The sequence below is a fragment of the Procambarus clarkii genome, chromosome 11 (assembly GCF_040958095.1).
Source record: "Procambarus clarkii isolate CNS0578487 chromosome 11, FALCON_Pclarkii_2.0, whole genome shotgun sequence".
NCBI lineage: Eukaryota > Metazoa > Arthropoda > Malacostraca > Decapoda > Cambaridae > Procambarus > Procambarus clarkii.
Genome location: NC_091160.1, coordinates 22663562 through 22728494, shown reverse-complemented (window position 1 = coordinate 22728494; position 64933 = coordinate 22663562). Strand labels below are relative to the sequence as shown.

Sequence of the window (64933 nt, the reverse complement as noted above, 5' to 3'; positions counted from 1 at the left end):
CAATTTAAAGTTTAAATGAGAGTGGAGATATAAAAAAATATATATATATATATATATATATATATATATATATTATATATATATATATATATATATATATATATATATATATATATATATATATATATATATATATATATATATATATATATATACATATGTCGTACCTAGTAGCCAGAACGCATTTCTCAGCCTACTATGCAAGGCCCGATTTGCCTAATAAGCCAAGTTTTCCTGAATTAATATATTTTCTCTAATTTTTTCCTTATGAAATGATAAAGCTACCCATTTCATTACGTATGAGGTCAATTTTTACTAATTGGAGTTAAAATTAACGTAGATATATGACCGAACCTAACCAACCCTACCTAACCTAACCTAACCTATCTTTATAGGTTAGGTTAGGTAGCCGAAAAAATTAGGTTAGGTTAGGTTAGGTAGGTTAGGTAGTCGAAAAATAATTAATTCATGAAAACTTGGCTTATTAGGCAAATCGGGCCTTGCATAGTAGGCAGAGAAGTGCGTTCTGGCTACTAGGTACGACATATATATATATATATATATATATATATATATGTATATATATATATATATATATATATATATATATATATATATATATATATATATATTAGTATATTTTGGTAGCAGTCTTTCCTGTAGACATATATTATTAAATATGACCGAAAAAGTAAGATTAATAATTCTAACACGAATTTTCTCAATCTTTCGTACATTACGGTTCACTGTTGGAGGTAAATCAAAAATCACTTCTCCAAAATTCATTTTTATTTCTAGTCTGACGCGACACGGGCGCGTTTCGTAAAACTTATTACATTTTCAAAGACTTCACAAATACACAACTGATTAGAACTTGCGTTTCCCTGATTTTATATCTACATTTGAGTGAGGTGGGAAGGGTGATGTGGCATTACATTTGAGTGAGGTGGGAAGGGTGATGTGGTATTACATTTGAGTGAGGTGGGAAGGGTGATGTGGCATTAACACAAGACAGAACACTAGGGGATATTAATAGGGTATTAAAAGTATCAACACAAGACAGAACAGAAACAATGGGTATTGAATAGAAGTGTTTGTAGAAAGCCTATTGGTCCATATTTCTTGATGCTTCTATATTGGAGCGGAGTCTTGAGGTGGGTAGAATATAGTTGTGCAATAATTGGCTGTTGATTGCTGGTGTTGACTTCTTGATGTGTAGTGCCTCGCAAACGTCAAGCCGCCTGCTATCGCTGTATCTATCGATGATTTCTGTGTTGTTTACTAGGATTTCTCTGGCGATGGTTTGGTTATGGGAAGAGATTATATGTTCCTTAATGGAGCCCTGTTGTTTATGCATCGTTAAACGCCTAGAAAGAGATGTTGTTGTCTTGCCTATATACTGGGTTTTTTGGAGCTTACAGTCCCCAAGTGGGCATTTGAAGGCATAGACGACGTTAGTCTCTTTTAAAGCGTTCTGTTTTGTGTCTGGAGAGTTTCTCATGAGTAGGCTGGCCGTTTTTCTGGTTTTATAGTAAATCGTCAGTTGTATCCTCTGATTTTTGTCTGTAGGGATAACGTTCCTATTAACAATATCTTTCAGGACCCTTTCCTCTGTTTTATGAGCTGTGGAAAAGAAGTTCCTGTAAAATAGTCTAATAGGGGGTATAGGTGTTGTGTTAGTTGTCTCTTCGGAGGTTGCATGGCTTTTCACTTTCCTTCTTATGATGTCTTCGATGAAACCATTGGAGAAGCCGTTATTGACTAGGACCTGCCTTACCCTACAGAGTTCTTCGTCGACTTGCTTCCATTCTGAGCTGTGGCTGAGAGCACGGTCGACGTATGCGTTAACAACACTCCTCTTGTACCTGTCAGGGCAGTCGCTGTTGGCATTTAGGCACATTCCTATGTTTGTTTCCTTTGTGTAGACTGCAGTGTGGAAACCTCCGCCCTTTTCCATGACTGTTACATCTAGAAAAGGCAGCTTCCCATCCTTTTCCCTGACAGGTACAAGAGGAGTGTTGTTAACGCATACGTCGACCGTGCTCTCAGCCACAGCTCAGAATGGAAGCAAGTCGACGAAGAACTCTGTAGGGTAAGGCAGGTCCTAGTCAATAACGGCTTCTCCAATGGTTTCATCGAAGACATCATAAGAAGGAAAGTGAAAAGCCATGCAACCTCCGAAGAGACAACTAACACAACACCTAGACCCCCTATTAGACTATTTTACAGGAACTTCTTTTCCACAGCTCATAAAACAGAGGAAAGGGTCCTGAAAGATATTGTTAATAGGAACGTTATCCCTACAGACAAAAATCAGAGGATACAACTGACGATTTACTATAAAACCAGAAAAACGGCCAGCCTACTCATGAGAAACTCTCCAGACACAAAACAGAACGCTTTAAAAGAGACTAACGTCGTCTATGCCTTCAAATGCCCACTTGGGGACTGTAAGCTCCAAAAAACCCAGTATATAGGCAAGACAACAACATCTCTTTCTAGGCGTTTAACGATGCATAAACAACAGGGCTCCATTAAGGAACATATAATCTCTTCCCATAACCAAACCATCGCCAGAGAAATCCTAGTAAACAACACAGAAATCATCGATAGATACAGCGATAGCAGGCGGCTTGACGTTTGCGAGGCACTACACATCAAGAAGTCAACACCAGCAATCAACAGCCAATTATTGCACAACTATATTCTACCCACCTCAAGACTCCGCTCCAATATAGAAGCATCAAGAAATATGGACCAATAGGCTTTCTACAAACACTTCTATTCAATACCCATTGTTTCTGTTCTGTCTTGTGTTGATACTTTTAATACCCTATTAATATCCCCTAGTGTTCTGTCTTGTGTTAATGCCACATCACCCTTCCCACCTCACTCAAATGTAATGCCACATCACCCTTCCCACCTCACTCAAATGTAATGCCACATCACCCTTCCCACCTCACTCAAATGTAGATATAAAATCAGGGAAACGCAAGTTCTAATCAGTTGTGTATTTGTGAAGTCTTTGAAAATGTAATAAGTTTTACGAAACGCGCCCGTGTCGCGTCAGACTAGAAATAAAAATGAATTTTGGAGAAGTGATTTTTGATTTACCTCCAACAGTGAAGCGTAATGTACGAAAGATTGAGAAAATTCGTGTTAGAATTATTAATCTTACTTTTTCGGTCATATTTAATAATATATATATATATATATATATATATATATATATATATATATATACATATATATATATATATACATATATATATATATATATATATATATATATATATATATATATATATATATATATATATATATATATATATATATATATATATATATATATATATATATGCAATTGACGATCACAAAACACTGATCATTTTATGCGGAAAATCCACAAAGAAATATGAAATGAGGTGAACGTTTCGGCTCTGTTAAAGCCTTTGTCAACACCAGACTGACTAAGGAGAAGGGAGAAGGGGGAGGATATATAGGCCGACACCTGACCAACCCATCCCTAGGGTTGGTCAGGTGTAATTAACCCAAAAACAGGTATAGCTTAGCTTAGAATGGTCAAAGAGGATTAAGCGGTCAGAGAATAAGGATGAAAGATTAAAGAAAAGCCTCATGAACACACAATATATGAATATACAATTATAATGAGACATTGTAAGCCTCTCTATCAGAGTTGTTTCTTAAACTGTTGTGCAATATTATAACTTAAAAATGGATCAAGTTTGTACATTCCAGTACTAACATTAATCATCACAGTAAAGTTAAACAGGCAGTATTTTCAGGAATGTTTCTACGAGCTTTGAGGGTTTGCAGCCCTGAGTTTTTTGATGAAGAGATTGCTAAAATATATGAAATTGGGAAGAGTTTACAATATCCTAAGATGTTTTTGGATTTCTCGTTTGTACAAGCCAAGCGTACGTTTTATAATCACGTCCCTAAGGCGAAACCAAAAATTATTAACTCATTGGTGGTACCTTATGCGAGTGGACTTGAAAAATTGTCTCTGATTTTTAAGAAACTTAATATAAATTTGGTGTTCACTAATAGTACGATCAAATCCAATTTAATAAAAAACTCCCCTGATACAGCAGGTTGTGTGTATTCGATTCCCTGCAATGATTGTGATTCTGTGTACCTTGGACAAACAGGAAAGTCCTTACAATTGCGGTTGTCACAACATGCTTATAGTATTAGAACTGCCCAAACGTCTAATGCATTGTATCTACATACGAGTTTATGCGATCACAATATTAACTGGAATGGGGCAAAAAGCATTACCAATTGTGGGGATTTCGTGGAACGTAATTTGATTGAGTGCTCTAATCAGTCAGTGTCCAAATCTTCTTAATGTTAGTACTGGAATGTACAAACTTGATCCATTTTTAAGTTATAATATTGCACAACAGTTTAAGAAACAACTCTGATAGAGAGGCTTACAATGTCTCATTATAATTGTATATTCATATATTGTGTGTTCATGAGGCTTTTCTTTAATCTTTCATCCTTATTCTCTGACCGCTTAATCCTCTTTGACCATTCTAAGCTAAGCTATACCTGTTTTTGGTTAATTACACCTGACCAACCCTAGGGATGGGTTGGTCAGGTGTCGGCCTATATATCCTCCCCCTTCTCCCTTCTCCTTAGTCAGTCTGGTGTTGACAAAGGCTTTAACAGAGCCGAAACGTTCACCTCATTTCATATTTCTTTGTGGATTTTCCGCATATATATATATATATATATGTATATATATATATATATATATATATATATATATATATATATATATATATATATATATATATATATATATATATGTCGTACCTAGTAGCCAGAACGCACTTTTCAGCCTACTATGCAGGGCCCGATTTGCCTAATAAGGCAAGTTTTCATGAATTAATTGTTTTTCGACTACCTAACCTACCTAACCTAACCTAACTTTTTTGGCTACCTAACCTAACCTAACCTATAAAGATAGGTTAGGTTAGGTTAGGTAGGGTTGGTTAGGTTCGGTCATATATCTACGTTAATTTTAACTCCAATAAAAAAATTTGACCTCATACATAATGAAATGGGTACCTTTATCATTTCATAAGAAAAAAATTAGAGAAAATATATTAATTCAGGAAAACTTGGCTTATTAGGCAAATCGGGCCTTGCATAGTTGGCTGAGAAGTACGTTCTGGCTACTAGGTACGACATATATATATATATATATATATATATATATATATATATATATATATATATATATATATATATATATATATATATATATATATATTTATATATATATATATATATGTCGTACCTAGTAGCCAGAACGCACTTCTCAGCCTACTATGCAAGGCCCGATTTGCCTAATAAGCCAAGTTTTCATGAATAAATTGTTTTTCGACTACCTAACCTAACCTAACCTAACTTTTTCGGCTACCTAACCTAACCTATAAAGATAGGTTAGGTTAGGTAGGGTTGGTTAGGTTCGGTCATATATCTACGTTAATTTTAACTCCAATAAAAAAAAATTGACCTCATACATAATGAAATGGATAGCTTTATCATTTCATAAGAAAAAAATTACAGAAAATATATTATTTCAGGAAAACTTGGCTTATTAGGCAAATCGGGCCTTGCATAGTAGGCCGAGAAGTGCATTCTGGCTATTAGGTACGACATATATATATATATATATATATATATATATATATATATATATATATATATATATATATATATATATATATATATATATAAATATATATATATATAAATATATATATATATATATATATATAAATATATATATATATAAATATATATATATAAATATATATATATATATATATATATATATATATATATATATATATATATAAATATATATATATATATATATATATATATATATATATATATATATATATATGTCGTACCTAGTAGCCAGAACTCACTTCTCAGCCTACTATTCAAGGCCCGATTTGCCTAATAAGCCAAGTTTTCCTGAATTAATATATTTACTATAATTTTTTTCTTATGAAATGATAAAGCAACCCTTTTCTCTATGTATGAGGTCAATTTTTTTTTATTCGAGTTAAAATTAACGTAGATATATGATCGAACCTAGTCAACCCTACCTAACCTAACCTAACCTATATTTATAGGTAAGGTTAGGTTAGGTAGCCAAAAAAAGCTAGGTTAGGTTAGGTTAGGTAGGTTAGGTAGACGAAAAAACTTTAATTCATGAAAACTTGGCTTATTAGGCAAATCGGGCCTTGAATAGTAGGCTGAGAAGTGCGTTCTGGCTATTAGGTACGACATATATATATATATATATATATATATATATATATATATATATATATATATATATATATATATATATATATATATATATATATATATATATATATATGCAACAATGATCACAAAAACACTGATCCAAGTATGCAGAATAACCACATATGAAAAATAGAAAATGCTTAACGCGTTTTCGGCTAATTCGCCTTCATCAGAGCAAAGTAGAATCCTAGTAGGATTCTACTTTGCTCTGATGAAGGCGAATTAGCCGAAAACGCGTTAAGCATTTTCTATTTTTCATATGTGGTTATTCTGCATATATATATATATATATAAATATATATATATATATATATATATATATATATATATATATTTATATATATATATATATATATATATATATATATATATATATATATATATATATATATATATATGTATATATATTAAAAATAACCGAAAAAGTAAGATTAATAATTCTAACACGAATTTTCTCAATATTTCTTATGTTTCTTTTCACTGTCGATGGTAATTGAAAAATCAATCTCTGATAATGAAATCAAACAATGAAGAACTCTGTAGGGTAAGGCAGGTCCTAGTCAACAATGGCTTCTCCAATGGTTTCGTTGAAGACGTCATAAGGAAGGTGAAACGCCATGCAAACTCTGAAGAGACAACTAACACAACACCTGTACCCCCTATTAGACTATTTTACAGGAACTTCTTTTCCACAGCTCATAAAACGGAGGAAAGGGTCCTGAAAGATATTGTTAATAGGAACGTTATCCCTACAGACAAAAATCAGAAGATACAATTGATGAATTACTATAAAACCAAAAAAACGGCCAACCTACTCATGGGAAACTCTCCAGACACAAAGCAGAACGCTTTAAAAGAGACCAACATCGTCTTTGCCTTCAAAAGCCCACTTGGGGACTGTAAGCCTCAAAGAACTCAGTATATAGGCAAGACAACCGCATCTCTTTCCAGGCGATTAACGATGCATAAGCAACAGGGCTCCATTAAGGAACATATAATCTCTTCCCACAACCAGATCATCACCAGAGAAGTCTTAACAAACAACACAGAAATCATCGATAGATACAGTGATAGCAGGCGGCTTGACATCTGCGAGGCACTACACATCAAGAAGTCAACACCAGCAATCAACAGCCAATTAATGCACAACTATATTCAACCCACTTCAAGACTCTGCACCAATATAGAAGCATAAAGGAATATGGGCCAACAGGCCCTCTGCAGTTACTTCCATTCTTCCCTTTAATTTACCCAGTTTATACCCATTGCTCCGTGTTCTGTCTTGTGTTGAAAGTTTTGTTCACCTCATCCAAAACTGTTGTAACATATCACCTCACCCAAATGTGGGTATATAAGATAAATGCTGTCTAAATGATAGCATAGTAGATCTCTGTTTAGTGTTTGCAGGTTATAGTTGTGTGTGTGTAAACTAAAGTCTTTGAAAATGTAATAAGTTATTACGAAACACGTTCAAGTGTCCCGTCAGACTAGAAATAAAAATGAATTTTTATTTCATTGATTTTTGTTTGAAGAATTAATTTTTTTTATACTTAATTTTAGATACTTTCAGTACTTAAGAATATTTGATTGCCCATACGACAACAGATCACCTGTGTTGTAATTTTGTTCACGACGCAATCCTACATTGAACGAGGCAGCAGCCACAACGAAGCGTTGATAATGATTGAAGATTTGTACTTAGAAATCGCGAACAAAGTTCTCAATCAATTGGGAATGCCATCACCGAATTGATCTGCTGCTGCTTCGTTCAATGTAGGATTGCGTCGTGAACAAAATTACAACACAGGTGATCTGTTGTCGTATGGGCAATCAAATATTCTTAAGCTAACGCTTGACCAAAAAGGCATTTACGATCAAATAATTCAAACTGTCAATAATGGGTTAGGAGAAATCTTCTAAGATGCGTCAGGAGGAACTGTAAAGCATTTCTAATTAGATTGATTTTCGCAGCATTTTGATCCCAAATGCCATAACCTTAGCTCTTGCATGGTCCGGAATAGCTTCGACATTGCTAAAAGGTGGAGGAACTGCTACTTCTGCTTTGAAATTGCCATTGAACATGCAATTCATTGAAACTCCCATGTGCAACATTTCCAAAGCATCCGGAATGGGAAAAGTATTGCGGAAATGTTAACTTATTGTATTGGATGAATGCACAATGGCTCACAAAAAATCGCTCGAGGCTCTTGATCAATCATTGCAAGATTTGCGTGGAAACATCAGACCATTTGGAAACGCATTAATATTGCTTGCAGGAGATTTCATTACCTGCAAACATTACCTGTAATTCCTCAATCGACACCAGCGGACGAAATAAATGCTTGCCTGAAATACTCTACTTTGTGGTGCTGGGATTCGTTCACTGGCCACCAGAGGGCCAGGACGTGCTCGCTTGACCTGCCAGTTGTCGCCTGGTGCTGAGTAAAGGCGGGTGTGGATTTTGGTGTGGTGCGCCCGCTGGCCGGAGGGCCCTTCTGGTGGTATGGTGGTTGGTGGTGTGTCCCGTATATGGCGGGTGGACACGGTGTGTCTTGACTTCTCCAGGGCTGTGGACTGGCTGCTTGTGGAAATTACCATCGTCGATGTGCTCAACGTGGACGTCCGGGATTTGGTCGGGCTGGAAAGGCTATCCCCTACTCGGGTGGCAGTGGCCTTCTGCAAGGGCTTGCTGTACAGGGAGTTTGTGGCGCGTTGGGCCGGCCACTTGGTTCAAGTCTCCACTTCGGCTGTGTTTGTGACCGTTTCGGATCCATGGTGAGCCGTGCAGTATGTCAGCATTCATGGTGTACCAGTGACGTTCTCCGAGGTCGAGCTGCAGGATGTGTTTGCGAAGTATGGGGTGGTGATGTTTCACCGCTTTAACCTTTTGAGTACGGGCCGGCTGCGCGGGCTGCGTACAGGCACTCATATGCTAGGTATGAGGCTTACGTCACCTGTTCCGTCTAGATTTCTGTATCGTGGGCTCTCGCTCAGGGTCTTTTATCAGGGCCAGACTCGCACTTGTTTCCGGTGTGGTGCTGAGGGCCATGTGGCGGCCGGCTGTGACACTCCTCGAGCTGAGGCTCCCTCAGTTTTCTTGGAGGGTGACTTCCCCTGTTTGGATACACATGGGGCTTCATCGTCGCCTTCTCGCCATGACCAGGTGCCTGAGGTGGTTCCTGCAGCGGGTTCGGTGGGTGGTCCCTCTGACCCTGTTTGGTCTGGCCATGGTCCGTCTGCTTCACCGGTGTGCTCTGTGGACCTGGGGGTTCCTGCCTCAGGGATTCTCCGTTCGGTGGTGGCGGAGGTGCATCGGCGGCCGGAGGCTTCCGTGTGGTCTTCGGCTGTTGCTGTTGGTGTGGTGCCTGCCTACCCTGCTGAAGATTGTCTGCTGCCCAGGGCTGCCGGGGTTGTGGTGAGTGTATCCTCTTCCCTGCCCTCAGGCTCTTCCCCGCCCTCTGTCTCTGCATCAACTTCCTCGTCGCCTGCGGGGGTCTCCTCTCCCCCTGGTTCGTCTTCACCTGCGCCTGCCGTGTCGTCCGTGGTGGATGCCCCCCTGTGAGCTGGAAGTGTGATCTCCTGCCTCCTGGGCCTGCTCCTTCTTCGTCTCCGGTCTCCGGTCTCCGGGCGTGGTGGTGGGCTGTTGCCCCGTGCTATGGAGGTTGCTGTTCTGCGTGACCGTGCTGCCTCGGCTTTAGGACCGCCTGCGTCAGGTTCTTCTGGGGCGCCCCGTGCTGAGAGTCATTGTTCCGACGTTCAGCAGCCTCATGTGAAGCGCCGTCGTTCGGCTCGGGATGCGTCGCCTCGTCGGTAGTAGGCAGAGGACAGTGTTGCCATGGAGGTTGCAGGCGAGGGCTCCGCGGTAGTGTTTTCTGTGGTGTCTCCAGTGTTGGTAGATGTGCCTCCTGCCGGTGGCTCCCCTGTGTGGGCGACTTCTCACGGTGCCCGGGACCTGGTGGTCGTGTTATCTAAAGATGGCCGTCGGGGGGCTTTGGCCCACGTTCCGGTTGGCGGGGGCTCTGTGGCTCCAGCGGAGGGCTCCTCCGTGAGGCTGAGTATGGCGCCTGGCGTTGATCGCTGTGCTCGCCCTGGGGTCCAGGATGGTGTGTGGCCGGCGTGTCGCGACAAGTTGGGGTGTCCTGAGATTGTCCCGATGGCGCCCTCTGTTGTATGTGCATCCTTGAATGTTCGGGGTTTGAATGCTCTTGGGGTCCATTTGGGCCTGTTGGATGTTCTGTGGGAGCAACGTGTGGATGTGGCTCTCATTCAGGAGCATGATGTGTCTGTGTTGCAGTGTCTGAGCGTGCATTATCATGTGGTGCTCAACCCACCGAGGACGCCTTTCGGGGGGACCCTTGTGTTGTTTTCTCGGAGGGCTTCCTTCTCTGTGCTTCACACGGAGTTGGATGAGGATGGGCGGGTGTTATTTGTGTGGGTGGAGTTTTTGGGGGTCGTCATTCTGTTCTTGACAGTGTACGCCCCCTCGGGTGCAGTGTGCCGTTGGGAGAGGGAGGAGTTCTTTCGGGTGGGGCTTCTCCCTTTCTTGTGACATGATATGCAGGGCATGATTTTTGGGGGGGACTTTAATTGTGTGACGAGTGCACGGGATTGTTGTAGCGCTCGTCCGCAGAATGTCTCGGGTGCGCTGCTGGAGGTGGTGCGTTCATGCGGCTTCAGGGATGCTGCTGTGCTCTTTGGAGGCGAGTTGTCGTTTACGTTTGTTGCACGTGGGGTGCGTTCGAGGATAGATCAGGTGTATGTCAATGGTGGGGAATATACGGTGTATGATTTTCGCACTGTCCCGGTTGCGCTCTCCAACCACAGTTTGGTGGTGGTCCGGGTTGGGGTGCCCAGTCAGGTGCGGGTAGGTGCGGGGTTGTGGAATCTAAATTGTGGATTGTTGCGCTGTCCGCGGGTCTGTTGTCAGTTTCGGTGTTGGTGGGTAGGGATTCGAGCCCGGCAGTGTGCGTTTCTGTCTATTTTGGAGTGGTGTAAGGTGCAGTGTCGTTGGTTCTTTCGCGTGGTTGCTAAACGCAAGGCTGCTGGGCGCTTTGGGTTACTGCGGTTGTTACAGGCACGGCTGTCGAGGTTGTATGTATGGTACAATGCTGGTATTAATTGTTTTGATGAGATTGCGGACTGCAAGGCGCGTATTTGCGGTTTGCGGAATCAGTGGGTGGAGGGTGTGCATGTGAGGGCTCATGTGAGTGAGCGTGTTTACGGGGAACGGATTTCCCCATTTATTTTAGGGAAAATACGGGCCGCGTGGGACTCTTCTTTTTATGGCCTTGCAGCGGTGGGATGGGACCGTTGTTTCGGACACTGGTGGGGTGATGCACTATGTTCGGCAGGAGTTGGCTGCACTATATGCGGAGGTGGCTGGGGACGCCGCGCTTGCAGAGGATTTCTTGGGTCGGTGCGTTCCTGGGTTGTCGGTTGCGGAGTGTGCTGGGCTGGTGAAGGAGGTTTCCTTGGCGGAGCTGTTTGCGGTGGTGCAGACATTTCGTTCCAGGAAGGTGCCGGGTTCGGATGGTCTTCCTGTTGAGTTCTATGTCACCTTTTGGGATGTGTTGGGGGATGTTCTTCTGGAGGTGGTCCGGTTTTGTCTTCGGGGGTGCGTTCTACCTGTATCTCAGTGTGTTGGGATTGTGCGGCTTCTCCCAAAGCCGGGCGATTTGCGGTTCTTCTCGAACTGGCGGCCCATTACTTTGTTAAATGTAGACTACAAGATCCTGTCTAAGGTCTTGGCTGTTCAGTGTCGCAGTGTTGTGGCATCTATTGTCTCTGTGGAGTAGTTTTATGGTGTTCCGGGTCGGTCTTTGTTGCAATGCAATGCATTGTTTCGTGATGTGCTCATGTACGTGTCCGGCTCACGCTCGTCGGCGGCGATGCTTTGTCTGAATTAGTCGAAAACTTTCGACCGTGTGTCGCTCGATTTTGTGTTTCGTGTGCTGGGGAGGCTGGGGTTTCCGCCCTTGTTTGTTCGTTGGGTGCGCATGTTGTATGCTCAATGTTGTAGTCGAGTTTGCATAAATGGGTTTTTGAGTGATTCTTTCCCTGTGCGTCACACGGTGCGCAGGGTTGTCCGCTTTCTATGCTCCTGTATATCGTCTTTCAGGAGCCTTTTTTTCGGGCGACCAAGGTGTGTCTGTTGATCGTCCCCACCCGGCTGCCGTCGGGTCTTCGGTTGCCCATCTGCGGCTATGCGGATGATACCGTCCTGTTCGTGGCCATGGAGGGGTCGGTTGGGGCTGTCCAGGTCGTGGTTGAGAAGTTTGAGTTGGCCACTGGGGCCCGGGTTAACAGTGAGAAGTCCGGTCTTCTGGGTCTTGGTGGGTGGTCCTCTCGCCGTGTGTGGGTGGGGTCGTGGTTTCCGGTTGTTACTTCTCTGCAGGTTTTGGTGCTTACCTGTTTCGCTTCCTATGAGCAGTGTTTGGCTTGCGATTGGGGTGCGGTTTCCCGTAGTGTCGGTGTTGCAATTGGGTTGTTAGCTGTGCGCTCGTTGACGATTTATCAGCGGGCGCTGCTTGTTAATTGCAATGTTTTGTCGCGGGTCTGGTTCGTGGCTCGGTGCTACCCCGTGGATCACAAGCTGGCTTTCGGGTTGGAACGCCAGGAATATCGTTATGTGTGTTGTGGATGTTACCACACGGTTCACCAATCGACATTGGTGTTGGCTGTGCGGGAGGGTGGGGTGGGCATTCCTGATATGTTTACTAGGGCTCGGGCGCTGTTCTGGGTCTCATTGTGTCAGAGGTTCGAGTTGGGTGGGGAGCTCAATGCTTTAGGTATTTATTATTGCTCTGTTCGGTTTAGTTTTGTGGTGAATTTTGGTGTTTGTCGGGAGGCAGCAGTCTGCACCCCTCCTGTTTACTCTTGGGTGGTGGCCATTCTTCAGGTCTGCCATTGTCTGGGTTTCTTGTCCTTCTCAGTTAAGGCAGTGTATAGGGTTTTATTTCGTCGGGTTCCGCCGCGGGTGGAGGGTTTGTTCCCATGTTGGGATTGGGGGGGGATGTGTGGGCGGCGCTGGGGGCTCGGTTTCTGGCTCTGCAACAGCGGGAATTGTTGTTTCGGTTCTTGCATTTGTCGTTGGCGACGAATGCGCGGTTGTGCATGCTGGGTTTGCGTGCCTCTGATGCGTGTGTGCACTGTGGCCTCCCTGAGACACAGTTGCATGTCTTTTACTTTTGTGAGCGGTTGAGGGGTTGCTTGATTGGTTTCGGGACGTGTTGGTTGGGGTTTGTGGGCCGGGGTGTCGAGATGGCTTTTTGAGGTTTTTGTTTTTGTCTTTTCCGCGTGGGTCATGCCAGGTGCACAATACCCTATGTCTTCTCGATGCTGACATTGTGTATTGTGTTTGGGTGGGTCGGAGGGAGGGTTATGGGGTTGCTAGGCTTTTAGGGTTTTTGAGAGGCCGTTTGCGGTTCACGTGGTGGTGGGTGCAGCGTGCGTTTCCGAGCGAGTTTTGTGGTTGGTTCACGGGTGGATATGTGCGTGGGGTTGCTTTTGGATGAGTGGTCGTGGGTTGGGTTCTTGGTTGTTGGTTGTGGGTTGGGGGGTTGATCTTCTTCGTTTTCATCTTAGGTCCCCGGCCCTCCGGTTGGCCTCCTCGGGGGAGGGGGGCTGGGTGTGTGAGTGGTTGCTGCTATGGTTGTGTGTTTGGTTTATTGTGTGGGTGTGTGTGTGTGTGGGTATGCTTCTTTGCTGGCTCCTGTGTGGGCTGTTGCTTCTTCCCTGTGTGGGTTAGTGCAGCTGTTTTGTTGCTAATTTTGTTGCTACAGTGATGTTATTCCTGGTGTGTGTGTGTCTTGGTGTTTTGCTGTTCGCCCCTGGTTCTTTCTTGGGGTTGTCATGTAGATGTACCTGGGCCTTGGCCGTAATATGTTTTATGTTACTTATATAGTTTGTGTACAGTGTGCTTCTGCTTTGTGTTATTTATGTGATTGTGTGCATCTTGTGTCTGTGTGTGTATTGGTTTATTCTGTGTACGTTTTTGTGTCTTTCTATGTACATGTACGTGTGTTTGTTGTGTGTCCATTTTTATGTTTAACTTTGTATTCAGACTCATGTACCTGAAATTTCTAGGTTCTCATGTTGGAAATTTCCAACACTAATACAATACAGTTGTATTATTATTAATTATTACTAAAATCTACTAATTGCTGTAGTAACTAAAATTAACCAACAGTAGAGTTCACATGAACTAATAATTCTATCTGTACAATAAAGCTAGAATTCTTACGTAACCAGACACCAGTATTGCGTCAGATTCTACCATAATAAACACATTTATATCCAGTGTGTCAGAGAATTGAGTTTGATTCTCTAAAAACAACAGTGTTCTGTGTGATAATTATTTACCGATAACCTGACTCCCAAATAATGCCAAATTAAGCGTTTCTAGTTACAACTTTTATCTGGTAATAAATTTAACGTCATACGTGAATGCCGTGGTGAGAATTAATATCATTCTCCATTGCTCGTTGACATCGTAAAACGAGCAAATATTAACTCCCTAGAATTATAAACCTGTCATTATCCCAGCATTTTAGCCGCAACTGCGAGAAATAATATTATTCGTAGTAAATAATTTGTGTGGCGAATGCGAGGACGCGGAGCGGGAGGGAGACGCCATATTACCGAGAGAACGTGTGGAGGCGTCGGTGAGAGAGGAAAGTCGCCAAAGTGCGGTGTGAAGACTAGTTGCGGAATTGAGCAACTTGTTTGGTGTCAGTGTCATAGGATACATTGTGGTGAATCGTCAACAAGAATTAACTTGACATTCAGCCCGGAACTTGTCAATTTGTTCCATGTAATCCATCGTGACCGGCCAGAGAAGCGCGTCGACATCTAGGCCTAGCTAGCCGCCACGTGTTCGCCATTGTGACGCTAGAGCCTGGGACGCGAGCTTCGGCAAGCTTCAACTTATACAGTGCCCTATTAGCTAAGTACACTTATTCCCTTTTGATGCATCATTAGAGATAGTTTACAGCAGGATAGCTTGTCGTCACGCCGAGCGACATAAATAAAACACATCTTGCGTGTGAAGAATTCCCCGAGCTGCTACTTTCCCGTGTTATTCATCTCCCAGTGTTCCATGATGAATTCCGGAGATTCCGAGGATGATTCATGACTGATGTCTTGGAAAACGTCTTCAAGCTAAGACCCTTTTCCGTATTCCATTATTCAAATTATCTGTATTGAATTATTACTATTGATCACTGTGCACTGGATTTAACACGTGTTTATTATAATCATTAATTTCTGATATTCATAATCTATGTTCTTATTGGTGACAAATTCTCTATTGATTCTCTAATTGGTCATAGGATTAGGTTATTACATAATGAACTGGTGTACGAACCACACTAGTTCCTAGACATATATGAAGTTCTAGCAATAACCCCCCAATGTAGGTGTTTGAGGCTTTGATTCAATTAAATTATATATACAGCCCATTAATTATTCAAGTGATTATATTTTCTAGTATTTATCCATAGTTACTGGTTCCACTAGGAATTTCAAATGATCACATTTTATTAGTTTCCCTCTTTACTATAAAGGCGGGTGGTCCTTCGTAATTGATTTCATTACATTAATAATTAAATAAATAGAGTCAAGCCCCAAATGTCCCACATTATGGTCTTTCGAACCGGATAAACATAAATTATAATTATAAATACTAATTAGTAATACCTAATCCTTGTGTGATGTAGTCTAGACTAACCATTTTAATTAATTGTGTCTACCAACAGCGTAACACATAAGTTAGTCTAAGTCACACCAATTCATTGCTACTTTCACCTCATGTATAAGGTAGCACTCGTGGGACACAGTCAATTACCCACAACACTTAGACCTATACCTCATACTGAAGTAAGAATCTTTAGGTCACCAGGAGCAACAGCTCATAACTTTTATAACAATTCCACACTAACACCTGCGTTAGAGTGGCCTCACCATCTAACCATTATATACTTAGGTGGTAATGACATCCATCCTACTCGTCATCCAGCTGAGGTGATCAAGCACCTTAAAGCCATAATTTCTTCTTTCAAGCTCATCAGTAATTCGGTAGTATTCACGTTAGTGGAACATCGCCAGCCAAGTCAAGATAATCGTTGGGGAGTAACACCAGAATACTACCAAAGAGCTGCTAAGTACATAAATTTCAGGCTGAAAAAACGAGTGAGATTGGATGCCACTTATATCCAATTTACAGCCAGACCTTATAGACATAACCTGACCAGAGATGGTGTACACCTGTCAGGTGAGTCTAGGTTGCATGTGGTTGACAAATTGATCAACACAATCAATTATCACAAACGGCTGTGGCTGGCAAGCCAAACTTAACTGTACATAATTATTTTCACTTGTGTGTGCACACTTATAAACAATAAAATCCAAAAAAAAACAAAAATACAGCACACTTATATTCACCTTACTGCACCACAATAATCTTTACCAATCTTATTAGGTAGAATTTAGGCTGAGATTGTGCTGAATTTGGCAGAAGCCCAGACTAAATAAATTTGTAGTTTCTTAGGTAGGAATTATCACGACTAGACTTAAGCTAGTCAGTAGTGTATGTATTATACCATTTGTGCTGACCCTATTAAGGGTGGGATTAAACTTTGAGATAACTCTGATTGGAGTGTCTCTATAATATTTCATCTTGTACTCATTATTTTGTGTGTATCTATTTTGTGTATTGCTGGATGATCACCATTACATCTAATGGTGATATAGAAGAGTTAACCGGACGAAAGTTAATGGTGAAGTTCAGACAATGCACAAAATATCTAGCTACTTGTTGTTAGGTAGGTACATTTAACCTCAAGTGAGGTAGAGTATAAATTAGCCACATTAAATTAGGCTACATTTAATGTTACTTGTCAACTAATGAACAAGTACCCAAGCTTCATTAGTAATACTTATTCTAATCCCATGAAGTTTGGACCCAAGCCCAACATGGCTACTCCTGAGCAATTAAGGAGGACCTATATTGGCCTTAAAGGTCATTTAACCAGACTAATTAACAAGTCTGAGGGCTTATCTAAAGAAACTCCCATTGACTCTTATCACTTAGAGACATCAGTAAGAGTAGCTGATCTGAAATTTGATCAAGTTAGGTCTACAGGTCAGTCTTATATTACTCTACTGAATGCCATAGAAACTGATCCTGATGAAGTAAGTCAAATTGTAGACGATATCTCCCAGTATGAAGAGGAAACTCAAGATAAACTTTACATGCTATCTAATCTAGCAAAACAATCTAAATCCAATACAAATAATACTATGTCTTAATTCAGTAACCAACTACCTGAGGATCGTTTACCTACTTTAGACTTACCTACATTTACAGGATTAGATACAGAAAATTGGGACAACTTTTGGACTTCATTTGAAGTTCATATACATAAGAAATCGTCTCTTGACAAGGTTTCTAAATTCTCATACCTGCTTAGTCTTCTCAAAGGAGAGGCTAAAAAGGTCATACATAACCTAACTCTCACTGAGAGTAATTATGAGGAAGCTATAAAACTGTTGAAGTTGAACTATTGCAACAAAGAGTTGAGTATAGCTAACCTTTATTACCAATTTCTAGATCTGAATGCACCAAATAGCAGACCAGAGTCACTTCAAAGCTTCAGACTAGAAGTAGAGTCTCTAGTAAAGGCCTTAGGTACTAAAGTTGATATACCAGATTCAGAATGGTCAATCAAGTTACTTTTGCAGGAGGAGGATCGTAACTACACTAAGTTTCTCTGGATTACGGACCCACTGGATCCTAACAGTGATACCATCACATATCGTTTTGCCTCAGTATTATTCGGAGCGACGTCTTCCCCATTTCTATTGCAAGCAACATTAGACACACATTTGAGGAAGTCAAATAGCCCTTATAAGGCAGACATTAGTGACAACTTGTATGTCGACAATTTCCAGGGAACTACTAATGATCAAACCAATTTGGTAGAAATCTACCATGAGGCTAACCGTGAGCTATTAGGAGCCAGTATGCCACTACAGTCATGGGCCTCAAATAATGAATCACTAAACCAGGTAATTGAGAAAGAATTTCCAGGTTATCAGGTACCCAATCAATTAAAGGTTCTAGGTGTGGAATGGAACACAAGTACTGACGAGATGAATGTCAAGTGAGTACAAACCGATAATTCATCCCTTACCATGAGAATATTGCTCTCGTTTGTCAGTCAACCATTTGACCCTTTAGGCTTACTTAGTCCTATATTAATTCGGGGCAAACTCCTAATGCAGGAGTGCTGGCAGAAACATATGGGATGGGATGAACCGGTACCAAGTGAGTTACAAGCTAAATGGCAGATACTCTCAACGGATTTTAATCAGTTAGGTGTTTTGAAATTTCCTCGTAATGCTTCAGGACCAAACTTGCCCACAAATTTGCACGTTTTCTGCGATGCCTCTGGCAAAGCGTATGGCGCTGTAGCCTACTTAGTTAATAGTGCACAATCCATTTTGCTCACATCGAAAGCAAGAGTTGCTCCCATTAAGAAGAGATCTTTACCTCAAATGGAGTTGACTGCATTGCTGGTGGGAGTAAGATTGGCTCATTGCTTGACTAAGACACTCAATAATATCCACTTTGGTGAGATTGTCGTGTGGTCAGACAATGAGGCAGTCTTACAATGGGTATGAAACAACAACAATAAGACTCCCTACGTCAGTAATCGTGTTAGGGAAATTCATGAGTTATCTGCTGGATATAAATTCAGACATGTTCCTACCAAGGACAATCCTGCAGATTATTTATCTCGAGGGTTAACACTAAAACAACTTATCAAGTCTTCGCTGTGGTTCAATGGACCTTCGTGGCTTGTTGGTGGTCAGTGGCCCAAACAAAAGCCACAAGTCATAGTGACCAATATCACCACTCCCATGAAAGAACCAGAACCTCAACGAATCTTAGCCATTGATCCTCACAATTATTCTAACTTAAGTAAGTTATTAAGAGTGACCGCACATGTGTTTGACTTTCTTGCTAAGATAGGAATTCGACATAAGTTTCCCAATCCTATCCTCTACTGGATCAAACGTGCACAACAAGAGACATATGGAAGCGAATATGAAAATCTTCCAGATAAATTAACTAAGTCTCTAGGTATCTGGTATGATGCCAACACTCATAATATATTAAGGAGTGGAGGACGTTTGCTTCATGCAAAAATTGATCTGGACACAAAGAATCCAATTCTTCTACCACGTCACCACATCATCACCAAACTTCTAGTTTTACATCACCATCAATATGGTACTTTACATGGTGGAGTGTTAGATACTCTCACCGACCTTAGACAGAAATACTGGCTTCCTCAAGGTCGTCAGACAGTCAAGTCAATTATTAAATTCTGTGTAATCTGCAAAAGATACGATGCTAGAGTATGTCCTTACCCAGGACCTCCACCACTCCCTGAAGAGTGGTTCATCTTCGTCCTTTTGAAACCATTGGTGTAGATTACACAGGAGCCTTGCTTCTCACTGGCAACCCAGATAAGATACCAGTGAAAGCTTACATTTGCCTCTTTACGTGTGCTACTACCAGAGGCGTACATTTAGAAGTGACTTCAGATATGAGTGCTGAAGCCTTCATCCAAGCCTTCCGCAGATTTGCAGCTCGCAGATCTTGTCCCAAACTCATGATATCGGACAATGGTTCCAATTCTGTGGCAGGAGAAGCCTGTCTGCGAGAAGTCTGGAATCATCCAGAAGTACAGTCAGTCCTGCAGAGACGACAATGTCACTGGAAATTTATAGCACCAAGAGCCCCTTGGCAAGGTGGGTTCTACGAGCGAATGATAGGCACTGTCAAGAAGTGTTTAAGAAAAACCTTACATAGACAAAAAATCAGTTACTCCGAACTCCAAACAATTGTTGTGGAAATCGAGGCGCGAGTCAATAACCGCCCATTAACATACCTGTCCGATGATTTCTCACAGAGAGAACCTCTGAGTCCCTCACACTTGATACATGGAGGCATGCTGAGTCCTCTCATACCTTTAGCAGAAGAGGACCCCGTCGACCCTTCACATGTAACCAGAAGTGACTTGGTAGAAAGTTACCAACATCTCTCAAGAGTCATTGAAAGGTGGAATGAGGTGCGGACTCGAGAGTACCTCACAGCTCTACGAGAGTACCACTACGGAGCTTCGAGTCCTTATAATAAAGTATAACATAAACCAGGGGGACCTACTATTAGTCGACAGTGATGGACCAAGGTCAGAGTGGCCCATAGGCAAAATTGTTGCCATTCATCCAGATCATCAAGGTATCCTGAGAGTAGTGAAAGTTTTATGCCGAGGCAACACTACCCTAAAAACTTTAGAGAAGTTGGTACCTCTCGAATTAGCAGAACGAGAGTGTCTGCCAGAACCAGCTTCCCCAGTAGTTTCCGAGGACAGTAATTCTGATCCACCGAGCAACCGCCCCACTAGAGCTGCTGCTCAACAATGCAAGCGGAAACTGCAAGCCTATTACAGATCTGACTAAGAGCAAATCCATTTACATCCAATTTAAGTAACCATGATGATACTGTGGAGTGATGTCAAGTAACAAATCATTACAAGTCACTATGACCCAGGACATTCTCATCACAGTAGATTCTCAGTTATTTGAATTGTGTGATTTAAATTCTTAATTGTTGTATAGGCTATAAATAACATTATTTGTCTAGAGTATCTGAGAGTTTACAGACTTTGAGACTTAGTAACATAAACATTCCAGGTCATTGTGACACCAGTCAAAGAGTTTATTGTAAGCTTTCTTAGTTATTAGCTTTAGGTAATTCATAATAACATGTTCCATTTTACATGAAATCTGCAAGACCTAAGTTTCTTGTATGTCCTTGACAAATACAGAACATTCGTTATGTGTGTACTAACATACTAACATACTAATATTAATACCAACTTCGGGATGGGTATGTCAGCACTCCACATTACACTGCGACCCGATAAATCTCCCCCCGGAGTTATGTTGGAAATTTCCAACACTAATACAATACAGTTGTATTATTATTAATTATTACTAAAATCTACTAATTGCTGTAGTAACTAAAATTAACCAACAGTAGGGTTCACATGAACTAATAATTGTATCTGTACAATAAAGCTAGAATTCTTACGTAACCAAACACCAGTATTGCGTCAGATTCTACCATAATAAACACATTTATATCCAGTGTGTCAGAGAATTGAGTTTGATTCTCTAAAAACAACAGTGTTCTGTGTGATAATTATTTACCAATAACCTGACTCCCAAATAATGCCAAATTAAGCGTTTCTAGTTACAACTGTTATCTGGTAATAAATTTAACGTCACACGTGAATGCCGTGGAGAGAATTAATATCATTCTCCATTGCTCGTTGACATCGTAAAACGAGCAAATAATAATATTTAACTCCCTAGAATTATAAACCCATCATTATCCCAGCATTTTAGCCGCAACTGCGAGAAATACTATTATTCGTAGTAAATAATTTGTGTGGCGAATGCGGGGACGCGGAGCGGGAGGGAGACGCCATATTACCGAGAGAGCGTGTGGAGGCGTCGGTGAGAGAGGAAAGTCGCCAAAGTGCGGTGTGAAGACTAGTTGCGGAATTGAGCAACTTGTTTGGTGTCAGTGTCATAGGATACATTGTGGTGAATCGTCAACAAGAATTAACTTGACATTCAGCCCGGAACTTGTCAATTTGTTCCGTGTAATCAATAGTGACCGGCCAGAGAAGTGCGTCGACATCTAGGCCAAGCTAGCCGCCACGTGTTCGCCATTGCGACTCTAAAGCCAGGGACGCGAGCTTCGGCAAGCTTCAACTTATACAGTGCCCTATTAGCTAAGTACACTTATTCCCTTTTGATGCATCATCAGAGATAGTTTACAGCAGGGTAGCTTGTCGTCACGCCGAGCGACATAAATAAAACACATCTTGCGTGTGAAGAATTCCCCGAGCTGCTACTTTCCCGTGTTATTCATCTCCCAGTGTTCCATGATGAATTCCGGAGATTCCGAGGATGATTCATGACTGATGTCTTGGAAAACGTCTTCAAGCTAAGACCCTTTTCCGTATTCCATTATTCAAATTATCTGTATTGAATTATTACTATTGATCACTGTGCATTGGATTTAACACGTGTTTATTATAATCATTAATTTCTGATATTCATAATCTATGTTCTTATTGGTGACAAATTCTCTATTGATTCTCTAATTGGTCATAGGATTAGGTTATTACATAATGAACTGGTGTACGAACCACACTAGTTCCTAGACATATATGAAGTTCTAGCAATAACCCCCCAATGTAGGTGTTTGAGGCTTTGATTCAATTAAATTATATATACAGCCCATTAATTATTCAAGTGATTATATTTTCTAGTATTTATCCATAGTTACTGGTTCCTCTAGGAATTTCAAATGATCACATTTTATTAGTTTCCCTCTTTACTATAAAAGCGGGTGGTCCTTCATAATTGATTTCATTACTTTAATAATTAAATAAATAGAGTCAAGCCCCAAATGTCCCACATCTCGTGATGTATTGTTTCCTTTTGTGCCTGTGTTTATAATTATGTTCTTATTGTTATGTTCTTGTTATTATGTTCTTGTCTTGTGCTATACTTTGTATATTTCTTTTATAAAAATAAAAATAAAAACTTTGTGGCGCCACGTACAGTTGTTACAATTAACTACAAATATGCGTGTCCACCTGCCAAACAATCCATCAGCCGAGATATTCTCACATCAATTTCTGGAAATTGGGAATGGAAACGTGGCAGTCACATACAAGTCCGGCGACACTGGTGGAAGCAGATGAAGCAGTTAATTATCCAACTGATTTTTTTAATTCACACAATCTGCGAGGGATACCACCACCGCACGAACTGCAATTAAAAATCGGCGAGCCAATTATCATGTTACGAAATATCAACCTGCCGAAGCTTAGCAACGGCACGCGTCTTGAAGTAAAAAAATATTCAGCAACGTCGTAGAAGCAACAATCTTGCCTCGCAGACGTCAAGCCGCCTGCTATCGCTGTATCTATCGATGATTTCTGTGTTGTTTACTAGGATTTCTCTGGCGATGGTTTGGTTGTGGGAAGAGATTATATGTTCCTTAATGGAGCCCCTGTTGCTTATGCATCGTTAAACGCCTAGAAAGAGATGTTGTTGTCTTGCCTATATACTGGGTTTTTTGGAGCTTACAGTCCCCAAGAGGGCATTTGAAGGCAAATGTTCGTTTCCTTAGTGTAGACTGAAGTGTGGAAACCTCTGCTCTTTTCCATGACTGTTACATCTAGAAAGGGCAGCTTCCCATCCTTTTCCATCTCATAAGTGAAACGCAGCACGGAACTCCGCTCAAATGCCTCCTTCAACTCCTTCAACTTGAGCGGAGTTCCGTGCTGCGTTTCACTTATGAGATGGAAAAGGATGGGAAGCTGCCCTTTCTAGATGTAACAGTCATGGAAAAGAGCGGAGGTTTCCACACTGCAGTCTACACTAAGGAAACGAACATAGGAATGTGCCTAAATGCCAAAAGCGACTGCCCAGATAGGTACAAAAGGAGTGTTGTTAACGCATATGTCGACCGTGCTCTCAGCCACAGCTCAGAATGGAAGCAAGTCGACGAAGAACTCTGTAGGGTAAGGCAGGTCCTAGTCAACAACAGCTTCTCCAATGGTTTCGTCGAAAACATCATAAGAAGAAAAGTGAAACGCCATGCAACCTCTGAAGAGACAACCAACACAACACCTATACCCCCTATTAGACTATTTTACAGGAACTTCTTTTCCACAGCTCATAAAACGGAGGAAAGGGTCCTGAAAGATATTGTTAATAGAAACGTTATCCCTACAGACAAAAATCAGAGGATACAACTGACGATTTACTATAAAACCAGAAAAACGGCCAGCCTACTCATGAGAAACTCTCCAGACAAAAAACAGAACGCTTTAAAAGAGACTAACGTCGTCTATGCCTTCAAATGCCCTCTTGGGGACTGTAAGCTCCAAAAAAACCAGTATATAGGCAAGACAACAACATCTCTTTCTAGGCGTTTAGCGATGTATAAGCAACAGGGCTCCATTAAGGAACATATAATCTCTTCCCACAACCAAACCATCGCCAGAGAAATCCTAGTAAACAACACAGAAATCATCGATAGATACAGCGATAGCAGGCGGCTTGACGTTTGCGAGGCATTACACATCAAGAAGTCAACACCTGCAATCAACAGCCAATTAATGCACAACTATATTCTACCCACCTCAAGACTCCGCTCCAATATAGAAGCATCAAGAAATATGGACCAATAGGCTTTCTACAATCACTTCTATTCAATACCCATTGTTTTATGTTCTAGCTTGTGTTGATGAAATTAATACCTTATTAAATACCACCTCACCCCATCCACCTCACTCAAATGTAGATATAAACAAAATCGGAGATGTGTAAGTTCTATTCAGTTGTGTATGTGTTAACTAAAGTCTTTGAAAATGTAATAAGTTTTACGAAACGCTCTCAAGTGTCGCGTCAGACTAGAAATAAAAATGAATTTTGGAGAATTGATTTTTGAATTACCTCCAACAGTGAAAAGAAATGTACGAAAGATTGAGAAAATTTGTGTTAAAATTATTAATCTTACTTTTTCGGTCATATTTAATAATATATGTCTACAGGAAAGACTGCTACCAAAATATACTAATATATATATATATATATATATATATATATATATATATATATATATATATATATATATATATATATATATATATATATATATATACAAACATGCCTGAATGGTCTCCAGGCATATATGCAACTGAAAATTCCACACCCCAGAAGTGACTAAAACCCATACTGCCAGGAGCACTATGTAACTGGTGCACAGGAGACCTTAACCACTCGACCATCATGACCATACAAAAGATGATGGTAACCGAGGCTATTTGCCCATCATCCTGACTGCACTCTGATGGTACTCTTGTGCATAGTTATTTTATCAAATCACGTCATTTTGGGGAGCCACGTGAGTAATACAAATGTAAACAAGGTCTGGGATGTGGAGTTTTCAGTTGCATATATTTCTGGGAACCATTCAGGCTTGATTGCAATTGCGTTGTTGAGCTAGGCGTTGTAGATCTTTCAGTGTTGGTGGCATTCATGATCATACAGTGTAGTTAATAAATGGAGTAGCAGTTAATACTAGTTAGTTTATACTAGTAGTTAATACTACTAGAGGGTAGTAGTTACTTCCCTCAGAGTAGTTATTAAATGGAATGCATTAGGTGTTGGAAATTTCCAACACTAATAAACTACTATTGTATTATAATACATCATCATCATTATATACTAACTACAGTAGTTATTAATCTCACTAACGGTAGTGTCAACATAAATTAAACCATTTCATCTGCGTATTAGTGCTAGAATTTTCATGAAATCGAGTAGCAACATTGCGTCAGATAATGTCTAGTTAGACACGTTTATTACCAATGTGTTAGAGAATTGAATGTGGTTTTCTAAAATTATCAGTATTCCATGTAATATTTACCTACGGATAATATATCTCCCAATAATCCAAAACCGAGAGTTATTAACTGAAATTATTATCAAGTAGCAGTTTTATCTGTTACGTGCGAATGCCATGGAGAGAATAAAATCTTCTCCGTTAATGTATTACATCCTAATTGTGCGGAAAAGAATTATTCGTGATTAATAATTTCTGTGGTGAATGCGAGGGACGGGTTGAGGGAAGGCGGAGACGCCATTGGACACAAGGCATCCCTGGCGTGAAGAGTGGCGAGACACATGGTAGTGACTGGGGAGTTTTTAACGACAAGAATTACGTTGATACCCCGTTAACAGTTAACAATTACTTATCCAAGTGTTCTATAGTGCCCGGCCAGTTAGTAATGCGTCAACAATTGAAGCCACGACCCGTAATTACACTTACACAGCAGTGGACGCCTGGGACTGGCTGACGCGGTTTCGGCAGACCTCAGTATTTGATACGCTCATGTTAAGTATACCATTCTCGTTTGATGCATCATCCTAGATTGCATATTTGTGAGTAGTCTGTCGTTATACAGCAAGGATACCTAATACACAAAGTTAGTTGAATTTCAACAATTTCTCCGTTTTCATGAATATTTGAAATAAATCGTAGTCTAATCAAATGCTACTTAAATTTCTCTGATTTCAGCGTGTATACGAGGAGTCTACAAGTTATTTCTCATCATTCGTGATATTCACCTCGGGTTCTTTCTTTATTAGGAACCTGTGACCACGAGGACGAATGACGAAATGGCGTTACAGAAATCGTCTTACAGCTAAGACATTTTTTTCATACAAATTTATCTAATATTATTACTGATTTCTATATAATTCATATAGGATCTTTACATTGAATAAATTATTGCCAGAAATGATGATTTGGTAATTAATGTGTTTTGCTTTGACTGTTGCTCAGTAATTCATAATCTTTAATATTCATAATTTGAGTTATCATATCTTTGAATCTATTGTAGTTTAGATTTACTATGTTATTAACTCAACAATGAACTAGTGACAAACCACACTGGTTCCTAGATATATTTGAACTTCTAGAAATACCCTCCTAATGTTGATATTTGAGGCTTTGACATTAATTAATAATACAGTCTATTCATTATTTTCAAGTGATTTTTCATTTAATTAGTTTCCATAGACCCTGGTTCTCTAGTGTCATTCTAATGATCACTATTATTCGTTTTCCCTCTTTTCTCAAAAGTGGGTGGTCCTTCGATATATTTAAATACAATAATCAAATAATTGAATATCTGAGTCAAGCCCCAGTAACCCAGCATTATGGTCCTTCGAACCGGATACATACCAATTAACATTACTAATTAGTCATAACTAATCACAGTGTGAAGTAGTCTAGACTAACCACATTTTATTAATTGTGGCTACCGGCAGTGTACCACATAGGTTAGGTTAATTCACACCAATTTATTTGCTGCTTATACCTCATGTATAAAGTAGCACTCGTGGGACACAGTCAATTGCCCACAACACTCAGACCTATACCTCATACTGAGGTAAGAATCTTCAGGTCACCAGGAGCAACAGCTCATAACTTCTATAATAATTCCACATTAACACCTGCGTTAGAGTGGCCTCACCATCTAACTAATATTTATTTAGGTGGTAATGACATCCATCCTACTCGACACCCAGCTGAGGTAATTAATCACCTTAAAACAATAATTTCCTCATTTAAACTTGTTAGCAGTTCAGTAGTGTTCACATTAGTGGAACCTCGCCAACTGAGCAATAATAATCGTTGGGGAGTGAGTCCAGAATATTACCAAAGAGCTGCCAAATATATAAACTATAGGCTGAGGAAGAGAGTACAATTGGATGCCACTTACATTCAATTTACAGCCAGACCATACAGGCAAAACCTGGCAAGAGATGGTGTACACCTGTCAGGTGAGTCTAGGTCACATGTAGTTGATAAATTGATCAACACAATCAATCACCATAAAGGGCTGTGGCTGGCAAGCCAAATTAATTGTACATAATTGTATTTTCACCTGTGTGTGCAAGTGCACCTTTATATAAACTATAAAATCTAAAAAAAACAAAAACACAGCACAACTATATATTCACATTATTGCACCACAAATTATTCTATGCCAACCTTTATTAGGTAGGAATTTAGGCTGTGATTGTGTGAATTTGGCACAAATGCAGACTAAATAAATTTGTAGTTTCTTAGGTAGAAATTCTTACAACTAGTTTTGAACTAGTTAGTAGTGCATACATTATACATTCTTATGCTGACCCTATCAAGGGTGGGATTCAAACTTTATTGTAACTCTGATTAGAGTATATCCATATTAATTATTTGTGTACTCATTATTTGTGTGTATGCATTTTGAGTGCTGCAGAATGATCACCATTGCATCTAATGGTGATAGAGATGAGCTAGCCGGAAGAAAGTTAATGGTGAAATTCAAGCACTGCTCAAAATCCTTAGCTACTTATTGTTAGGAAGGTACATTTAACCTCGAGTGAGGTAGAGTGTAATTTAGCCAGATTAATTTAGGGTATACTCAATATTACTTGTCAACTAATGAGCAAGTGCCTAAGCTTCATTAGTAATACTTATTCAAGTTCTATGAAATTTGGACTTAAAGCCACCATGGCTTCTCCTGAACAATTAAGGAGAACCTATATTGGCCTCAAAGGTCATTTAACTAGACTAATTAATAAGTCTGATACCTTGTCTAAAGCAACTCCCATTGATTACTATCGACTAGAAACATCATTGAGAGTGGCTGATCTAAAATTTGATAAAGTTAGATCTACAAGCCAGTCTTATCTCAACCTACTGAATGCCACTGAAACTGATCCTGAGGAAATAGATCAAATTATAGCAGATATTTCTCAGTATGAAGATGAGACTCAAGATAAACTTGACATACTATCCAATATAGTAACACAATCTAAATCTAATGCAAATAATACTATGTCTCAATCCAGGAATCAATTACCTGAGGTTCGTCTACCTACTTTAGACTTACCTACATTTGCAGGGCTGGATGAAGAAAATTGGGACACCTTTTGGACTTCATTTGAAGTTCATATACATAAGAAATCTTCTCTTGACAGGATTTCTAAATTTTCATACCTGATTAGTCTTCTCAAAGGGGAGGCTAAGAAGGTCATAAATAACCTAGCTCTCACTGAGAGTAATTATGAGGAAGCTATAAAACTGCTAAAGTTGAACTATTGCAACAAGGAGTTGAGTATAGCTAACCTTTATTACCAGTTGCTAGATCTGAATGCAGCAAGTAACAGACCAGACTCACTTCAAAGCTTCAGGCTAGAATTAGAGTCTCTAGTGAAGGCCTTAGGTACTAAAGGTGATGTACCAGCCTCAGAATGGTCAATCAAGTTACTTTTGCAGAGGAAATTGCCTCGAAATATCTTAGCAGAAATCTGCTCACACTATAAAACCGAGTTTCTCACTCTCGAGCAAATATTCGAGGGACTGAGAATAACGGTTAACAGGTTGAAGACTCATAATAAGATTAAACCTGAATCTAAACCACCTAACACTGACAACTCAGTCAAACCCAAATCGACTTTGAATAAATCCAATAATTTCATACCTAAGACTACTCCATCCACTGGAAAAAAGGAGTGGTAGTGTAGGTATTTATTCTGTATCTCCCTCTGACGATACAACGGATATGTCCACTAAAAGGACAAACTCAGCCAGAGAGAGAAAGTGTCTGTTCTGTGAACAAGAACTACAAATGCACTGTTTATCCTAACTTTAATACCAGGATTAAACGGCTACAGGAATTACACAGATGCACCAAGTGCATGGGTTCTCATGATCCCAGTAAATGTGTAGTGCAACTACGGTTATGCAGTAGATGCAACAAAGGTGTACATCATTATGCCTTATGTAGAAAAACTTCTACACAATCTATGACACCTGGGGGAGAATTCTATGAATTCTACCACAGTACAATATTGCAAGGTACATCAAGAAATAAATGTACTTGCTACTGAGTCAGGCAATAATATCACTCTGCCTACGGCTCAACTTAAACTATTTGACAGGAAGTCTAGAGTTAACACTAGAGGTCTCTTTGATCAAGGATCACAAAAAACCTTCATTACACAACAATTAGTCGAGCAGTTAAAATTAAAACCTGCCAAAAGTGTGAGACTGAATATTTCTGGGTTCTTGACTAATAGTGGACCTCGTGAATACCAAGTAGTCAAGGTGTTAGTGAGACTTGGATCTTCCACTAGTCCAATACAAGCAGTAGTAGTAGATAAACTTCCTTCAGACCTGCAGGTCACAGGACTAGCTCGCACTGCGAGATATCTTAAACGAAACCGCATGAGGCTAGCAGACTACAAAATAAATTCTGACTGCCTCACTGATGTTGGAATACTTATAGGCGCTGACCATTATTATAAATTTATAACTGGATGCACCAGACAACATGGAATGAATTTGTTGTCATCTGCTGGAGGCAAGTTGCTTACTGGACCGATGCTTTTCCAACAAAATCCAGCGTCAACCAACCAACAATCTAACAATACAATAGTGGCGTGACTAGGCTTGGAACAGTCACTCCTACATTTCAGAGAAATATCTGAAGATAATGAGTCTGATCCACCTGTACATCGTCTGTGGGATTTAGACACTTTAGGTATTGTCCCTGAACAACCAAGCCCTGATGATATGTTGACTTACCAGCAATATCTGGATACAGTTGTCTATAAGGATAAACAATTCTGGGTGAGACTGCCCTGGAAGTTAAATCATCCACAACTTCCAGTTAATTATTTCATGGCAGCCTCTCAATTAATACGACTGAAGAAACAGCCAGACAAATTGAACATGTATCATCAATTAATTCAACAACAACTCAATAGTAAATTTATCGAAGTTGTTGATAATGATGACCAAAAAATAGGTCACTATTTACCCCATCACGCTGTGGTGAAAGATTCATTGACAACGCCAATACGTATTGTCTTCAACTGTAGTGCCAAAATGAAGGCAAACAGCGTGTCCTTGAATGAATGTCTCCAAACGGGACCTAGCCTAACACAAAGGCTACATGATGTACTATTACGATTCCGCACTGGTATTTTCGCTTATACTGCTGATATCAGTAAAGCTTTCCTTAGAGTAGGCTTGCAAGAAGAGGATCGTAACTACACCAAATTTTGCTGGATTAAGGACCCACTGGATCCTAAGAGTGACGTCATAACCTACCGGTTTGCCTCTGTGCTATTCAGAGCGACTTCCTCCCCATTTCTACTTCAAGCCACATTAGATACACATTTAAGGAAGTCAAATAGCCCTTATAAAACCGAGATCAGTGACAACTTGTATGTCGATAATTTCCAGGGAACTACAAATGACAAATCCAAATTGGTAGAAATTTACCATGAGGTTAACCGTGAGTTATTAGGAGCCAATATGCCACTACAATCATGGGCCTCAAACAATAAATCATTAAACCAGATAATCGAGAAAGAATTTCCGGGTTATCAGGTGCCTAATCAATTAAAGGTTCTGGGTGTGGAATGCAACACAAGTACTGAAGAGATGAATGTCAAGTCAGTACAAACCAATAATTCATCCCTTACCATGAGAAAATTACTCTCATATGTCAGTCAACCAATTGACCCTTTAGGCTTACTTAGTCCTATATTAATAAGGGGCAAACTCCTAATGCAGGAATGCTGGCAGAAACATATGGGATGGGATGATCCGTTACCAATTGAGTTGCAAGATAAATGGAAGATACAACGGATATCAATCAATTAGGTGTTTTGAAATTTCCTCGTAATGCTTCAGGACAAAACTTACCCACAAATTTGCACGTTTTTTGCGATGCCTCTGACAAAGCGTATGGCGCTGCAGCCTACTTAGTCAATAGTGCACAATCAATTTTACTCACATCTAAAGCAAGAGTTGTTTCAATCAAGAAGAGATCTTTACCTCACATGTAGTTAACTGCATTACTGGTGGGAGTGAGATTGGTTCATTGCCTGACCAAGACACTCAATAATATTCACTTTGGCGAAATCGTAGTGTGGTCAGACAATGAGGCAGTCTTACAATGAGTAAGAAATAACAACAGTAAAACTCCCTACGTTAGTAATCGCGTTAGGGAAATTCATGAATTATCTGCTGGATATAAATTCAGACATGTCCCCACTAAAGACAATCCTGCAGATTACTTATCTCGAGGGTTAACATTAAAACAACTAATCAAGTCTTCGATGTGGTTCAATGGACCTTCATGGCTTGTTAGTGGTCAGTGGCCCAAACAGAAGCCACAAGTCATAGTGACCAGTATCACTACTCCCATGAAAGAACCAAAATCTCACCGCATCTCAGCTATTAATCCTCACAATTATTCTAACTTGAGTAAGTTATTGAGAGTGACAGCACATGTGTTTGACTTTCTTCCTAAGATAGGAATCAGACATAAGTTTCCCAATCCTATCCTCTACTGGATCAAACGTGCACAGCAAGAGACATATGGAAGTGAATATGAAAATCTTCCAGATAAATTAACCAAGTCTCTAGGTGTCTGGTATGATGCCAACACTCATAATATACTAAGGTGTGGAGGACGTTTGCTTCATGCAAAAATTGGTTTGGATACAAAGAATCCGATCCTTCTACCACGTTACCACATTATTACAAAACTTCTAGTTTTACATCACCATCAATATGGTACTTTGCATGGTGGAGTGTTAGACACTCTCACCGATCTCAGACAAGGGTCGTCAAACTGTCAAATCAATCATTATGTTCTGTGTGATCTGCAAAAGATACGACGCTCGAGTGTGTCCTTACCCAGGACCTCCACCACTCCCTAAGGAGAGAGTAGTTCATCTTTGTCCCTTTGAGACCACTGGTGTCGATTACACAGGAGCCTTGCTTCTCACTGGCAATCCAGATAAGATACCAGTGAAAGCTTATATTTGCCTCTTCACGTGTGCTACCACACGAGGCGTACATCTAGAAGTGACTTCTGACATGAGTGCCAAAGCCTTCATCCAAGCTTTTCGTAGATTTGCAGCTCGCAGATCCTGTCCCAAACTAATAATATTTGATAATGGTTCAAATTTTGTGGCAGGAGAAGCCTGCCTACAAGAGATATGGAATCATCCAGAAGTGCAGTCTGTCCACTGAAAATGTTTTGCTTCCAGAGCCCCCTGGCAATGTGAGTTCTACGAACGTATGATAGGGACTGTCAAGAAATGTTTAAGGAAGACCTTGCATCGACAGAAAATTAGTTACTCCGAACTCCAAATACTTGTCGTGGAAATTGAGGCGCGAGTCAACAATCGCCCATTAACTTACCTATCAGATGATTTCTCACAGAGAGAGCCTCTGAGTCCCTCACATTTAATACATGGAGGCCTGCTGAGCCCTCTGATACCTTTGGCAGAAGAGGACCCCGTCGACCCTTCCCATGTAACCAGGAGTGACTTAGTAGAAAGTTACCAACATCTCTCGAGAGAAATTGAAAGGTGGAATGAGGTGTGGACTCGAGAGTACCTCACAGCTCTACGAGAGTACCATTATGGAGCTTCAAGCCCCTATAATAAAGTTCAACTCAAACCAGGAGACCTAGTATTGGTTGACAGTGATGGACCAAGGTCAGAATGGCCTATAGGCAAAATTGTTGCTATTCACCCAGATCACCAAGGCATCCTGAGAGTAGTACGGGTTTTGTGCCGAGGCACTACTACCCTAAAAACATTAGAGAAGTTGGTACCTCTCGAATTAGCAGAACGAGAGTGTTTATCAGAACCAGCTTCACCAACAGTTTCCGAGGACAACAATTCTGATCCACCGAGCACCCGCCCCACTAGAGCAGCTGCTCAACAATGCAAACGGAAACTACAAGTCTATTATAGCTCTGACTAAGAGCAAATAATTTCCCATCCAATTTGAGTAATCATGATGATGCTGTGTTGTGTTGTCAAGTAACAAATCAGTTACAAGTCACAATGACCCAAGACATTCACCTCACAGTGGATTCTCAGTTACTTTAAATTGTATGATTTAATTCTTAATTTGTTTGTGTAGGCTATCAACTATAACATTATTTCATCTAGAGCATCTATGAGTTTGCGAAACTTTAAGACTTAGTAACATAAACGTTACATGTCATAGCGACACCAGTCACAGAGTACATTGTAGGCTTTAATAGTCATTAACTTTAGATGATTCACAATTCCATGTTTTCATTTAACATGAGTTCCTTTACAAGACTTAAATTCTTGTATGTCCTTGACAATTACGGGACATCCGTTATGTGTGTACTAACGTACTAACATACTAACCTTAATACTAACTTCGGGATAGGTACGTCAGTACTCAACAATGCACTGCGACCCGAGTTTTCTCCCCCCGGAGTTATGTTGGAAATTTCCAACACTAATAAACTACTATTGTATTATAATACATCATCATCATTATATACTAACTACAGTAGTTATTAATCTCACTAACGGTAGTGTCAACATAAATTAAACCATTTCATCTGCGTATTAGTGCTAGAATTCTCATGAAATCGAGTAGCAACATTGCGTCAGAATATGTCTAGTTAGACACGTTTATTACCAATGTGTTAGAGAATTGAATGTGGTTCTCTAAAATTATCAGTATTCCATGTAATAATTACCTACGGATAATATAACTCCCAATAATCCAAAACCGAGAGTTATTAACTGAAATTATTATCAAGTAGCAGTTTTATCTGTTACGTGCGAATGCCATGGAGAGAATAAAATCTTCTTCATTTCTCGCTTAACACCATTAAACGAGAATATGATAATATTTAAGTCCCTTTAATTGCAACCCAGTTCTCATTAACGTATTACATCCATAATTGAGCGGAAAAGAATTATTCGTGATTAATAATTTCTGTGGTGAATGCAAGAGACGGGTTGAGGGAAGGCGGATACACCATTGGACACAAGGCATCCCTGGTGTGAAGAGTGGCGAGACACGTGGTAGTGACTGGGGAGTTTTTATCGACAAGAATTACGTTGATACCCGGTTAACAGTTAACAATTACTTATCCACGTGTTCTATAGTGCCCGGCCAGTTAATAACGCGTCAACAATTGAAGCCAGGACCCGTAATTACACTTTCACAGCAGTGGACGCCTGGGACTGGCTGATGCGGTTTCGGCAGACCTCAGTATTTGATACGCTCATGTTAAGTATACCATTCTCGTTTGATGCATCATCCTAGATTGTATATTTGTGAGTAGTCTGTCGTTATACAGCAAGGATACCTAATACACAACGTTAGTTGAATTTCAACAATTTCTCCGTTTTCATGAATATTTGAAATAAATCGTAGCTTAATCAAATGCTACTTAAATTTATCTGATTTCAGCGTATATACGAGGAGTCGACAAGTTGTTTCTCATCATTCGTGATATTCACCTCTGGTTCTTTCTCTATTGGGATCCTGTGACCACGAGGACGAATGACGAAATGGCGTTACAGAAATCGTCTTACAGCTAAGACATTTTTTTGTACAAATTTATCTAATATTATTACTGATTTCTATATAATTCATATAGGATCTTTACATTGAATAAATTATTGCCAGAAATGATGATTTGGTAATTAATGTGTTTTGCTTTGACTGTTGTTCAGTAATTCATAATCTTTAATATTCACGATTTGAGTTATCATATCTTTGAATCTATTGTAGTTTAGATTTACTATGTTATTAACTCAACAATGAACTAGTGACGAACCACACTGGTTCCTAGATATATTTGAACTTCTAGAAATACCCTCCTAATGTTGATATTTGAGGCTTTGACTTTAATTAATTAATAATACAGTCTATTCATTATTTTCAAGTGATTATTCATTTAATTAGTTTCCATAGACACTGGTTCTCTAGTGTCATTCTAATGATCACTATTATTCATTTTCCCTCTTTTCTCAAAAGTGGGTGGTCCTTTTTTTAAATACAATAATCAAATAATTGAATATCTGAGTCAAGCCCCAGAAACCCAGCATTAGGCAGCGATGTGGTGGAGGCTGACTCCATACGCAGTTTTAAATGCAGATATGATAGAGCCCAGTAGGGTCAGGAATCTGTACACCAGTTGATTGACAGTTGAGAGGCGGGACCAAAGAGCCAAAGCTCAACCCCCGCAAGCACAATTAGGTGAGTGTTGATGGCGTTGTTGATCTTAGTGTTGGTGTCGTTGATGATCCAACGGTCTGATGATCCAACGGTCTGAGGGTCTGGTCTTAAGGCGTTGGGTAAGACTGGTGGTCTCGGAGGGCAGGCCGGGAGATCTTGGGAAGAGATGCCGTCGTTATCCAGTGATGTGTGGTGAGCTCTGAGGGTCTGAGTGGTGAGCTCTGAGGCTCTGAGTGGTGAGCTCTGAGGGTCTGAGTGGTGAGCTCTGAGGGTCTGAGTGGTGAGCTCAGAGGCTCTGAGTGGTGAGCTTTGAAGGTTTGAGTGGTGAGCTCTGAGGGTCTGAGTGGTGAGCTTTGAGGGTTTGAGTGGTGAGCTCTGAGGGTCTGAGTGGTGAGCTCTGAGGGTCTGAGTGGTGAGCTCTGAGGGTCTGAGTGGTGAGCTCTGAAGGTCTGAGTGGCGAGCTCTGAGGGTCTGAGTAGTGAGCTCTGAGGGCCTGAGTGGGGAGGTCTGAGTGGCGAGCTCTAAGGGTCTGAGTGGCGAGCTCTGAGGGTCTGAGTGGCGAGCTCTGAGGGTCTGAGTGGCGAGCTCTGAGGGTCTGAGTGGTGAGCTCTGAGGGTCTGAGTGGTGAGCTCTGAGGGTCTGAGTGGGGAGCTCTAAGGGTCTGAGTGGCGAGCTCTGAGGGTCTGAGTGGCGGGCTCTGAGGGTCTGAGTGGCGGGCTCTGAGGGTCTGGATGTTGTCAGGGAAGCGAAGTCTTTATATTGTGTGTTTAAGGTGTTTATTCTTTTATAAATAAGGCTTCCAGGGGGCATAATTGGATGAGAGAGAGAGCGCGTAAGTCCCTTGCAAGAGTGTTCCAACCATGCTGCCTCCCGGGCTCTGTTTGACCTTGTTACAGTGTGGGTTTGAGCCCTTCTTACTGTCTTTCTGTCCCCTTGTTCAATAGTGTCTTGTCAACACAAGCTAACACACACACACACACAGACAAACACACGCGCGCGCGCTCACACACACACACACACACACACACACACACACCTGCTGCACATGTGCGTCTGTCTGCCTACAACCATAGCATTCCTGTGCACTATAGCATTTTAGTTTTCTCTTGTCATGGAAATTTGTTTTTATTTGACAACTATTTGACAATCATGAATTGCTTGGGGTCTTGTAGTACAGTGGTCTACGTTCTCGAGTCATATTTTCACACTCGATGCCTCTGTTATCCTGATAGTAAAGAGGTAAATAAGATTGCACCATAAGAAAGGATATAAGTTCAACTTTGACACAAGCACAAGTCTATAAGCTTCCTGTCCCCGACAACAAGGATTATACATACACGTAAACATGACAGCAATTAACAATATTACTCGGAGCATGAAAATGGGCAGCAAAACACCGAATTACATGCGTGTGTGTAATTACAAAATTACACAATTTCATGAACACCCAAGATGAGAAAGGTCAACAAAAAAAAACAGATGGTTACACAACACACCCTAGCTAAGTAACCCCACCACACCCTGGTTAAGTAACCACAGCACACCCTGGTTAAGTAACCCCACCACACCCTGGTTAAGTAACCACAGCACACCCTGGCTAAGTAACCACAGCACACCCTGGTTAAGTAACCACAGCACACCCTGGTTAAGTAACCACAGCACACCCTGGCTAAGTAACTACACCACACCCTGGCTAAGTTACCCCAGCACACCCTGGTTACCTAACCACACCACACCCTGGCTAAGTAACCACAGCACACCCTGGCTAAGTAACTACACCACACCCTGGCTAAGTTACCCCAGCACATCCTGGTTACCTAACCACACCACACCCTGGCTAAGTAACCACAGCACTCCCTGGCTAAGTAACCCCAGCACACCCTTGCTAAGTAACCACAGCACACCCTGACTAGGTAACCCCAGCACACCCTGGCTAAGTAGCCACAGCACACCCTACTAAGTAATTACAGCACACCCTGGCTAAGTAACCACAGCACACCCTGGCTACGTAACCCCAGCACACCCTGGCTAAGTAACCCCAGCACACCCTGGCTAAGTAATTCCAGCACACCCTGGCTAAGTTACCCCAGCATATCCGGGTTACCTAACCCCAGCACACCCTGGCTAAGTAACCACAGCACACCCTGGCTAAGTAACCACACCACACCCTGGCTAAGTAACCCCACCACACCCTGGCTAAGTAACCACAGCACACCCCTGGCTAAGTAACCACAGCACACCCTGGCTAAGTAACCACAGCACACCCTGGCTAAGTAACCACAGCCCACCCTAGCTAAGCAGGGAGCCGGTCGGCCGAGCGGACAGCACGCTGGACTTGTGATCCTGTGGTCCTGGGTTCGATCCCAGGCGCCGGCGAGAAACAATGGGCAGAGTTTCTTTCACCCTATGCCCCTGTTACCTAGCAGTAAAATAGGTACCTGGGTGTTAGTCAGCTGTCACGGGCTGCTTCTTGGGGGTGGAGGCCTGGTCGAGGACCGGGCCGCGGGGACACTAAAAAAGCTCCGAAATCATCTCAAGATAACCTCAAGAAGTAACCCCAGCGCACCCCGGCTAAGTTACCACAGCACACCCTGACTAAGTAACCACACCACACCCTGGCTAGGTAACCACACCACACCCTGACTAAGTAACCATACCACACCCTGGCTAAGTAACCACAGCCCACCCTATCTAAGTAACCCCAGCACACCCCGGCTAAGTAACCACAGCACACCCTGGCTAAGTAACAACACCACACCCTGGCTAAGTAACCACACCACACCCTGGGTAAATAACCACACCACACCCTGGCTAGGTAACCACAGCACACCCTGGCTAAGTAACCACACCACACCCTGGCTAAGTAACCACACCACACCCTGGCTAAGTAACCACACCACACCCTGGCTAAGTAGCCACACCACTCCCTGGCTAAGTAACCACAGCACACCCTGGCTAGGTAACCACAGCACACCCTGGCTAAGTAACCACACCACACCCTGGCTAAGTAATTACACCACACCCTGGCTAAGTAACCACAGCACACCCTGGCTAGGTAACCACAGCACACCCTGGCTAAGTAACCACACCACACCCTGGCTAAGTAGCCACACCACTCCCTGGCTAAGTAACCACAGCACACCCTGGCTAAGTAACCACAGCACACCCTGGCTAGGTAACCACACCACACCCTGTCTTAGTAACCACAGCACACCCTGGCTAAGTATCCACACCACACCCTGGCTAAGTAGCCACACCACTCCCTGGCTAAGTAGCCACACCACTCCCTGGCTAAGTAACCCCAGCACACCCTGGCTAAGTAACCACACCACACCCTGGCTAAGTAACCACACCACACCCTGGCTAAGTAACCCCAGCACACCCTGGCTAAGTAACCACACCACACTCTCGCTAAGTAACCACAGCACACCCTGGCTAAGTAACCACAGCACACCTTACTAGGTAACCACTGTACACCCTGGCTAAGTAACCACAGCACACCCTGGCTAAGTAACCCCAGCACACCCTGGCTAAGTAAACCCAGCACACCCTGGCTAAGTAAACCCAGCACACCTTACTAGGTAACCACTGTACACCCTGGCTAAGTAACCACAGCACACCCTGACTAGGTAACCAGAGCACACCCTGGCTAAGTAGCCACAGCACACCCTGCTAAGTAATTACAGCACACCCTGGCTACGTAACCACACCACACCCTGGCTAAGTAACCCCAGCACACTCTCGCTAAGTAACCACAGCACACCCTGCTAAGTAATTACAGCACACCCTGCTAAGTAATTACAGCACACCCTGGCTAAGTAACCACACCACACCCTGGCTAAGTAACCCCAGCACACTCTCGCTAAGTAACCACAGCACACCCTGCTAAGTAATTACAGCACTCCCTGGCTAAGTAACCCCAGCACACCCTGGCTAAGTAACCCCAGCACACCTTACTAGGTAACCACTGTACACCCTGGCTAAGTAACCACAGCACACCCTGGCTAAGTAACCACACCACACCCTGGCAAAGTAACCACACAACACCCTGGTTAAGTAACCCCAGCACACCCTGGCTAAGTAGCCACAGCACACCCTGCTAAGTAACTACACCACACCCTGGCTAAGTAACCACAGCACACCCTGACTAGGTAACCCCAGCACACCCTGGCTAAGTAGCCACAGCACACCCTGCTAAGTAATTACAGCACACCCTGGCTAAGTAACCACACCACACCCTGGCTAAGTAACCACAGCACACCCTGACTAGGTAACCCCAGCACACCCTGGCTAAGTAGCCACAGCACACCCTGCTAAGTAATTACAGCACACCCTGGCTAAGTAACCACACCACACCCTGGCTAAGTAACCACACCACACCCTGGCTAAGTAACCCCAGCACACTCTCGCTAAGTAACCACAGCACACCCTGCTAAGTAATTACAGCACACCCTGGCTAAGTAACCCCAGCACACCCTGGCTAAGTAACCCCAGCACACCTTACTAGGTAACCACTGTACACCCTGGCTAAGTAACCACAGCACACCCTGGCTAAGTAACCACACCACACCCTGGCTAAGTAACAACACAACACCCTGGTTAAGTAACCCCAGCACACCTTACTAGGTAACCACTGTACACCCTGGCTAAGTAACCACAGCACACCCTGGCTAAGTAACCACACCACACCCTGGCTAAGTAACCACACAACACCCTGGTTAAGTAACCCCAGCACACCTTACTAGGTAACCACTGTACACCCTGGCTAAGTAACCACAGCACACCCTGGCTAAGTAACCACACCACACCCTGGCTAATTAACCACAGCACACCCTGGCTAAGTAACCACAGCACACCCTGACTAGGTAACCCCAGCACACCCTGGCTAAGTAGCCACAGCACACCCTGCTAAGTAATTACAGCACACCCTGGCTACGTAACCACACCACACCCTGGCTAAGTAACCCCAGCACACTCTCGCTAAGTAACCACAGCACACCCTGCTAAGTAATTACAGCACACCCTGCTAAGTAATTACAGCACACCCTGGCTAAGTAACCACACCACACCCTGGCTAAGTAACCCCAGCACACTCTCGCTAAGTAACCACAGCACACCCTGTTAAGTAATTACAGCACACCCTGGCTAAGTAACCCCAGCACACCCTGGCTAAGTAACCCCAGCACACCTTACTAGGTAACCACTGTACACCCTGGCTAAGTAACCACAGCACACCCTGGCTAAGTAACCACAGCACACCCTGGCTAAGTAACCACACCACACCCTGGCAAAGTAACCACACAACACCCTGGTTAAGTAACCCCAGCACACTCTGGCTAAGTAGCCACAGCACACCCTGCTAAGTAACTACACCACACCCTGGCTAAGTAACCACAGCACACCCTGACTAGGTAACCCCAGCACACCCTGGCTAAGTAGCCACAGCACACCCTGCTAAGTAATTACAGCACACCCTGGCTAAGTAACCACACCACACCCTGGCTAAGTAACCACAGCACACCCTGACTAGGTAACCCCAGCACACCCTGGCTAAGTAGCCACAGCACACCCTGCTAAGTAATTACAGCACACCCTGGCTAAGTAACCACACCACACCCTGGCTAAGTAACCACACCACACCCTGGCTAAGTAACCCCAGCACACTCTCGCTAAGTAACCACAGCACACCCTGCTAAGTAATTACAGCACACCCTGGCTAAGTAACCCCAGCACACCCTGGCTAAGTAACCCCAGCACACCTTACTAGGTAACCACTGTACACCCTGGCTAAGTAACCACAGCACACCCTGGCTAAGTAACCACACCACACCCTGGCTAAGTAACCACACAACACCCTGGTTAAGTAACCCCAGCACACCTTACTAGGTAACCACTGTACACCCTGGCTAAGTAACCACAGCACACCCTGGCTAAGTAACCACACCACACCCTGGCTAAGTAACCACACAACACCCTGGTTAAGTAACCCCAGCACACCTTACTAGGTAACCACTGTACACCCTGGCTAAGTAACCACAGCACACCCTGGCTAAGTAACCACACCACACCCTGGCTAAGTAACCACAGCACACCCTGGCTAAGTAACCACAGCACACCCTGGCTAAGTAACCACAGCACACCCTGGCTAAGTAACCACAGCACACCCTGGCTAAGTAACCACAGCCCATCCTAGCTAAGTAACCCCAGCACACCCTGGCTAAGTAACCACAGCACACCCTGACTAGGTAACCCCAGCACACCCTGGCTAAGTAGCCACATCACACCCTGCTAAGTAATTACAGCACACCCTGGCTAAGTAACCCCAGCACACCCTGGCTACGTAACTACACCACACCCTGGCTAAGTAACCACAGCACACCCTGGCTAAGTAACCCCAGCACACCCTGGCTAAGTAGCCACACCACACCCTGCTAAGTAATTACAGCACACCCTGGCTAAGTAACCACAGCACACCCTTGCTAAGTCACCACAGCACACCCTGGCTAAGTTACCCCAGCATATCCTGGTTACCTAACAACACCACACCCTGGTTAAGTAACCCCAGCACACCCTGACTAGGTAACCACTGTACACCCTGGCTAAGTAACCCCAGCACACCCTGGCTAAGTAACCACACCACACCCTGGCTAAGTAACCACACCACACCCTGGCTAAGTTACCACACCACACCCTGGCTAAGTAACCCCAGCACACCCTGGCTAAGTAACCACACCACACCCTGGCTAAGTAACCCCAGCACACCCTGGCTAAGTAACCACACCACACCCTGGCTAAGTAACAACAGCACACCCTGGCTAAGTAACCACAGCACACCCTGGCTAAGTAGCCACAGCACACCCTGACTAAGTAACAACAGCACACCCTAGCTAAGAAACCCCAGCACACCCTGGCTAAGTAACCACAGCACACCCTGACTAGGTAACCTCAGCCCACCCTATCTAAGTAACCCCAGCACACCCTGGCTAAGTAACCACACCACACCCTGGCTAAGTAACCCCAGCACACCCTGACTAGGTAACCACTGTACACCCTGGCTAAGTAACCTCAGCACACCCTGACTAAGTAACCACAGCACACCCTGACTAGGTAACCTCAGCCCACCCTATCTAAGTAACCCCAGCACACCCTGGCTAAGTAACCACACCACACCCTGGCTAAGTAACCACAGCACACCCTGGCTAAGTAACCACTGCACACCCTGGCTAAGTAACCACAGCACACCCTGGCTAAGTAACCACAGCACACCCTGGCTAAGTAACCACTGTACACCCTGGCTAAGTAACCTCAGCACAGCCTGGCTAAGTAACCCCAGCACACCCTGGCTAAGTAACCACAGCACACCCTGGCTAAGTAACCACAGCACACCCTGGCTAAGTAACCACAGCACACCCTGGCTAAGTAACCACAGCACACCCTGGCTAAGTAACCACAGCACATCCTGGCTAAGTAACCACAGCACACCCTGGCTAAGTAACCTCAGCCCACCCTATCTAAGTAACCCCAGCACACCCTGGCTAAGTAACCCCAGCACACCCTGGCTAAGTAACCCCAGCACACCCTGGCTAAGTAACCCCAGCACACCCTGGCTAAGTAACCCCAGCACACCCTGGGTAAGTAACCCCAGCACACCCTGGCTAAGTAACCACACCACACCCTGGCTAAGTAACCCCAGCACACCCTGGATAAGTAACCACAGCACACCCTGGCTAAGTAACCACAGCACACCCTGGCTAAGTAACCACAGCACACCCTCACTAAGTAACCAATCCACACTTTGACAAGTTAACCACAGCAAGATACAAAAATAATATTTATGTATTTATATATAACCAGAAGTCACTCGTACCAAAAGCCACGTCCGTCAGTATCATTAACGTAGAAAAATAATTGTAAATACACAACACAAAGGAGAACACACAAGAAACACTGGAAATGAACAAATACGAACCAAAAAACCGCAACGCAATGCACAATAGCACACAATTACTGTACGAAATACAGGTTATTATTGCTCGAGAAGCGACAGACGAAATCAGCACGAGACACACAGTACACGTCATCTGTGACACAGCATAAACACCGCAGCCTGTTGAACATATTTAACAGCATGAGCAACACAGCATCAATGATCATCACAAATTCGTTGACAATTCATCAATATATATGTTGATAAATTACTGTATTACAATATTTACAGACATGTAAGCAAGGAAACTCTTGTACTACAACAGACCAAACACAAAAGGCAAGGTATAACAGACCAAACACAAAAGGCAGGGTACAACAGACCAAACACAAAAGGCAGGGTATAACAGACCAAACACAAAAGGCAGGGTACAACAGACCAAACACAAAAGGCAGGGTACAACAGACCAAACACAAAAGGCAGGGTATAACAGACCAAACACAAAAGGCAGGGTATAACAGACCAAACACAAAAGGCAGGGTATAATAGACCAAACACAAAAGGCAGGGTATAACAGACCAAACACAAAAGGCAGGGTACAACAGACCAAACACAAAAGGCAGGGTATAACAGACCAAACACAAAAGGCAGGGTATAACAGACCAAAAACAAAAGGCAGGGTATATCAGACCAAACATAAAAGGCAGGGTATAATAGATCAAACACAAAAGACAGAGTACAAACAAACTCAAGGCACAGAGGAACACAAGTGCACACAGATAATATCCCAAACAAACAAAGTAACCACGCAGGGTTGGTTCGAGTGACACACAAAACAGCCCACAAAGTAGTAAATAATATCAAGTGTTTAACAGAAGTTTAACATATACGAAAAATACGAACCACACCTAACCCTCCCCCCTTCCCCTCCCCCTTTCCCCTCCCCCTTTCCCCTCCCCCTCCCCCAAACACATACACACACACACAAGAAAAAACAGAACACGAAATCGCAATTTTTCCATCATTACGTTTGATTCCTAACCTAGTGAGCCGGTATAGAGACCATTGTACCTACCCCCACCACACCCCAGAGGGGTGTGGTGTTTCAACACTCCCTTTCTTAATGTTAATTGTAATTGTCTCCCCCCAGCGGCCGTTAATCTTGATACCACAACCTCCCACCACCACACCGTTTTCAACTGTGAGAACCTACCCCCCCCCCCTCCCCACCCAATACAAAATGGTGGAACTGTTTCCTGCCCGTGCAAGTTGATCAACAACGCCGCGTTACCTTGTTAACGGTGAACCGGTCACATAATTTTTTTCACAAACTTTGAATTTATCGTCTTTGTTCTTCATAAGTTGCACATCATTGGTCTGGGTTAGTTTCTTGAATCTTTTTTTAAGAGAGGTTTTACCGTGAAAATTTCACGGCTTTCTTATCTCGTTGGCCAAACGGTGTATAGGAGGGCGGGGGGGGGGGGGGAGGGTGGGTGTTGCCCCTGCCCTCCAAACATAATTACGGGTTACTCATGCCCGTGTCACCTCTTGGGTGGATTAATCTTTATCAGTCAATCACCCAACATAAGTAGACTATTTTCATCCTGACTCATCGATGACATCAAGGAGGACAATCAACAGCTAAATGTTCCATGATATTGATGATGAGGATAATGTTTACTTGGGGAAAAAGAACATATATATATATATATATATATATATATATATATATATATATATATATATATATATATATATATATATATATATATATATATATATATATAACTTTCAGTTGCATATTGTCCTGGGGACCATTCAGGCTTGTTCGCATATATATATATATATATATATATATATATATATATATATATATATATATATATATATATATTAGTATATTTTGGTAGCAGTCTTTCCTGTAGACATATATTATTAAATATGACCGAAAAAGTAAGATTAATAATTCTAACACGAATTTTCTCAATCTTTCGTACATTTCTTTTCACTGTTGGAGGTAATTCAAAAATCAATTCTCCAAAATTCATTTTTATTTCTTGTCTGACTCGACACGAGCGCGTTTCGTAAAACTTATTACATTTTCAAAGACTTTAGTTTACAAATACACAACTGAATAGAACTTACGCATCTCCGATTTTGTTTATATCTACATTTGAGTGAGGTGGATGGGGTGAGGTGGCATTAATAGGGTATTAATTTCATCAACACAAGACAGAACAAGAGGTGGCATTAATAGGGTATTAATTTCATCAACACAAGACAGAACACGAAACAATGGGTATTGAAATGGAAGTGATTGTAGAAAGCCTATTGGTCCATATTTCTTGATGCTTCTGTATTGGAGCGGAGTCTTGAGGTGGGTAGAATATAGTTGTGCATTAATTGGCTGTTGATTGCTGGTGTTGACTTTTTAATGTGTAGTGCCTCGCAAATGTCAAGCCACCTGCTATCGCTGTATCTATCGATGATTTCTGTGTTGTTTACTAGGATTTCTCTGGCGATGGTTTGGTTGTGGAAAGAGATTATATGTTCCTTAATGGAGCCCTGTTGTTTATGCATCGTTAAACGCCTAGAAAGAGAAAGAGATAGCAGGCGGCTTGACGTTTGCGAGGCACTACACATTAAAATTCAACACCAGCAATCAACAGCCAATTAATGCACAACTATATTCTACCCACCTCAAGACTCCGCTCCAATATAGAAGCATCAAGAAATATGGACCAATAGGCTTTCTACATTCACTTCCATTTCAATACCCATTGTTTCGTGTTCTGTCTTGTGTTGATGAAATTAATACCCTATTAATGCCACCTCTTGTTCTGTCTTGTGTTGATGAAATTAATACCCTATTAATGCCACCTCACCCCATCCACCTCACTCAAATTTAGATATAAACAAAATCGGAGATGCGTAAGTTCTATTCAGTTGTGTATTTGTAAACTAAAGTCTTTGAAAATGTAATAAGTTTTACGAAACGCGCTCGTGTCGCGTCAGACTAGAAATAAAAATGAATTTTGGAGAATTGATGTTTGAATTACCTCCAACAGTGAAAAGAAATGTACGAAAGATTGAGAAAATTCGTGTTAGAATTATTAATCTTACTTTTTCGGTCATATTTAATAATATATATATATATATATATATATATATATATATATATATATATATATATATATATATATATGTATATATATATATATATATATATATATATATATATATATATATATATATATATATATATATATATATATATAGTATGGATCTTAAGCTACTTTTTGGAGAACATGAAATTGACTCGCGAGAAGGCGTCCAACAGGGTGGCCCCCTTGCTCCTCTACTTTTCTGCTTAGTCATCAAACAAGTTACAGAGGTCCTGTCCAGCGAGCTTAACATCTGATTCTTGGATGATGGTACCCTAGCTGGTTCCCAAGACTCCCTCCTGGAGGACATCAGAAAAATCCAGGAGCAAGGTGCAGTTTTAGGCCTCACCCTGAACCCTTCTAAATGTGAAATAATATGTTCCAACCAGGGCATCGTTGAGAGAATAGAGGGTCTTCTGCCAAATATCCATAAAACTAAACCTGAAGACAGCACACTCCTAGGAGCTCCCCCTGGGGTTGAAAGCCATCGATGAGGTCCTTGATAAGAAAATCGCCGACCTTAAGAGGATGGATGGGAGGATTGAGGATATTGATGCTCATGATGCACTCTACCTCATCACCAGATGGCTGTCCCTCCCCAGGTTAACCTACTTTCTGAGGTGTTCACCATCTTACAGTAGCCAAAAACTAAGTGAGTATGACCGGTTACTGAAATCAATGCTAGAAAAAGCCCTTAACCTCTCTCTCGATTGCCTACAGTGGAAACAAGCCTCTCTTCCCGTAAGACTTGGGGGCCTCGGAGTTCGAACAGCAACGCAAATCGCTGTTCCAGCCTTCCTGTCCTCCATATCAGCATCCGACGACCTTGTGAAGGAAATCCTACCTGCCCACTTACATCAGCTGGCAGGTGTACATGATCCCAATTTTACACGCTGTGCCACAGAGTGGGCCTCTCGTGCAGGCCAATCACCTCAACCACCATCCCCAAAAGCCCACAAGCAATCCAGCTGGGATGGCCCCATTGTAGACCAAGTTGCTGCAGAGTGCCTGGGTGCTGCAACAACACAACACGACATTGCTCGCCTCACAGCAGTAGCAGCCCCACATGCAGGGGATTTCCTGTTAGCAACCCCATGTCGGCAACTGGCACGGGTCTCACACCACACGCCTTCCAAATTGCTGTGGCCCTTCGCCTTGCTGCCCCAATCCACACCAGATATAGGTGTATTTACGGCGAGGTGGTGGCTGACAGGTACGGCCACCATGGCCTACTCTGCCAAAGCACAGGGGAATGGCACTCGAGGCACAATGAACTTAACGAAATCATCAAGAGGAGCCTCGCCACAGCTGGATGCCCAGCTGAAAGAGAGCCCCGTTACCTAACGGCTTGTAACTCTGATGCTCTTATTGGTCGCCCAGATGGTATCACAGTGAACCCCTGGAAGAATGGCAAGCAGTTGGTATGGGACTACACGTGCGTATCAACCCTGGCTAACACCTACATTGACTTCAGTGTTGCACAACCAGGTGGCGCTGCCACCCACAGCGAAGCAGCCAAATCCCGTAAGTATAGAGAACTGGATCACCACTACAATTTTGTCCCCATTGCTTCTGAGACACTCGGCGCCTGGGGTAAAAGTGCTACTAATTTTTTGAAGGAACTGGGTTCTAGGCTCATTGAAACAACAAGGGACCCTAGAGCTGCCAGCTTTCTTTTCCTGCGCCTCAGCGTGGCGATACAGAGGGGAAATGCGCACTGCATCCAGGGTTACTGCCCGCCATCTGAGGAGCTGGAGGAACTCGACAACCTATGATAACCATCTTTGTAACCTATATGTAACTCCTTTTTTGTAACAAAGTTTAAATAAAGCAAATATATATGTGTACATACAAAAGAATGGGGGTGGTAGGAGAAGATAATATTAGTGTTCAGTGAGAAACCACAAGGTCTCCTCTGAATACTTTTTATTTTCTTCTCCGAGGCTATGGGTCCCCACATTGGCACCAGAGGTGGTACCCTCAAAAATTTATATATATATATATATATATATGTCGTACCTAGTAGCCAGAACTCACTTCTGAGCCTACTATGCAAGGCCCGATTTGCCTAATAAGCCAAGTTTTCATGAATTAATTGCTTTTCGACTACCTAACCTACCTAACCTAACCTAACCTAACTTTTTCGGCTACCTAACCTAACCTAACCTATAAAGATTGGTTAGGTTAGGTTAGGTAGGGTTGGTTAGGTTCGGTCATATATCTACGTTAATTTTAACTCCAATAAAAAAAATTGACCTCATACATAATGAAATGGGTAGCTTTATCATTTCATAAGAAAAAAATTAGAGAAAATATATTAATTCATGAAAACTTGGCTTATTAGGCAAATCGGGCCTTGCATTGTAGGCTGAAAAGTGAGTTCTGGCTACTAGGTACGACATATATATATATATATATATATATATATATATATATATATATATATATATATATATATATATATATATATATATATATGTTTAAATAAAGTTTAAATAAAGTTTAAATATATATATATATATATATATATATATATATATATATATATATATATATATATATATATATATATATATATGTACTAGCTGTACCCGGCCACGCGTTGCTGTGGCTCAGCAACGCACAGCAATCTTTCCCTGTCCCCCAGTCCTCCCCATCATTCCACCCTACCCCATTCCCTAGTCCACCCAACTATTCCACACTCCTCCGTCCCTTCGACCTCACAGCCTTTCTCCTTTCCCCCACCCAATCGTCCTCCACACCGTTCCCCCCCTCCCCCGTCTCCTTGTTTTCCCCACCATCCCCCCCCTCCCCCATCTCCTTGTTTTCCCCACCATTCCCCACTCCATTATCCCCTCATCCTCCCCACCATTCTCCCACTCCTCCCCCATCCCTCGTCCTTCCTACCGTTGTCCCCTCCCCTGTCCCCTCTTCCTCCCCCACCATTCCCCACTCCTCTGTCTTCTTGTCATTCTTACCATTATTTATTCCACCGTCCCCTCGTCCCCATCATCCCCAACTCCCCCATCCCCTCATCCTCCCCCCCATTCCTACTCTGTCCCCTCGTTGTCCCCCCCACAATCCCCCACTCCCGTCCTCTCGTCCTCCCCACCATTCCCCACTCCCTTGTCCGATGCCTTCCCATATGATCTGGTATTCCCTTCAGAAAATTTGGAACAACAAATAATCTAATGTTCCCATCACTGAAAAATAAGAGCAGTAATAAAACAAATTAAAAACAATGAAATAATTAAAAAATACATTATACTCATGAAATGAATGGTATGGTCAACAACACAGCTCAATTCTAAGGCAATGTCACACAAAATAATGAAATCAAAATGAAAATAAACCGAAATCGATGAAATTTCAATTTATCAATGCAATCAGAAACATTAAAATGGAATCGTAGCATATTTAGTATTGTGGGTGTTGCTCCTACGTACAACAGATGGCGATGTTATTTGCATGGTTTTACCTGTCACAGGTGTGGCATCTATACTTATTCTCATGAAATGAACGGTATTGTAAACAACACAGCTCAATTCCAATGCAATGTCCAACAAAATAATTTATTAAAAATGAAAATAAATCTAAATCTATGAAAATTCAATTTATCAATGCAATCGAAAACAGTGAAATGGAATCATGACTTTTAGTATAGCATGTGTTGCTCTTGCAAGCTACAGATGGCGCTGTTTTAAAAAAATGCTTGTTTTTACCTGTCACAGGTGTTTTATCTATATAGTAGGTATATAAAAGCATGCGAGTATTCGAATGGAACGTTATGTCAAAATTTCAAAGCAATCAGTGAAGAACTTTAGGAGATTACAGTGTATATTGCTCTTACGTCCAACAGATGGCGTTGTTCTTCAAAACAACATGTGTTTTCCTGTCACAGGTGAGGCATGTATATAAAAACACGTGCCTATTCGAATGCAACGTTGTGTCAACATTTCAAAGCAATCGGCAAAGATGTTTCGAAGATTTCATTCACGTGAGAAACACATAAAAAACACAGTTTAAAAAAAAACGTTTTTTCCCCATCACAGACGTGGTATCTATATAGTATGTTTTGACGATAATCTCTTTCAAGAGAGATTGAGCCTGCTCTTCTCTACAACAAGTTACGTATATTATACAACAATAAGATGCTACCTTCAAGATACGTCTACTAGTAGCACAAAACGTTTTGACCAGGAGGTAAAAGTACCCGAGACTCACCCCCTACTCCACACTCCCTCCACGCCGGCTCGTCATCAACCAGCCAACTACCCTTCCCAGCCTGCCTGCTCCTGATTGCTGACTCGCCGCCTGCACCTCTGCACCTCAGCACCCTCTACCTGAGTCGATGTCTGGGCTTGAACCAGCCATTGAAGTCAGAATATCCTTGTGCTCACAAGCAGTGAACAACTAACTGATATACGCTGTGTATCAGATGGATGTTTCTCAGCTAGCGCCATATTCTCAGCACCTGATTATTTTTCACTGTGTATTTATATTATTGTAGAGTAACTTCATCCCTATTCTTCATTTATATTATATGTTTTTGACTTGTTTGTTTGCATTGTACATAGCCATGGGATTGTCTTTGTTTATAATTTGTTTTCTATATTAATTGAAGTTTCATTGTTCATAATATGTGTTTTGCGTGTCTTCCCTTACTTTACCACAGATAAACAGGCAAGCAGTCTTATCGTTTTTTTTTTGTAAGTGTGACTAGGCATTGACACCAGCCATTGGAGGACTGCCGAACATCTACACTCCTACACTGTCCCGTCATATTTAATGGGGGCATGTCCGGGAGCTTCACTCAGGTACTAGTACCAGAACGTCAATTTGTGGTAAGCGTACTTGGCTTTGATACAGTTGCTTTTCAATATTTTCATATTTTTAATATTTATATAGTGCTGTGTGTATTGTGCATTCCGAGAGTAGCATATTGTGAGTGTTGGATAACTTTGGATTACATGGTGACTGAAGGCCTCAGTCATTCTCTTAATTGGTCATCCCTCCCTCCGTGTTATTACTCGTGTTTTCCACCTTTTGTCCCTAGGATATTTCTCAATCTCAGACAGATCATCATTTTGGGTACACTGGTACTTTGGTTTGTCTTCGGGTCAAAGCACCCTATCTTCTGCAATCCAACCGAAAGAGGATAAAGAGGGCCATAGTTCCTCTAGCACGGACTACATTGCTGAGTTCGGACCTAAGCAGCAGTTCTCGTCACCAGTTGACACTCGCACCCCTACACGTCGGTCAGAGATGATGATATTTACTTAGGTAGGGAATTAGCTTTCTTTTTTCAGAGCACAAAGTTCGCTAATTCTGTAAGTATCATATTTCATTTAGTGGGAAAACCCTTGCTTCTGTCCTATAGAGACTCAGCAAGGTATACCTACATTCTTGGACTACCTTATTCACTTTTGAAACAATTAAATGTTTCATTTGTTTTAGAAGCTATCAGTTTCATTTATTTAGTAGGATTTTCTTGCCCTTATTCTCTTACATTGAGTACCGGGTACAAGATTTCCTGCGCTTTTGATTGACTAATCATTTATCATTCTAAAATTAACATTAATTGTTAAATATTAAATTCCACAGGATAGTTACCAGTTGCCACGTTATCCTGTTACTGACACTTACCATATCACAAGTATTCGTTGTACATTTATTTGCTCTTTTTCACCATGTTTCGTCTCCAAGCTTTTCGTAACGACCCAGCAGGTGAAATAGGGAATTTAAGTCGTGCCAAAAGGACCGAATTACAAACTCTTGCACACGAGTATCAACTAGATGCTCCCCCTGGAGCCAACAAAAATGAATTGCACACTTTAATAATGGATCACCTCTTAGACGAAGGGAAGATTGACTCTGAAACTCATGAAAATTATTCTATTGCAGATAAACATGCTCTGGCAACTATGAAACTCAAGCTCGAACTTGCAAAGCTCGAGCGGGAGCAACGGAAAGAAGAAGCTGCAGTCAGGAAAGAAGAACAAGAAAGTGAGGCTGCCATAAAGAAAGAACAACAAGAACGCGAGATGGCCCTAAAGAAAGAAGAGACGGCTCTACTCCAAGAGCGTGAGCGAGTACAGCTTGAAGCAAAACAACGTCACCTGGAGATACAACGCGAGCATGACAAGAAGCAAGCCGATATAGCTATAGCATGTCGTCAACAAGAACTCGCGTTGGAAGCTACACACTACACTCAACGCCAGAAAGCTACCGCTAGTCTTCCCCTAAGTTTCAATATCTCCCATGCAAGTAAGTTAATGCCAACATTCGTTGAGACAGAGATAGACCTGTTTTTCACCACTTTTGAGGCCCTAGCTAATAAACGTAACTGGCCTGCAGATCAATGGTCTACCCTTCTCAGAGTGCATCTCACAGGTGGAGCTGCGGTTACTCTCAGTACCTTAGGGTCTGAGAATGACTACCAGACCCTGAAGCAAGCAGTTTTGGAAGCCTACTTTCTCTCCACCGAAAGCTACAGTCGAAAATTCCATGATCATCTAAAGGCAAGTACCACCACCTTTCTAGAATTTGCCAATACAAAGAAAAGATATTTCATAAAATGGCTGGAAGCAGCACATGTCTCTAAATTTTCAAAACTCATCAACCTCATGCTAGTTGAGGAATTCTTGAGACGTGTTCCCCCTTCCGTCCGTTTATATTTAGCAGACAAAGAAGAAACCGACTACATCAGATGTGCGAAGTCCGCTGACACCTACAGCCTCATCCACCAGCTTACACCAGAACCACCTTCCAGTAAGAAGTCTTGGTATAATTATGATAAAGTAAGTACAGATCAAGCAAGCTCTCAATTGTATTGTAAGTATTGCAAACTCTATGGACATACCATAGATAAATGTGGGAAGGCTCAGTACAAAGGCAATGAAACTCCTAAACCCAAACCTACTCCTAAGTCCGGTAAGCCTGTGATGAGTGTTGGTGTTCATGTTAATGATCTTTCTCTCTTCAGTAAACACCTGTATCCTGGAACTGTCTCTACCAACGGTACAGATTCGGAGGGACGTTTCAAATTGAAGATCTTGAGGGACACAGCGGCTCTTCAGTCCATAATATTGAAATCAACTGTGCCTAACATCACCTACACCGGGAAAACCGTCCTTATCACTGACCTCACTACTACCACTCCGTATCCACTCGCCAGAGTCCATCTGGATTGTCCTTTTGTGACCGGTGAAGTCCAAGTCGCCATCAGGGAGAAGCCTTTTCCCATGTCTGAAGTGCAACTTCTCCTGGGCAACGACTTGGCAGAAGATCTGCAACCGTCCAACCTGATCATCATGGACAAACCCCAGGTATGTACCTCTGTAGTGGACAATCCCATCTTTAAGTATGTTTCAGCAGAGGTCCAAGAAAGTGATAAAGTTTCTCCTCCGGTTTTGGTGACCACCCGTGCACAAGCTGCACACCCGCAACCAGCTGACTCTTCTGCTATCGGTGTCCCTCAAGACCCTCAGAATCTACCACCGAATCTTACTAGTTTGGAGTTCCGTAAGTTACAGAGGGAGGATCTATCATTAACACCATTATTCTTCCAGGCTGAGACTCAACCTGACAGTATCCCTGGGTTTCTTCCTAGAGAATCAGTTGCTCTACCACAGGTACAGACCCAGTAAGCTGAAGGAGGATGACGATTGGGCAAATGTCGAACAACTAGTAGTTCCCACCAGCCTACGGCCCGATATTCTACACCTGGTCCACGGAGCACTTTCTCACTATGGTTTTAACAAAACCTACCACGGAATCAGACAAGACTACTACTGGCCAGGTATGGATAAGGACGTCGAAAGTTACGCGAAACAGTGTCATACATGTCAGATGGCAGGTAAACCTAACATCTCTATTCTCCAGGCCCCATTGACTCCTATTCAGGTGCCTGCGCAATCTTTCCACAGACTCATCATAGACTGTGTTGGTCCTTTACCCCGGACCAGTTCTGGCAACGCCTATATACTAACTATCCTGTGTCCTACCACCAGATTCCCCATAGCAGTTCCAGTAAAGAACATTACGGCTGCTACTGTGGTGAAACACCTATTGAAGATCTTCACCCAGTATGGTTTTCTAAGAGAGGTTCAAAGTGACTGTGGCACCAACTTCACCAGTGATCTCTTCAAGACACTGGAATAGTTCAACATCACACAGGTACTGTCCAGCCCCTATCATCCTGCTTCACAGGGTTCTCTGAACGTAGTCATCAGACTATTAAAGCAATCCTAAAGAAATTTTGCAATGAAACCTTGAAGGACTGGGATAAACAACTTGACCTCATTATGTGCATTTTCAGAAGTCTCCCCAATGAGTCTCTAGGAGTATCTCCTTATGAGATGCTCTACGGACGTAAGTGCCGTACTCCTCTCAAAGCTTTCAAAGACTCTCTACGTCATGCCACCTTCAGTGACCCTCAGAATGTGCCCCAGTTTCTTCAAAACTTAAAACACATTCTAGAGAGAGTACGTAAATTTGCTAATGACAATCTATTGAAAGCGCAGGAGAGGATGAAGACTCATTTTGACCAAAGCAGCAAACTAAGGAAATTTAAACCAGGAGACTTCGTGTTGACATATTTTCCTATCCCAGGTTCTCCATTGCAAAACAAGTTTTCAGGACCTTACCGCATCAAGGAGTGCAGAAACAACCACAACTACGTAATAGAGACTCCAGATAGGCGGCGGAAGACCCAGCTGTGCCACGTCAACCTCCTGAAACAGTATCAAGGTACTCCCCCTACTGTGTTGGTATCATTACCCACCTTTAAAGGTCCATACCTCCACAGTGAGACCTTCCCTGCTTCTCCTCCCTAAAGCACTAACTCTGAGTCAGTGCCTTCCAACTCGGAAATCCTTAATGATCTTCATACCTATTTGCAGGACAGTAATAGTGCTCCTCTCATCAGAATCTTCAAGGAACATCAGAAGTTGTTCAGCGATAATCCACAGGAAAGTACTGTGGTTCAGCACGACATCCAGCTACTCCCTGACACCCGGCCGATTCGTCAACCTTTCTACAGAATCAGCCCGAGCAAAAAGGAAGTCATGCGTGCTGAGGTACAGTACCTCCTGGATCATGGGCTGGCTACCCCTTGTGAGCCCCCTTGGGCCTCACCCTGCATCTTGGTGCCGAAACCGCAAGGTAAAGTGAGGCTGTGTACCGATTACCGGAAATTGAATCATTTGACTATCGAGGATGCTTATCCATTACCTAGAATAGATGACATCCTTGACGCCATTGGTAATGCTCGGTATCTATCAAAGTTAGACTTACTCAAGGGATACTACCAAGTATGTTTGACAGAGCGAGCTAAGGAAATATCTGCCTTCACAACTCCCTTTGGCTTTTACAGATATGAACGCCTGCCATTTGGACTATGTAATGCCCCGGCCACCTTCCAGCGAGCTGTCAACCGCGTCATCCAGGGCTTAGATAACACCTACGCCTACTTGGATGACATCGTTGTGGCAACCAACACCTGGAGCGAACATCTGCTCCAGCTGCAACGATTGTTTGCCAAGCTCCTGACAGCCGGCCTCACCATCAATTTGGGCAAGTCCACCTATGCTAAAGATATCACGAAGCTTTTCATCCTCCATGTCGACGCCAGTGGTACTGGCATCGGGGGTGTCCTGATGCAACAACGAGGCGAGGATGTTTTACCTGTTAGCTACTACAGCTACATGTTAAAACCACACCAGAAGAATTACAGCACTATCGAAAAGGAGCTACTCTCCATCGTCCTGAACTTGCAGCAATTTGAATCATATCTGCAAGGTGCTCGGTCTACCACCATCTACTCGGACAACAATCCCCTACGCTTCTTGCAGCAAGCCCAATTCGCCAATCAACGACTTCTACGATGGACTTTATATCTGCAGAATTTCAACCTGGAGATCTTCTACATCAAAGGTTCTGACAACATCATAGCAGACGCCCTCTCCAGAGTCTATGAGGTAGAGACAGCTCCACCTACCACCTGAATACATAACTTCACCCGTAAGCGCAGGCTTCGGGGGAGAGTTGTGACGATAATCTCTTTCAAGAGAGATTGAGCCTGCTCTTCTCTACATCAAGTTACGTATATTATACAACAATAAAATGCTACCTTCAAGATACGTCTACTAGTAGCACAAAACGTTTTGACCAGGAGGGAAACGTACCCAAGACTCACCCCCTACTCCACACTCCCTCCACGCCGGCTCGCCATCAACCAGCCAACTACCCTTCCCAGCCTGACTGCTCCTGATTGCTCACTCGCCGCCTGCACCTCTGCACCTCAGCACCCTCTACCTGAGTCGATGTCTGGGCTTGAACCAGCCATTGAAGTCAGAATATCCTTGTGCTCACAAGCAGTGAACAACTAACTGATATACGCTGTGTATCAGGTGGATGTTTCTCAGCTAGCGCCATATTCTCAGCACCTGATTATTCTTCACTTTGTATTTTTATTATTGTAGAGTAACTTCATCCCTATTCTTCATTTATATTATATGTTTTTGACTTGTTTGTTTGCATTGTACATAGCCAAGGGATTGTCTTTGTTTATAATTTGTTTTCTATATTAATTAAAGTTTCATTGTTCATACTATGTGTTTTGCGTGTCTTCCCTTACTTTACCACAGATAAACAGGCAAGCAGTCTTATCTTTTTTTTTGTAAGTGTGACTTGGCATTGACACCAGCCATTGGAGGACTGCCGAACATCTACACTCCTACACTTTCCCGTCACAATGTATATAAAAATCCGATCGAATGCGAATGGAACGTAGTGTGAAAATTTCAAAGCAATGGGCGAAGAACTTTCCGAGATTAGCGATTTTGAACAAATTAACATTTAATAGAGCAAGCGTATATACTAGGCCTAAAGCCACTAATACACACAGCGTTTGTGGCTTAAATCATCGTCACTTCACTAGGCTTTACATCATCTTCAGCATCGCAGCTCAGGACGGCTGCAGTGAATGTGTCATGTGCTTCCACATGTACAGTGTCCTGGACTATCGTCACCTTCACCGGGAGGGACCAGAACTTCATCTTCACGTACACGGTCTCCTGGTGATGGTGTAAGGTCACTTTCACCCAAAAAACATTTTTAATACATTGGCTACAGTTGGCAGCAGAAGCCAAGTGGCTCGCGGTTGCCCACACCTAATTACTGCAAGTTTTCAGCTGTCTAGAGTTAATACAGATTATTTACTATTTACAATAGCCCGCCAGTGACTAATGAAGGAATATTTCGACTAAGTTCCATTTTCATTTATTTTAGTACCAATGAATGTTTCTTGGCTGGAGTAAAAGTCTGCTTAGGCAGAGGAACATTGTCCACTTTTCCATACTGTACAAGTATGGCAGCAATAGCCCCAGTCAGCGCTTCTAAAGGGCGCAACCCAACCCATTCTCGCACTTTCTTTAAGTCAATATTGACTTATTAAATACGTGCATATGTGACATACTAATTTATTGTGAATATTTTAGTTTACCTTGAAAAGCTTCATAGAAAACACCGACCTTACCTAACTTTCTTAGTATGTTAAGATAAGCATCTTATTGCTTCGTAATTACAATTATTACTTAACCTATACCTATAATAGGGTAAGTAATAATTATAATTACGAAGCAATAAAATGCTTATCTTAACATACTAAGAAGGTTAGGTAAGGTCGATGTTTTCTTTGCACCGGCATAGAAAAAACACCGGCATGTTTTTTGGTAGGGACGCGAGTCTTATTTCCTCGGCGTCACCTCTTTTATATGAAAGGAACCATCAGAAATGCATTCTACTCTCACCTCTTACACAAATTAATCACTTGCAATGACCCCTTTCCCACCGGCGGGTCAGTGGGAAAGGGGTCGCCGTCATACCTCCTCAGACAACCCGTCCTCGACTCAAGTCCATTACACCCAGCGGTCAACCCCACAGACGCATTCATAAATTTTAACATGCTGTTCATTCAAAACGGGAATTTTCTCAAGTATAAATTAATATTATAATATATTAGCATATTGTGCATATATAGGCATAGGATAGGTTAGGTTAGGTTAGGTGTTTAGGTTCTGTTGGCGATTATTTGTATTTGTAGTACGTGGGTGAAGCATTTATAGCGTTGTGATTCGAACAAAATTTGTCAGTGAAGCACTTGTTCCGGATATGTTCGAACGTCAGCAGTTGTGAGTCGTGTGTAAACCGCTTTTCATTCATAAACAGGGGGTTTGGCGGGTGCATGGAATCACTTTTGGATCTTTGTTTGGAGGACGGGCTGCCTCAGAAAATGTCACACTGTTTTCACGTTTCACCTGGGCTCTAGGAGACTCGAACCGCGAACCTAACGTGTGCGAGGCCGAAGCTTCACACTGTTTTCAAATTTAAACCAGCACCTTGTAGTCGCGAACCATTATAACCACCCAAGCCCTCTAACTTGATATGTAACACTTCAAACATCGAACCGCAGACAAGGCCTTAATATGACAATTCCATTTGAGTGGAGAGGACTCCATGCGCCTTTAAGGGCGGTGTGCAGAAGCCCATTTATGTCACTCCACCGCGTCGACGTGTAATGAGGTGGAGGAGGAGGAGGTGGGAGGGGTGTCGGCCACAGGTATAGCGCCCAAACGAGCCAGTTGGGTCGTTTGAAAGACGCCTCGTCTGCTCTGCCTGGCGGTCACGACCTTAACCTTCCCTACAAACAATATTTCGTCGGCGGCTACAGGATTGGGTAGTGTGACAGCCGATAGCAGTGGAGTTGATCTGGTATTCAGTGAATTTCCTACCCACAGAGGTAAGGATAACACCAGCACCCCTACCCACTGAGGTAAGGATAACACCCCCACCCCTACCCACAGAGGTAAGGATAACACCAGCACCCCTACCCACTGAGGTAAGGATAACACCCCCACCCCTACCCATAGAGGTAAGGATAACACCCCCACCCCTACCCACAGACGTAAGGATTACACCAGCACCCCTACCCACAGAGGTAAGGATAACACCCCCACCCACAGACGTAAGGATAACACCCCCACCCCTACCCACAGAGGTAAGGATAACACCAGCACCCCTACCCACAGAGGTAAGGATAACACCAGCACCCCTACCCACAGAGGTAAGGATAACACCAGCACCCCTACCCACAGAGGTAAGGATAACACCCCCACCCCTACCCACAGAGGTAAGGATAACACCAGCACCACTACCCACAGAGGTAAGGATAACACCCCCACCCCTACCCACAGAGGTAAGGATAACACCCCCACCCCTACCCACAGAGGTAAGGATAACACTCCCACCCCTACCCACAGAGGTAAGGATAACACCCCCACCCGTACCCACAGAGGTAAGGATAACACCACTACCCCTACCCACAGAGGTAAGGATAACACCACCACCCCTACCCACAGAGGTAAGGATAAAAAACCCTACTCACAGTGACCAGGATTACTCAATAAAAGAAAACACCGAGCTTCTATAATTAATTTCAGGGAGGACTGAATTGTTCCATCAGTTTGGGGGAAAACTGGAGCATTCCATACACCAAGTTCTCGTACCCATACACAGTCGCTGTTAGTGTGTGTGTAGATTTATAGCAGTTATATTTATCATTGTGATGATGTGGACAAATTATAAATAGTTTGTGGCTAGTCTATTGTTTCGGGCCTAGTCTATTGTTTGTGGCCTAGTCTATTGTTTGTGGCCTAGTCTATTGTTTGTGGCCTAGTCTATTGTTTCAATTAATAAAAACATTTTAAGGCATTTCCATTGTTCTCGGTACATCGCCTGGATATCAGTATGTGAATTAGTTGTGTGGTCAGATGAGCCGTAATAGTAATAGTTGTGTGGGATTAATTTTTTTTTTAAACACGTTAAAAAAAACTCAGATTTTATATTCATATATAACACTGTTCTCGTATGGGTTTGTGTTTACACTTGTATATTATATGAGTTTGTCATAGCCTTCCTGTTTGTCCTCCCCCATTAATGAGGTGAGGCGTGCAGCCCGTCCTCCTAAGGTTTCCCAACGTCAAGAAACTGTCGTGCTAGTGTGGCCTTATCCTAATATACCAGAGGTCCTAAAACAGAAAACGGGACAGTGTGTCCATTTCGCGAGTCGCTACCTCTTTCTAGTACGTCAATTTTTGGCCTTGTCCCGTTGTACCAAAACCAGGATTCCTCATTACTTACGAAACCTCTACATCTCTCTCCTCGATCATGGCGGCTTTGTTTGCATTCATTTAAGGAGTTTAGGGGGGTTGGAAACGTCACAAAACAAGGTCATTGTTGTCGTAAACGACCTTGTAGGACTCCGGCGTCTCGCCTAGGTGTTTAATAATGGTAATCATGCCGCCAGGATTAAGAAAAGATGGACAGGTTTCGTAATCGGTGGCTTGAGTTTCGTCAATGCTTGAGGACGCCTTCCTCGCTAGCGCAGGAAGCCAACGAGAGGAGGGGGGGGGAGGGAGGGACAAGTAGGAAAACGAGAAGTTTCGTTAAATTTAACGATTGCATTTTGCTCAACGTATAGCCGAGTATATGAACGAGCACAATTAATGCTAGGGTTTAATATTGCCACAGGCTTAATACCATTTGCCTTTCATTATTGCATTCAAATTTTATTTAGTTTAGAAACGGTAAGGATAGTCGGGGGGACAGGCAGCCAGTATATATATATATATATATATATATATATATATATATATATATATATATATATATATATATATATATATATGTCGTACCTAGTAGCCAGAACTCACTTCTCAGCCTACTATTCAAGGCCCGATTTGCCTAATAAGCCAAGTTTTCCTGAATTAATATATTTACTATAATTTTTTTCTTATGAAATGATAAAGCTACCCTTTTCACTATGTATGAGGTCAATTTTTTTTTATTGGAGTTAAAATTAACGTAGATATATGACCGAACCTAACCAACCCTACCTAACCTAGCCTAACCTATATATATAGGTAAGGTTAGGTTAGGTAGCCAAAAAAAGCTAGGTTAGGTTAGGTTAGGTAGGTTAGGTCGACGAAAAAACATTAATTCATGAAAACTTGGCTTATTAGGCAAATCGGGCCTTGCATAGTAGGCTGAGAAGTGAGTTCTGGCTACTAGGTACGACATATATATATATATATATATATGCAACAATGATCACAAAAACATATATATATATATATATTTTGCATATATATATATATATATATATATATATATATATATATATATATATATATATATATATATATATATATATATATATATATATATATATATATATATATGTGAGAAAGCTGCATGAACGCGCAAGCCATATATCACTAAGAACTCTTAACTAAGAATCCTGGCCGGGTCAAAGAGTTCTTAGTGATATATATATATATATATATATATATATATATATATATATATATATATATATATATATATATATATATATATATATATATATATATATATATATATATATATATATATATATATATATATATATATATATATGTGTGTATATCACGAAAATAAACACGTGATTAAGAATGTGACAATGTCAGACCACGGAGGAAAAATGAAACAGGAAATTTCCTTAAGTACTTTCGTATATTAAATACATCTTCAGAAGGTGAAGATGTATTTCATCTTCACCGTCTGAAGATGTATTTAATATACGAAAGTACTTAAGGAAATTTCCTGTTTCATTTTTCCTCCGTGGTCTGACATTGTCATATATATATATATATATATATATATATATATATATATATATATATATATATATATATATATATATATATATATATATATATATATATATATATATATATATATATATATATATATATATATATGTCGTACCTAATAGCCAGAACGCACTTCTCAGCCTACTATTCAAGGCCCGATTTGCCTAATAAGCCAAGTTTTCATGAATTAATGTTTTTTCGTCTACCTAACCTACCTAACCTAACCTAACCTAGCTTTTTTTGGCTACCTAACCTAACCTTACCTATAAATATAGGTTAGGTTAGGTTAGGTAGGGTTGGTTAGGTTCGGTCATATATCTACGGTAATTTTAACTCCAATAAAAAAAATTGACCTCATACATAGAGAAAAGGGTTGCTTTATCATTTCATAAGAAAAAAATTATAGTAAATATATTAATTCAGAAAAACTTGGCTTATTAGGCAAATCGGGCCTTGAATAGTAGGCTGAGAAGTGAGTTCTGGCTACTAGGTACGACATATATATATATATATATATATATATATATATATATATATATATATATATATATATATATATATATATATATATATATATATATATATATATATATATATATATATATATATATATATATGTCGTACCTAGTAGCCAGAACGCACTTGTCAGCCTACTATGCAAGGCCCGATTTGCCTAATAAGCCAAGTTTTCATGAATTATTTGTTTTTCGACTACCTAACCTACCTAACCTAACCTAACCTAACTTTTTCGGCTACCTAACCTAACCTAACCTATAAAGATAGGTTAGGTTAGGTTAGGTAGGGTTGGATAGGTTCGGTCATATATCTACGTTAATTTTAACTCCAATAAAAAAAAATTGACCTCATTCACAATGAAATGGGTAGCTTTATCATTTCATAAGAAAAATATTAGAGAAAATATATTAATTCAGGAAAACATGGCTTATTAGGCAAATCAGGCCTTGCATAGTTGGCCGAGTACGACGTTCTGGCTACTAGGTACAACATATATATATATATATATATATATATATATATATATATATATATATATATATATATATATATATATATATATATATATATTATTAAATATGACCGAAAAAGTAAGATTAATAATTCTAACACGAATTTTCTCAATCTTTCGTACATTTCTTTTCACTATTGGAGGTAAATCAAAAATCAATTCTCCAAAATTCATTTTTATTTCTAGTCTGACGCGACACGAGCGTGTTTCGTAAAACTTATTACATTTTCAAAGAATTTAGTTTACAAATACACAACTGAATAGAACTTACGCATCTCCGTTTTTATATCTACGTTTGAGAGAGGTGGATGGGGTGAGGTGGCATTAATAGGGTATTAATTTCATCAACACAAGACAGAACAAGAGGTGGTATTAATAAGGTATTAATTTCATCAACACAAGACAGAACACGAAACAATGGGTATTGAATAGAAGTGATTGTAGAAAGCCTATTGGTCCATATTTCTTGATGCTTCTATATTGGAGCGGAGTCTTGAGGTGGGTAGAATATAGTTGTGCATTAATTGGCTGTTGATTGCTGGTGTTGACTTCTTGATGTGTAGTGCCTTGCAAACGTCAAGCCGCCTGCTATCGCTGTATCTATCGATGATTTCTGTGTTGTTTACTAGGATTTCTCTGGCGATGGTTTGGTTGTGGGAAGAGATTATATGTTCCTTAATGGAGCCCTGTTGCTTATGCATCGTTAAACGCCTAGAAAGAGATGTTGTTGTCTTGCCTATATACTGGGTTTTTTGGAGCTTACAGTCCCCAAGAGGGCATTTGAAGGCATAGACGACGTTAGTCTCTTTTAAAGCGTTCTGTTTTGTGTCTGGAGAGTTTCTCATGAGTAGGCTGGCCGTTTTTCTGGTTTTATAGTAAATTGTCAGTTGTATCTTCTGATTTTTGTCTGTAGGGATAACATTTCTATTAACA

At 41.8% G+C, this 64933-nt stretch overlaps 1 protein-coding gene across 1 annotated transcript; it reads right to left on the bottom strand.

Annotated features, from left to right (window-relative positions):
* Nucleotides 1-12424: 12424 nt before the first annotated feature.
* Nucleotides 12425-36937, bottom strand: LOC138363589 (uncharacterized). The gene is made up of 2 exons (XM_069322949.1): nucleotides 36143-36937; nucleotides 12425-12748 (listed from the first exon to the last, which is right to left on the bottom strand). Exons 1-2 carry the CDS (start codon nucleotides 36935-36937, stop codon nucleotides 12425-12427), a joined length of 1119 nt encoding a protein of 372 aa, XP_069179050.1.
* Nucleotides 36938-64933: the final 27996 nt, after the last annotated feature.

Coding starts and splice junctions, on each gene's coding strand:
- LOC138363589 (XM_069322949.1), bottom strand. CDS start 36,937: ATGCCCCCTGGAAGCCTTATTTATAAAAGAATAAACACCTTAAACACA. Junction 12,749..36,142: donor CCATCAACACTCACCTAATT/GTGCTTGCGGGG, acceptor CAAAACCTGCAG/AGAAGTAACAACCGGAAACC.